General features: G+C 35.9%; 6 protein-coding genes and 2 long non-coding RNA genes across 9 annotated transcripts; 4 read left to right on the forward strand and 4 right to left on the reverse strand.

Moving 5' to 3' along the window:
- The first annotated feature begins 13705 nt into the window (after positions 1-13705).
- Positions 13706-16051, forward strand: LOC145003759 (uncharacterized). Its single transcript, XR_013662160.1, has 2 exons — positions 13706-14212; positions 15717-16051. It is a non-coding gene; the product is annotated as an uncharacterized LOC145003759 (long non-coding RNA).
- On the reverse strand, positions 13724-14862 carry LOC145003760 (uncharacterized). The gene is made up of 2 exons (XR_013662161.1): positions 14727-14862; positions 13724-14641 (listed from the first exon to the last, which is right to left on the reverse strand). It is a non-coding gene; the product is annotated as an uncharacterized LOC145003760 (long non-coding RNA).
- A 4080-nt stretch (positions 16052-20131) lies between the features above and the next one.
- Positions 20132-22013, reverse strand: LOC145004184 (uncharacterized). Of its 2 annotated transcripts, XM_078963073.1 has the most exons (6): positions 21891-22013; positions 21305-21409; positions 21110-21199; positions 20923-21021; positions 20627-20809; positions 20132-20374 (listed from the first exon to the last, which is right to left on the reverse strand). In XM_078963073.1, the coding sequence occupies exons 2-6, from the start codon at positions 21404-21406 to the stop codon at positions 20312-20314; spliced, it is 537 nt and encodes a 178-aa protein (XP_078819199.1). In that variant the 5' UTR covers positions 21407-21409; positions 21891-22013; the 3' UTR covers positions 20132-20311. The 2 variants fall into 2 exon arrangements, with proteins under 2 accessions (XP_078819199.1, XP_078819200.1); XM_078963074.1 differs by lacking the exon at positions 21891-22013 and having other exon boundaries at positions 21305-21872.
- Positions 22014-29672: 7659 nt separating this feature from the next.
- Positions 29673-31161, forward strand: LOC145004843 (GLABROUS1 enhancer-binding protein-like). The gene has a single exon (XM_078963849.1). The coding sequence runs from the start codon at positions 29836-29838 to the stop codon at positions 30955-30957; it is 1122 nt and encodes a 373-aa protein (XP_078819975.1). The 5' UTR covers positions 29673-29835; the 3' UTR covers positions 30958-31161.
- Positions 31162-31323: 162 nt separating this feature from the next.
- LOC145004844 (protein DESIGUAL 2-like) lies at positions 31324-32628 on the reverse strand. The gene is made up of 3 exons (XM_078963850.1): positions 32440-32628; positions 31771-31976; positions 31324-31688 (listed from the first exon to the last, which is right to left on the reverse strand). The coding sequence occupies exons 1-3, from the start codon at positions 32560-32562 to the stop codon at positions 31409-31411; spliced, it is 609 nt and encodes a 202-aa protein (XP_078819976.1). The 5' UTR covers positions 32563-32628; the 3' UTR covers positions 31324-31408.
- Positions 32629-38251: 5623 nt separating this feature from the next.
- On the forward strand, positions 38252-41376 carry HSA32 (Aldolase-type TIM barrel family protein). The gene is made up of 5 exons (XM_078962767.1): positions 38252-38518; positions 39313-39504; positions 39600-39810; positions 40579-40802; positions 41133-41376. Exons 1-5 carry the CDS (start codon positions 38393-38395, stop codon positions 41241-41243), a joined length of 864 nt encoding a protein of 287 aa, XP_078818893.1. The 5' UTR covers positions 38252-38392; the 3' UTR covers positions 41244-41376.
- A 9183-nt stretch (positions 41377-50559) lies between these two features.
- On the forward strand, positions 50560-53952 carry LOC145004746 (eukaryotic translation initiation factor-like protein). The gene is made up of 6 exons (XM_078963730.1): positions 50560-50875; positions 51268-52096; positions 52169-52335; positions 52607-52643; positions 52985-53052; positions 53193-53952. The coding sequence occupies exons 1-6, from the start codon at positions 50787-50789 to the stop codon at positions 53629-53631; spliced, it is 1629 nt and encodes a 542-aa protein (XP_078819856.1). The 5' UTR covers positions 50560-50786; the 3' UTR covers positions 53632-53952.
- Positions 53953-55909: 1957 nt separating this feature from the next.
- Positions 55910-56733, reverse strand: LOC145006179 (uncharacterized). Its single transcript, XM_078965278.1, has 2 exons — positions 56388-56733; positions 55910-56131 (listed from the first exon to the last, which is right to left on the reverse strand). Exons 1-2 carry the CDS (start codon positions 56681-56683, stop codon positions 56077-56079), a joined length of 351 nt encoding a protein of 116 aa, XP_078821404.1. The 5' UTR covers positions 56684-56733; the 3' UTR covers positions 55910-56076.
- Positions 56734-72089: the final 15356 nt, after the last annotated feature.

A 72089-nucleotide genomic window follows, 5' to 3' on the forward strand; every position in this document is an offset into this window, starting at 1 on the left:
GCTCGAAATAACAAGTATGATAATCCAAATCACCTTTCACGACACCATACCAATTCCTTGAGTTCTTATGTTGGCGACTAAAAACCATAAACCTTGCCCTGAACTGGTGAATCTTCACCCCAACTTCCATTCTCAAAGAATCACCGAATTCTAACTGTCTACAACCCATGCAAATATAAAACTCCCATGACACTTCCAATTATCAAGCAACTCATGCAACTGAAACCACTATTTTCCTACTATCGCTCGTCTCCTAGAAACGGTAGTGTTTGAACCTAAAAGTTCTTCCATAGACAATCGTTGATCCTATCAGATCAAAACATAAAACAGTTGAATTCCCTAAATTCACTAGAGAACTAACCCATTAATCTTGACCATAGACCCTTCAAACATACCCATGAATTGATCGTGACAAAGACCCGAAACAACAACCAAACACGTTGAAACCCTCTCATCAAGATACGACCCACTACTGAGTCATGGCATGTAGAATGACATATAACAAACCTTGATAATATAACCCAGACAATAGTATAGAACTAAACTAGAGATAATGCTTACCCAAATAATAACAAAATTCCAAAATAATATAAATTCCGAGAATAAGCAAGAAGAAATCAAAAAATGACATACTCATAGAAGCATCCACTGGAATCCTAACCTCCTCTTCCCGAGTTACCCCGACCACCCTATTAACCTCCTGAATGGCCGAGGTCCGACCCTCGAACCTGGCAACCAATCTATCAATGATGTTGAGTAACTCCTCGCACGATGCTCGCGAAACCTACACGAAATCCAATCATGGATTTGAACCTCCTAAGGACATGGTGCATAACCCACTTCCAATCCTAAATGACGATAACTAGCAATAGGATCCTCCTTCCTGAAGGATTCAAGAGATCCATAAGCTTTGGGCTCCAGATGAGCTCCCAACTACCCTGCTACAATCTCGGGCCGAAAGGCCCTAAGACTACCATCCAAGAGCTCCAAATCCCTTCCTTGACTGGGCCAAAGATCACTGTAGTCCATTCCAAAATACCGCAAGTAATCTCCAATGAGATGAAATCCTACATCCATGTGTCGATCGGCTCACTACCTGCACCTGAGCCGGAACCAGAACCTGAACCCCATTCATGAGTACTCAACACCATACCGAAAACAGCATGCAAAAGATCTGAATATACCTACAAATCCTCATCTCATAGGCTTTATTGATTCTCCAAGATTATCCTTGATTCAAGTATGGATCATGTGATTTCAATAGTACAAGCCCAATACTACCTTCCACACCTATCCATACTTTCCTCAGGAATCATCCCAAATCCTCTAGGTCACCTTGCTACACAACACGACCAAACCACTAAAGCACTTCCTAAGCTTTCCGAGGTTCACAACCTCACCTTGCCATCAGTTGCTAAAGAACTCCCCGTAATGTCAGTTAGATACCTCTTGAACATAATCACATGCAACAAAGCGTAGATAATCCTTCGAATAACAAACTCATACCTATAACGATTAGACTCAAACGAGAGCTACACAATAGGGTCAAATCAATCACTCTGAGATTTTCCAACCTTTTCTGCATGTGACTTGACATAATCACTTAATAGCTAACTCACATCACTTATGATTTCCACAAAGCATAAATCAAGCAACATTCGTATAGTAACATCACAATCAATAGAATAATCATGATCATCGAATCCCACATATTAAAACTCATACTAGGAGCTCCCACTCCTGCTACTAATTTCCTTACACATACAAATTCTACCGAATTTAGCATACCATACTTCCTAGTCTACTAGGCATCACATATCAGGCTAATCTACCACTGACAAATAAGAGCTATCATGAAAGTCTACAAGCTCATACAATAGGCATACAAGACATCTCTCCTATCATTTTATCATACAATAGGCATACAAGACATCTCTCCTATCATTTTGGGAGAAAGTTACTTGAGCTCAGTCGATTGCATGCACGACACCCTTTCTTGTATTAGAGAACTTGTTTTTCCCCTTTTTAAATCATTTTCCTTTAATTTTTGAAAAACCTTACCAAATCCTCAGTTTGAGTTCAGACACACCTGAGAGTGTGTCCGAATCCCTCAAACCAAGGCTTTGATACCAACTTGAAACGTCCTGAAAATATCTCCCAAACCTTCATTTTCAAATTAAATAAAAACAGGAATTCATAAAACATCATCATATAAATCCAATTAAAACAATTATATCAATCACCATTTCTTATCATAGTAAATCAAGAAAATGCGAAACGAGGTGGTGTGTGCTTTATAATCATCCTGAACTCTTCCATTTGAAATTTAAAGTACCTGAAACGTAAACTGAAAACTGTAAGCACAAATCTTAGTAAGTTCCCCAAGATACCACATACCATACATACATAAATCACATATTGGGCCTCCACCCTCCATCGGGCCTTACCCGGTCTCGAGTACCACTCGGCCTCGGGCCCCTCCCCATTCGGCCTCGAGCCCCACTCGAATTACAGATCTATCAATCACCAGTCCCCGCCCGATACATATATAATCATATAACCATATCATCATATAAACATATACTCTTACTAGTACATGAAATAATCACAAAGATCATAGCATACCATACAATCATTGATCCCCACTCGACATTGGGGCTCATCCGGTAAGCATAAGAACACATACTGATAACTAGCATACAATATACTCATCAGATCCCACCTGGCATCGGGCCTAACCCAGTAAGCATAACATCACATAATACATACAAGAGTCACACATATATATAACATTCTAACATATAAACCATGGTACAACATTGGTTCCTTCGATTCACTCAACTTAGTGACGAGACTCACCTTGCACTTCCGAATCAAATTGTTAATCCTTGGCTACTGGTCCAACAATTCCCAAGCTATCAATATCAATTAACCTTTAATTAAAAATTGAATTCCCATCCAAACCATTAGACCATAATTAGGTAAATGATCAATTTACCCCTTACCTAGTTTAGATCAATACATAAGCCCAAACCTAATAACCCAAAAGGCCCAAATAACAAATTAGCTATACAAGGCCCAATTTTACAAATTGGGAATAAATCCCATTGCAGGCCTTCACAAATAATTATCACCCAAAAGATGGCCAAAACCAAAGCCTAAATATTGAAATCCAATCCTGCTGAGTACGTGGGGCATACTCAGTTGTATGCTAAGTGTGCACACTAAATGGCGTGTACGCCGTGCGTACAGACTTGTACGCCCAACATACATACCCATTAAGCCCAAACCCTCTTTAAGCATTTAATGCTTAAGACCATAAGTCCAAACCATATATCTAAACCCCAATAAACGTCTAGAACCACAAGGTCACTGACTTGGTGACTTTGCATGCCCCAAAAGGACCCAACTTCAATATATATCACTTTACTTTCACTAAATGGACATAATATCATGCATGAGTGATTCTAAACCCTAAAGGTGCCAACTTTATGGACTTTGAACCTTATAAACACCAAGAGTGGCAACTCGTAGCTACTAGAGTGGTGCCCAACCACTAGATCTCATTCATGGGGCCAAAAAGGGTCCAAAACCCATATAGACTATATTTAAGCTTCTAATGAGCAATGTCATAGCTTTTTACCTCAAACAAGCTGGAAATAAAGTAGAAAATAAGGATCCACAAGCTCTTCCTTAATCCACATCCTTGCACCAAACTCCTTCTTCTTGAATATGAACCAAAACAGACCAAGATGCACCCAATGAGCTCAAATACACAACAATGTCCAATTACCCACCCCTATTATCTCCATTTATTTCTTTATCATAAGAACCGATTAACCTTCTCCCATTCATTCCTAAGGATTTCCCTAAGGAACTGGCACAAAGTCTAGTGTTACCAAGGTTCTTAGATTACCTATGGTGAACACGCAGTTCACAATAATTAATGAACACCTAGTTCAAAAACACCTAATGAACACTTAGTTCCAATATTACCCAATGAACACCTAGTTCACAAACACTTAATGAACACTTAGTTCAAATATCCCTGATGAACACTAAGTTCAAATATCTAATGGACACTTAGTTCGAATATCCCTGGTGAACCCAATCACCTAAGGAACATAGAGTACGAAAGCTCTTAGTTCAAACAAAGTGATAATAAAGTATATGTCGATCCTACAAAACCACTAATATTATAAACACATATAAATCATATTTCTAAAACAATATATCCCATCCCGTCGATCCCCACATACTGGCACTATACAATGATCATACAAGATTTAGCCCAAGGAATCGATATAAACCACAAACTGACGAAGCTGCTTCGGAAATTCCCTGGCAGCAACCGAGGATCAATAAAGACATCAAATGAGGGGAATGGAATAAGTTTTACCACGAATCTTTGATCGTAAAAGAAAGAACCACAAGACATTTTAAGTCAAGGGTAGTTATCTAGATAACAATGCGTAGGCGTGGTCCGACTATCATGAGCTATTATACCCCCAGACTCTACCTATCCCATCATCGAACTTTGCCTAGAAATGGCCTGAATATCATGAGGTATTTCACCCCCAGACGCACCCTATCCAACAATATAACACCAAACATACCTAGCAGTGGTCTATTACCGACACACTTTATTAGGCAGTCTACAAAGTTCCCTTAGTTATTTCGTGAAAGAAAACACTGACATATGAAGCTCGGTCGATCACTTCATAAAAGAAACGCTGACTCCAAAGCTCTCTCAAAATAAAAGTATGCATAAATACTACTAGAGTACTCCCGTACGCTCCTGTAACCGACACACAAAATTTTCCAAAAGAGTTTGTACATGATTATACTTCTGGCACATTATAGTACTCTGGTATGCGAAGGACTCGTACCCGAGAACATAATAGTACCCTGGCACAAGCAACACCCAATACACATAGCTTTGAAAAGGACTTCATACATAAAATGTATGTCTGTACGTAGGACGTACTCCACCGATCATCAATCTCACAACACTCTTAATAAGAGGCTACCCAATGTCCAAACTTAATGGAACTAAACATCCCTATTTAAGTCTTAACCCATCACTAGGCAAGCCTACAATGCCTATAATCAATTTTCGATACTATCTCTGTTTGGAAACGCTAACTTTGAGTATACTTAACACAAAGTTTTTAAGTAATAATATCATATATACACATCTTAACACATATTGGACCATAACTGGTTTGTACGTTGTATATCATCAATTATATATATAACATACGTTTTGAGCAATAGCAAATAATTCACACACACACATATATATATATATATATATATATATATATATATATATATCATACTTTAATCAATACTCGTATTAAGATCACGTTCCTAAAAGGGACTATACACATGATACCTTATCGAATGAACACATAGTTCAAAAATACATAATTCGTACTCCCAGATCTTAAATTTGCCTCATTACCTAATCCATAATCTCGAATCTAAAACTAGCCTCTTGATCTAACCCATACTTCCGAAACTATAACAAGTTGATCTCTTTACCCTTTTATCTCATGATCCAACTCATATTTTATCATATACCAACAATCTTATCTACCCATGTTCTACCCAACATATTTGTAGATACAAAATACATATACGGTTTAACTCATTAAAACCTATATAATTCATCCATTCCACAATCATCTCAAATAAACAACGATATATACACACATAGCACGTATTTCTTAGCAAATACTTAATATTTATGTGTTAGAAGAAAGTGACTATACACTCACATGATCAAAAGATGATCGGGCCGCACTATGGCTTGTAAAAGTAGTATTCTTTGGTGAAACTATGATCTCTTCACACACCGGGCCTTTCGCAGGTAGAGCTTCGGCTCATAAACTCTTTTCTTCTCGGGATCTTCAGAACTTGCTTCGGGTCTCGGGATGATATCGGGGCTTCAGGGGGTTAAAAGAGGGCTTAGAGAGGGTATCGGGACTGAGAGAGTGATAAAGTAGCAACCTAAATCGGCTGCCCTTTGATTTCTATTTATAGGGCTGATTTTCTGGATTCACATCGTGAATCTCAAATATTCACGTCGTGAGTTAAGCCCTCATCAGGTGTGTCATCGCAACTTGCGTATGTCAGGCTCCAGAAGGTGTCAGAAGTCAGTTCACGTCGTGAACACTGTTTTCACGTCGTGAACTCTGACAGAGCTTTGGGGTTCGCGCCCCGAACTTCAGAAATTCATAACTTTCGCATACAAGCTCCGTTTTCGACGTTCTTTATATTCATGCGTAGTTGAAAACAATATCTACAACTTTTATTTAGACTTTGTCGGCTAATTTTGACTTTATTTTTAATATATTAATAGTATATTATATTTAGTGTAATGACCAAAAATTTCAACAAAATTTAAACTTTTCAAAAACAACCCATTTTAATAATGTTATTACAAAAAGGTTTTTAATACATTTATTATCAGAGTATTCCCAGGTCCATATTATAAAACATAAACACAAGGAGCGGTACGATCACGCCTTTGCCTTGCCACAATCTCATGAATAACCTGAAAAACATTAAACCACAACTGTAAGCCCGAAAGCTTAGTGAGATACCCCCAAAATACCAACCACATATACCATACACATAACATGCTATATCATATCGAATCACAGAACAACAATGCATATCGGGTCTACTGTGAGACTGATCCGTCGTGTCGGGCCTTCAGTCCACCTGGTCCACCCTCCGAGTCTAGTCATGTCCTTCGAGTCTGCAGTGTGGTTGGTCCGCCTGCACCGGGCCTTCAACTCACCTGGTCCACTCTCTAAGTCTACAGTATGACTGGTCCGCCCGCATCGGGCCTTCACTCGGCCTAGTCCACTCTCCGAGCCTCGGCACGTCTGGTACGCCCTCGTGGGGCCTACAGCCTATCCGAACCGCTCGTTGGGCCTTTGGAACAACCGGTCTGCCCTGGGTATCTTGGCCTACAGCACGAAGCAGGACCCGCCTCAACCCAACTCCAGTCCAAACAACCATGTGCACATAAACATACAATCACATAACAATTCATATTCAGTCAAACCGATCTAGCAGATCACGTAACACAACATACTCTGAACAGGATACCGACCTAACCGGTCACTAGAATAGCATCATCCTATATACCAGGATACCGACCTTAACCAGGTCTCTAACGAATACCATCCTAACTACCCGGATGCAAACATATCAAAGCAATAACATAACAACAGATACCCGGATCTCAATCCGATAAAGGGCCAGCCTTGGTGCCTTAGACCTTGTTGATAAAGTGAGGATAACTCACCTCGAAACTGCCGGCTGAACGGATAAGATCACGCTGCTGCAACCTCCGACTCAAACTCCAACACTGTCAATACCTAAAAGACTGAATCCAATAATTACCAAATTAACCCTGGAAGTCAACTGGTCAACCCTTTGTCAAAGTCAAAGTCAAAGTCAACCTCCTGACTGACTCTACTCGCCGAGTCAACCTAATGACTCGTCGAGTCCCCATGCTTAGAACTTCCCCAATCCACGACTCAACTCGCCGAGTCACCCCGAGACTCGCCGAGTCTCGCAACTCTGAGTCCCCTCTCACTTAACTCACCGAGTCCTCCCTTGACTCGCCGATTCATGACTCAACCAGAAGAATATTAGGACCTCACGACCAGACTCGCCGAGTCCAAGAACAGACTCGCCGAGTTCGAGGCTATCTTCAACCTACTCGCCGAGTTGATCTTCCAACTCGCCAAGTTCCAGTCCATCTTCAAGCAACTCGCCGAGTACACCTTTGTGACTCGCCGAGTGCCTCTAGATCTTAACCCATGCAGAAGCTTTCCAGGCCATGCAGAAGATCCAAAACATAGATCTACCCTTAAACAACCCATCCATCACGTAAAGTGGCAAACTTTACGTGAATCCAAAGAGATCTAGGCATTTTACACTCTAGGGCTAGGGTTTGGGACATGATGGATTCACCAAACACTCAAGAACAGCGACTTTAATGCACTTAAGACCTCCTCCACTCCAGATCTGAGGTAGCAACCTCAGATCTACTCTTCAAACTCAAGATACCACAAGCTAAGCCTCCCATGCATTCCAAGAATCATGAATCTAGAAGAACAACAGTCCAAGAACGAGATTATACCTCAAAAGGAAGCCCCAACAGCAATGAAATCCGAGTCCAAGCAAAGCCCCTTGCTCCAAGCCTCCTAACTCTCCAAGATCTTCCTCCAAATCTCTTTTCCAAGGTTCAAATGCACTCCAATCCTTCATACTCGCGTTTTCTAGGGTTTTCTGGTCTTAAGGGAAGGTAAGGAGACTAGGGAGAGGGCATAATGTCTTTTATATAGGGCTCATCCTCCAAAATTAGGGTTTTCTCCACTCAGCACCAACTCGCCGAGTCTAGCCGCCGACTCGCCGAGTTTGCCACTTTACACGCGACCAAAATCGCGACCATACTCGCCGAGTCCACCCACGGACTCGCTGAGTTTCCCTTCAAATTTACACTTTTAGCCCTTCATCTCTACTCTTGATATTCCGGGATGTTACAATTCTCCCCTACTTAAATTACGTTTCGTCCTCGAAGCCTGCGGCAACTCAACTCTAGAAATTATCTCGCATTACAACTCCTGACATTAATCCAACCATGCTCCTCAAGGCACAACCATGGAAACCATAAACTCACTTTCTCCTTGCTCGCGGTGTCCTGACCACCGTCACAAGCCGGCCACCGGCTTTACCCTCTGATAACCACACCTAACAACTGAGTACCACCCATGATGCAACACTGTACCAAATCACAACCATTACTTGACCCATATGAGTTGTAAATAACTATGCACCACCGGATTCCCGATCCGAGTCCAACTCTTTCGATTCCATGCTGACAAAAAAAGACATTCTTCAGAGCAACTCCCATGAGTTCTCCTCTTGCAATCACATGCACATGCTGAACTAGCTCTAGCACCCTCGGGTTAGGAAACCCATCACACTGATGACCCTCAAAACATCCCTCAGGATGAACCACTACTACACAATTCCTTCACCGAAATCAAGCTGGGAATCCAAAACTCCATCCCTGCATCCTTTACAAGCCTCTTGACTTTACACCCTCAGAATTTCCTTCCGTGACCTCGGCAGACATCCTAACCGGATGTGATTCCATATCAGCGCCGCAGACACTACGCAATAACCATAACTGAAACACCTCAGTCATAACTTCGCACTACTGATTTCACTTCCGTGACTTATACTCCCCCTCGGAGCTACATTCCTTTTCTTTTCCTTACCAAGGAGATCCACTTGGCTGCCTTGACACTACCATAAGTGTCACTGTGCTCACCCATTACTACACCATTTCCTTATGGCATAACCGTTATCCCATGCACCATACATACTCTGAATCCACTCGCGAAGACTCTCAAGTGCATACACTATCTCCACTGATCGATCAATATGCGGGGCTAGACCTTGCAACATACTCAATCCATTTCCTCGCACCGATATAACGACACATGCAGAGTCTTCAGCATGACTGGACCGCCTTACCAGGCCTTCAGCCAAACTGGACCACTCTCATAACCTTCAGTAGACCTGGACCGCCCTCCAGGGCCTTCAGTCTAGCTGGAACGTTCACCAAGCCTTCGGCCTGACTGGTATGCCTACTAGCCTTTAGTCTATCCGGACCGCTCAACTAGCAATCAATATTCCGAGTTACTCTTTCGGGAAACTCCTCCCATGCATACTGTTCTAGCCCTCTAGGGTTCTGAACTCTAACGCCATCCCATATACTTAGTCCCGACCCAATCCTAGGCCTTCCACAATGAATCAATAATGGTCTGTATCCTGCCCCGCACGCCTGCTACTCACCTATACCAGCCTGCTCTCGGCTGACAGAAATACCGCTGAATCCCAAGCAGCTAAACAATCTCTCAAGCCTATCGACCATCCGGAGAATTTCCAATTCTCCCCCACTTAGGGCACTGACTATCAACCACCAGTCGCTATCATCGACCTCCCAAAATAACCTTGCACAAAACCTAACACTTACACGCGGACTGATTCCCCACTAGCACTAGCAACCTTCGCAAAAACACATTTCCACACTGATCATCCTGCTCGAAAGGAACTCAATATTCAATTATCCACTCCTCAGACTGCAGATGCTACCCGACATCCATACCAACACCCGATTCCCACGAACAACCCTCATGAAAGATAACCAACGTCAACCCGAGACACTAACCAACAACCAAACCAACCCTCACGGAACAACGGATGCCAAAATGAAAAAAAAAACCACACAACAAGACCATCAGATAAACAATACTCCACACTAATCATAAAATAATAAGACATCAAGAAGAACATACCCGCAGCTGCATCTCGCACTGCCCTGACCTCCTCCGCTGTAAGCTGAAAAGCACGACCCTGAACCCGTGGGGGGCTCCGCTCCACCTTGACCTCCACCCGTGATCCTCAACATGGCCGGTGCTGGAGCCTGCACCGGTCCTACAGCAAGCTGTGGGCAATCGATCCTCAAATGCCCAACCTGATGACAATGATAACAAATCCTCAAATCCCGAACCAACGCTGACTGCCGACAATCCCTCGCATAGTTCCCCTCCTTTCCGCACTTGCGGCACGCACCACCGGACCGACAAACTCCGGTGTGACCCTTCCCACACTTCCCACAAGTGTGGCTGCTCTGATCTCCCAGCCTAGAATCGACGGTCTTAGACCGTTTCGGCACCGGCTGCGACTGCATCGGAGCCTGCCTCTGTTCTCACAACTGCAACTCAATCTCTAACTCACGCCGCCTGGCGGCTTCCTGCAACTCCAACAAAGTATCGCACCTCTGCATGGACACAAACTGTCTGATATCCATCTTGAGCATACTCAGATATCGGGACATCTGAGCCTGCTCCGAAGCGAACTCAGGGCAGAACATCGCCCTCTCAATAAACATCCTGGTGATCTCCATCACCGACCCCAAATCCTGCTTCAGCTCAAGGAACTCCTGAGCCAACCTCTCCCTCTCGACCTGCGGAACATAGCGAGTGTTGAACATCTCTCTGAACTGATCCCATGAAACCGCAGCCCTCTACGCATCCGAGTATGACCCCGTGGTCAATCTCCACCAATCCTTTGCACCGAGCCTTAACAGGTTCAGAGCACACCTCACCCTATGATCAGCAGGGCATGAACACGTGAAGAAACACCCCTCCACGTCTGATAACCATCTCATAGCAACGATCGGATCCTGAACTCCATCAAAGGTGGGAGGCTTCGTATTATCGAAGTCCCGATACTGAAAACCTCAACTAGCTCCTCCCCCTGCCGCAGCTACAGCCACTGTAGCCGCCGCGGAAGCCGTCTCAGTGAGAGCCGCATAACGCTCATCAAAATACTCCACCATAGCGGTCTTGATTGACCCAAACAGTTCCGGCAGCTCGGCAGTTCCGGGATGTTACATTTAGTAGGCCGAGACAGGAAAACTCCGTTAGAAATTCATAACTTCTTCATCTGACGTCTGTTTTCGAGTGTCTTTTCACAGTTGCACTACTAATAACAAGATCTTCGATTCTCGTTTAGATCGTTTCGACCAAAAAATCACTCGATCTCAAATTCGGGTTTCGGGCTGCATACTGCTAAGCTGAACCTTAGAAAAATTATGAGTTCCTCATACGAAGTCAGATTTGGGCGTTCTTTTTATGCACGCTCTCGGTTTAACGAAGTCTACAACTTTCGTTTAGATAACTAAGGCTAAAAAGCACTTTATCATAAATTCATTATTTATGTCACGTTGTGTCGTGCCGGTTCTGTCGCGAATCTTCGACAAGTCATAACTTCTTCATTATAACTCGGATTTCAACGTTCTTTATATGTACATAATCCTTGTAACATATACTACAACTTAGTTAAGATTATTGATTCTAAATAATCTTCTATCAAAAAGTCATTTTTGACGCTTAACGTCTCTAAATTGACTAGCCCGGATCTAGGGGCGTTACAGATGATATGTTTGTATGGAAATTGATATGTTATTTGATTTACGTATGTGTTTATGTGAAGACCAGGCGGAGCCATGGGACTTGTCAAGACCATGAGGGGAGCCCATATCATGATGATATTAGACCATGAGGGTAGCCTATGACATTCCATTGAAGACCATGGAGGGAGTCCATGGTAATTTGTATGTATATGTATGAGCATGACATTATGTGATTATACGATTTGTGTGATTGGGAAACTCACTAAGCTTTTGCTTATATTTTGTTTATGTGTTTCAGGTACTTCTATTGATAAGGGCAAGGGCCTGACTTGATGACGAGGCATGCATTCTCCAGTGTTTTCACATTTAGCTCTTTGTACTATGGATTTCAAAATAACATAAATATGTATTGGGATTTTTATATTTACTATGTCGAGGTTATGAAAATAAAAGTTTAAAATTTTTATAAAAATTGGTCTGTTACAAGTTGGTATCCAAGTCTTGGTCTGAGAGATTCAGACACACTTCTAGGTGTGTTATATTGCATAGTATGATTCTTGAAGACAAATGAAGAGCGATGTGTCGATACAACGAAAATGAAGTTTTGCCAAATGTCGAAGGAGTAGCAATTGGTACCCAAGAGTATAGGAAAAATAGAAGAAAAGTATACAATCGTGATATTCATCACACCCTTCGTGCTGATTTGGTAGAACATATCATGGTTGTCAAAATCGCGATCCTGATCGTAGGATCGTACGATCCTACGATCCTATATATGAAAACGATCCGGATCGTAAAAGGATCGTATTTTGGGTAGGATCGCAGGTAGGATCGTAAAATCGTAGGTAGGATCGTGGAATCGAGATCCGATCCGATCCTACCTTCCTTTAATTTTTTTTTTCAAATGCAATTTTTTTACCATTTTATGTCTTTTACCCTTTACCAATCTACCATTTATCATTTTTATTGTGACTTATGACTAATATTTTAAAGTTTTTATAACTTTTGAACGAAAAATTAAATGTTTGAAATATTTTTTATGATTAATATTATAAATTAGAATTATATTCTATTTTGTGGGATCTTAGGATCTCGATCCTGATCTTACGATTCCGATTTTGCAAACCCAAAAACGATCCTAGGTAGGATCCCGATCTGGACAACCTTGGAATATATTTACAGGACTCATATTCAACGCCGACAAAATATTGACATGCTGATTTATTTGACAAATCAGATGATGATTCAGATACATTCGTCGAGAGCGAGGATTCCAATGACGATGACGAGAATAATGTCGATGAAAATGATGATGATGAGGACGACGATTCCATGTGACATAATTTGTTTGTTTTTTTTTTTTTTTTTTAATTCGGATATTGTTTTCTAGTATTTTTTTTAAATCTTACTTATTTTAATTTATCTTTTTATGTATTTTTTAATTAATAAAGTGGTTTTTATTTTTAAATAATTTTTATGTTTATTATTCATTTAAAAAAAATATAAATCATAAAATCAATTATTTTTATTTAAAAAAAGCTTTCCACATACACTCCGATTTTTGATGAGGGAAAGAAAATAATAAAAACCTATGAAAGAAAATAAAGGAAAAGATTACATGAAATGCAAAAGGAGAGGAAATTATTGTATTATATTTTTTTTATATATTAAAAAAAATAAAACAAGCAACCACCAAAACACCAAATCTTCTTTTCTAACCACTCAATAGCCACATATCAAAAATATCCAATTGACCACACATTACATATTTACATCACATGACCGATGAAACAAAAATCTCTTTAACTTTATCTTATTTTGCCTAGACAAAAACCCATAGCGATTAGCAAATAGTCATGTCTCGAACGTTGGCTTTGGTTGGGCTGGAGGTAAGCTCCGAGCTGAGTGGCTCGACCAGTCTAGCTCTCATGACTGAAACTAGCCATGGCATCGTGACTCGTTCTAAACTCGTTATCAACACCCAATCCATACACAAACTCGATCACAAAAAGATGAGTCGTAGAGTTGTGCTAAGACTGATTACTAGTGGGCTAGCTTCGGCTTCTTTTGTTCAGATTGCAGAGGTGAAAGTGAAACCTATCATGGTGGGCCCACCTCCTGGTCTATCTACTGAACTATGTGAATCTCTGGCCACGTCATCTTATTCGTATTCTCTTTTCCCCATTTGCTTCATAGGTAAGTAGTCATAGTTCAAGCACACTTGCAGATATAGGACGTTTGTTCAATTGTTTTGAATAAGTGGTGTATACTAAACTTGTGTTTCTTTTCTTTTGTCTAATATATATCCATAAGTTACTATTTTATATTTTTGTTTAAAACTTTTGCAAACTAACAAATATATGTTATTATACATTAAAATAATGTGTAAGTTTGATAACAATGTAACTATGTTATCTAATATAATTATATTTTATCATTGACTATTGATTGTGTGTTGTCATCATGATTACTCTGTATACAAAAATCAGATTAGTGTACAAAGGAAGACGCATAAGAATAATGTTAAGAATTAATAACATCAAAATAAGACTTCAAATATGCAAATATGAACGAAAAATGAGAATAACAAACATACCACTTTGAACTGATATTCCCTATTAGCTCCTGCAATTATAAAACCATTAAAATCCAAAAAAGCATCGAGTTATTTGTCAAAACATAATTTAAAAATTACGGGTAAAAAGGATACCAAAATGGTGTTGTGGAGTTTATTCCTCAATCTCTCCCCTTCAGAAAGTTGACCTTCTGCTTCCAGCATCGGTCCTCTAATTTTGAAACAATCCGTTTTTGGTCCTCGTATTTTCTTCTTATCTCTAATCAAGATAAATCCACCATCTATTTGGAAAAATAGTGATATGATGCATTTTGTAGGCAGCAGGAAGCAATGACTAAGTACATATTTTTTTTATTTTGAGCAGCAACATTATTTTACGCTGATCAAGATTTAAAATGAAAGGGATTTTCTAATATGTGCCCTAAGGGCACATATAAGAAGTATTAATTAATCACAATTATTATCATACTTAAATGTTAAATACATTAATTATAAGAAATATTACCATAATTAAATATAAAATTTATTAATAATCTCTATAATTAATGAATTTCACATTTAATTATGATAATAATTATAATTAATTAATACTTCTTATATGTGCTCTTAGGATACATATTAGAAAATTCCAAAATGAAATTTGGATACAAATGATCCATGCTAACAAATTTGGAATCACAATGGATTAGAAACAAAGAGTTGTAATTGAATACGAAATATGTCATTTTTATATTCAATTTATAGAGAAATAAAGTTATAAATTTGGATATACTCTTTTTTAATTTTATAGATTAAGATAATGTTAGATTTTAAAGATATTATAAATTTATTTTAAAAATATATATCACTGCAACTATCAAAAGTGCCCCCCTTATATATATAACATAATAACAATAAAAAACAAAAGTAATTCCAATTGAAAAATAAAATGATTAGCAATATTTGTTAAAGCATTAATATTAGACTGTAAAAATAGTCCCTATGATATAGCATTAATATGTAAAAATAGTCCCTATTATTAAATGATTAGCAATATCTTGTTATAGCATTAATATAGCGCCAATCGCTGCTCCTTTTCATCTCTATTGCAACTGACAAATCCAAAGAGGTCTTTCTTTGAATTAGGTTTAATACACTTGAAGATCGCCATGGATGATGAAGAAAAATGGTCAACGACTAGAGGTTAAGCAAGATAATCTCAAACAAAACTGTCAATGACTACAACCCTAAACAGGACCATCGACACACACTTACACCCATGCTTTATCACTAAAATTCGTGCCTGTCTTTTTTTTAGAATTTAAGTATCTTTTTAGTTTTCATTTGTAGTTTATAGTATGTTTTTTTTAGTTATTTCCTTTGTCCTTTTAGTAGGATTTAATTATGTTATTTTAGTGTTGTTTGAATGTATATTATTTTAGTGTGGGTTTTTAATTAAATGTTATTGTTATTGTTTTATATATTTTTTTGGTTTTAAAGATTAAAAATTTATAAAAATGTTATGTTGTATTTAATTTTGCATTTTCTATTTTAATTTAATTAAAATCAGTGAAGTGACAAATGGATTGAATGAGATAGAAAAATATTATTTTCATGCGGTATGAGTTGAAAAAAAATATATATGAAATTGATGTGACATTAAATAGAAGTTAGTTGAAACCCATGTTTACTAATCAAAAATTATATTAGAGTAAAGTTCATTATTTTGTCCATTCTCACAAAGAAAAGGACCAAATCATTTGCTTCTTGTTAAATTAAGTGAAAACAAAATTTATATCAAATATTTATTGGCCCAATTTAGTAAATTGGCCCAACTTCCTTATTGGGCTTAACCCTATGATCCACTATCACCAAAACTGCTCCAAGACATATATACTCAGAAAGTCCAGTAAGGCCCAAACCCTACTAGCCCAAAAAGTATCCCAAATCACCAAAAGTACACAGAAGACGTACGATGGGAGTACCCCAAGGCTACGTGGGGCGTACGTGAGTCTCGCATTGACTGGAAAATAGGCCATTGACTTAGTACGCTGGGCGTACAGACCCTTACGATGGGCGTATACAGGGTTTCACCAAAACCTTAATAAGTGCTTAATGGCTTAAGCACTTAAGCCTAAACTCCAGATCCAGTGACCAAATGTGCCTAGGACTCATAAAGTCTCGAACTTTATCACTTTGGATGTCCATAAAGCTCTTAATCCAAGGTCTTAATCCATTAAGACCCTTCTACATCATGCATGGGACATCTTAAGCCATTGGGATCTCATTTTTATCACTTGAGACCTATTCAAGGTCCATTAAGGATAGCTTATCTCGTCCAAAATGCATCATGCACCATATTGGGGTTTTTGGGACAAGAAATGGTTCCATAATGCTAGAAAGGCTAGATCTATGACCTACAAACACAAAGTTTGAAGCTTTTTACCTTCTGGAGCTTCTAGAGCACAACACAACCTCAGATCTACAAGCCAATCTCCTTCTTCAACTATTTGTTGCAATGACTTCACCTTCAAGAGCTCAAAATACCCACCAACTCACTCACACACACAAGAACAAGGGTTTGGGGATGTTCCTAAGAAGGAGGAGAGAAAATGAGCCATAATGATGTTTATATAGCCCCCAACCCGAGATATTAGGGTTTTCATCCTTTATGAGTACGTCCAGCGTACACAAGTGTACGCCCTGCGTACCCTTATATACGCGCAACGTACTCCTCCTGGTCCCAAAATTACAATTTAGTCCTTAGGCTCTTCATGGCTATACCCTTCCATCCCCAAAGACTACAGTTGACAAAACTTGGGATGTTACATATTAAAACAAAACATAGTTCCAAAACCATTAATAATTAAAATCCTTACCATCTTTACTTACTTGCTTGAAATTCATTAGAGTATAATAACGTAGTTTATTTTTGTTCGTCTGCATCATCTCTTGAACCCTATGATAACACCATTAAAAAATGTCAAAATGCAAAAAAAGGAGTTTTGTGTTTCAGCCAATTTAAATGAAATGATGTTATGTTCAACAAATAAAATACTGCTTTTGTAACAATCATGCGGATTTCATGACAGTGAAAGTAAAATAAATAAATAAATGATGTTATGTTCAACAAATAAAATATTGTTTTTGTCTCATAAATGCGACACAGTTTCTCCAATGTTACGCTGTACTTTGATATTATATCTTTCTCATTTTGTAGGTTTTTATTTGCACTTTCAAGTTTGATGTTACGCTCTTGCAACATTTTATTCTGATTTTCTAATGTTTCCATCTGAAAATAAAAAACAAAACTGGAAAAAATGATATCTGAAATCAACCCCACATTTTATAGTTAATTTTATTGTATGATTGAGGATTATCTTGTTTATATTACCTTCTGATGGGCCCTTCCAAGCTCCTCCCTCAAAGAATCTAGCTTCTTTTCTAGAACGATTCTACCATCTTTTTCTTTCTTAAGACATTCAAGGGCATCCTAAGATTAATGTATATATAAGATTTGAGATAAAAAGAATCAGATAAGGCAATGAGATAACACATAATTGTTAAATTAAAAGCCTTACTAGCTTCTGTGACTCTTCATCTTCCACTCTTTTTTGGCAGTAGCGAATTGTTGTTCGACATATGCTAGCCCTAGCTATAAAAGATAAAAGGAAGTGTGAATGAATGCTAATTGGCACGAAGATTACATGCTAATAAGACAAACTAACGACATCGGCTTTTTAGAATCCTTGTTGATTGGGGAAATTAATGCTTCATAAAATATGGCACAAATGAGTTAAACAGTTGCAGAGTCGGACATTATAGCATTTGAAGTTTAGATCTAAATCCATAGAAATCATACCTTCGTAATGGGATGGAGGATGAATCGCCGGAAACAAATATTTCAATTCACAAATGTCGGGCTTCGATGAGAAGGAAAGGAAAAGCGGGAAGCGGACATAAGGGTGTGTTTGGATAGGAAAAAAAAGAGGTGCTTATTGCTTATTCTCACAATAAGCTAATTTAAGTGTTTGGATAAAATCCAGCTTATTAGGCTAAATAAGCTAATTTTAATAAGCATTCCTCCTCATGCTTATTGCTTATTGGTTATTCCCACCACAAATAAGCTATAAGCAATAAGCTAAAAATCTAATCCAAACACCCCTTAAGAAACCTCATTCAAACAAAATCGTTTCATCTCTACCAAACTACCTAACTTCTCGTTCCCTATCATAAGTTCGTAACATTAATTTTAATTTATGATTATATTACAAAATTTGTGTATGTGATTCTCCAAATATATATGACGAATTAAAATAAGATAAATACATATTTTAATGATATGTTGTTAATTAGTTATCATCACTACGAATATTGTTAAAATATTAGTGAATGGAAATTGTTTTTTTTTTAACTGTAAATCTAATCTCCTCCTAAACACTCCTTAAATCCAGAATGTAAATTGTTAAAATATGCTCAAATCAAAATAATTTAGATAAGGTTGGTCCATGAATGTTTATTTCATTATTTTCTCTTTTCTATTTTTAATTTTAATATCTTAGTAATATTTTTCTAATTTTCTACCACCACCAAGATAATCTAATGGTGATCATTTTTAGGTAACACTTCAAGATGGATTTGACCTAGGTCTGGATCTTATAAGCTTGAAACTTATGATGAATTGTTATTCAAAATGTTGGTTTTTTGCATTCATATAATTTTTCCAAAAAAAAAAAAACTAAAATCACTTGTTGTCATTATGCAATTTTACTTGTATATATTAAAGTATGATTATGATTATTATTTCTTAAGTTTACTTTTATTTATACCGAGGATATAATTCTATTGTTATGGTTTTTCTTCGACGAATAAGATGATGAATAATTTTCATTCGTAGAGTTTCCTTTTAATTATTTTTTTTCTTCATAAAATATCATGTTACAAAGAATATATAATATATATATAGTTAGAAAAATGACTTACGATGATAGTTACTTGTCCATTTTGTTTAGGCCAAATGGAATGGATAGGTTTTTCACGCATGACAACTGTTATGGAGGGCTTGTTCACGCGTTAACACCCCTCCCCTCCCCTCCCCTTATAGTGAGTGTGATGCAGATTGATGTCATTCACGGATGATTACCAGCAATTTTATTGGCTGAATTTTTTCTCCACAATCATTCCTTCCTTTTCACTTTCTCTCTCTTCCTTTTCTCTTTCTCTCTCTTGTTCCCTAGTGAACAACACCCCACTACTAGTAAACATGTAGTGAAGTGGATATTTAGATGATGTGACTCCTTAAAACGTGTAAACATCTAAAAACCATACCCTTTAGCCTTATATTTTGTAACTTGTGAGAGTAAACAAGTTTTTTTTTATTGTATTACCTTTGGCCTTACACTTGGTCACCTATGTGCTCTTACATATTTATTTTTATGCATGTTTTTATTTAATATTTTTTGTTTTCACAAATTAATGGTTTCTCTTCTTGTTAAATCAACTGAATATCTCCATGTCAAATATTTATTTTTTTCCCACCCGATATATAAGGAAATAGCATGTGTATGAACGACTATATATAGGAGCAAAGCTAGTAACACATAAATTCTTTTTCCAAGTTGTACATCATATAAGAGAGTGTTTCAGCACCACTCAGCTCACAAAATCAAGACAAAACATTTGCTCTAAAACCATATATCACAAAAATCCCTACCATCTTTGCTTACTTTCTTCAGTTATCCTTAGCGTATATCTGCATCCTTCAATGCAGTTCCTTTTTGCTTGACAGCATCATCTCTTGAATTCTATGATAACACCATAAAGATTGTCAAAATGCAAAAACCAAAGTTTTATGTTTCAGCCAAATTTAATGAAATGATGTCATGATCAACAAATATATACTCCTTTTTTATCAATCATAGCAAGTTTCATGACACCCATATAGAACAACTTTTGACATTTGTCTGACAACATAAAACCTAAAAAGTCATGGGTAATGTTACATTTGATATAATGATATGTGAAAGTAAAAAAAAAAATGGAGACAAAAGACTTACCTTGGCATCAGCAATCTGAGCCTCATAAATGAGACACAGTTTCTCCAATGTCATGCTGTATTTTGATATCATATCTTTCTCCCTTTCTAGGTTTTTGTTTGCATTATTAGCTCTTTCAAATTGATCTTCAAGTTTGATGTTAAGCTTTTGCAACATCTTATTTTGATCTTCTAATGTTTCCACCTGAAAAATCAATAATGAAGAAAGCCAATATCTGAAATCAGAACCACATTTTGAAGATTTATTTGTATGGTTGTGCATTCTCTTGTTAATATTACTAAATAAATACTAATTACCTTCTTATTAGCAGTCAATGCCTTCTGTTGGGCCCTTTCAAGCTCCTCCTTTAAAGAATCTTGATCCTTTTCTAAAGTCTTAAGATATTCAAGGGCATCCTAATAACATATACAAAAGAGATTCAAGATAAGAAACAATTAGAGAATGTAATTAGATAACACGGAATTGTTAGATCAAAAGCCTTACTAGCTTCTGTGACCTTTCAGCTGCCAAACTTTCTGTGGCAATAACTAACTGTAGTTGGAGCGATGCTACTTTCATTTTTTGGAAGTTCTCCTATAAAAGAAGTGTGAAAGAAATCATGAATGATAATGGGAAGATTAGATGCTAACAGAAAACACGAGATAACAGATTAATGGGTGAATAACAGTACGAACTAACCTTCATCTGCTTACTCAAATCCTCGTTGATTGGATTTCGGGAAGGTGATAGACTGCATCCACCCGCAGGCGTTGAAGCGATCGTACTACGAGTGTGCGTCATCAACTGCTCAATTTTGGGAATTAATGTGAGTTGGATTTGGGGAAAACGAAGGTTAATTTGAGGTTAGGGTTAGACACAGACACGGGGAGAGACGAATGGAACGGGAATAAAATGCAAAAAACAGCATTCCAAACGCTAATCATTCATGGCCAAAAGGAGAACGTGGAGATATGTGAAGTGAACAAGAATGCAATCGGAAAGCAACACTAGTTCTCTTCAACATAGCTCGAAAATATGAATCATAAATCTGATTACCGATTTCAAAACTGGATAGACTATGCCAGTTTTGAAATCGATCGTTAAGAAGGCATTGATTATCATCTGCAAATCCAAATACGCATTTACCCAAAGGAAATGTCAACAGTATAAACCCTGATTTCGATCAGCGATTTTAAAACGAAACGTTTACTGCAAACCCTGCTACGTATAGAAGAGAAAATCCAAAATCTATCAACAACTAGATATATGAATGATACATTCATACCTGTTATGGTATGGCGAGAAGTGGAGAAGGAGGAGAATGATACTATGACAGTGAGTGGAAACAATACTATTTGAATTGCGAGATGGGAGGAAAACTTTTTTTTTTTTTTTTATAAAATATCAAAAATGGTCTTGTATTTTCAAAATTTTATTGTTTTGCTCCAACAAGTTTTGATGGTATATGTCAATGGTCTATTTTTCAATATTTTTAGTGATTTTGATCTTTATAGCTTGAAAAGAGTATTATATCTTTCTTGATTTTTTTTTAAATTAATTTATTATTTATTATATTAAAATAGTATATATATATATATATATATATATATATATATATATATATATATATATATATATATATATATATATATATATAAAATACCATCATCCATCCCACATCCAAAAACACCATCACTACTACCATGATTGCAATCAACCACCATGTCACCGACCACGACACCGTCATCAACCACAATCACCACTAATCAAACAAAGAAAAGGGACAATTCAAAACAAAGCACCAAGAAAAATCAACCACAGAGTGAAGATCTAGAGGCACTGAATTAAATGGATTTCTAAAAAAATCAATTTCATATGTGTATTTTCATATCATTTCTAGGTTTAGGGATTAATGAAATCAAATAAGTAGATAATGGCACTGAATCAAATTGAAGATAAAATCGATTCACTCGATTGGGACACCAGAACCAAAGCTAAAATCGAAGTTGAATCAAGAAGAAAGTGTATGTATGTGTATATTGTGTTATTGGTTCACCGAAATCCTTCATTCATCTCTGTCACCCGAATTGAAGTTGATCAACAAACATGGTTAGGTTGGTGTTGAACAAATATGACCCACTTCTACTACCCCTACCCCATCTTATAGATCAATTCCACCACCATTCCCTCTCATAGATTTGTAGGGGTGTGTGTGTATCGATATCAAGTTTTTTTTTACAATCATTGGTGGAGGATAACAATCGTCGTTACAAGAGTTGAAGGCAGACGAAGGTGGCAACGGAGAAGGCAAGCGGCAACGACCACGGTTGTCAACTTCCTCTCATACTTCATCGTCGCTCACTCATATTGTGTGAACAAATCCAAAAGAAATGTGTGCAAACGCTAACTCTGATCTTCATTAGGAAATCATCGCCCTTCGCCGATGTTATTGGTAGCGATGGAAGAGAATAAAGAAGGAAGATCGAGAAAGGGAGATAGGTGGGGACTGGGGATGATGACTTTAGGGGGGGGGGGGGCTTGGGATTTTTTTTTTGTTTATTTAATTAAAAGAATAAGAAATTTTAATAAAATAGAGAAAAAATAAATTAAAAAAAAAACAATTTTAGAGGGCATATTCATCATTTTAGGTCGGGTGTGAACCAAAACCAAACGAAAATGTCAACCATAGGGACCAAAACCACATTATATATCCAAAATTTGACCGTTGATGCACCACCAATTTTTTTTTTTGACCAAAACCACATAATTTTAACAACCACGTAGACCATTTTTGCAATTTTGTCTTTATTTTTTAGTAAATTGAAAAATTGATCTCGTAAAAATGGAAGTCAAAGACTAAGTGTGACATCCCCAATTCCACGGTCAGAAAAGACCGATTTGTTTATGCTTTATTTGGAAATCAGAATAACTTTTTAAAGAAAATATTGCGGATTTTTTTTCCCAAAAATATGAGAAAGATTTTATCTAAAACATTTCCGAAAAAATGTATTTCATTATATTAAAACCTCAAGATGTCATTTTCAATACAGATCAAAAGCATAATCTAAAACAACATAGGACTTGCAACATTTATTTATTTCTATTGGCCTATAATTCATAAGCCCTCATCCGATCATCTCAACTATGCTCTTGTGTCACTACTTGTAATACAATAAAATGAGTGGGTTAGGCTTGGGATCCTGGTGAACACATAGGGTTTTTATTACTTTGACACAATGTTTAACCATGAACTCCTTGTGGATTCGACCCGACTTACCCTATCTACTTAGGTTATTTGGTTTATTTTTTATCGAGACAACGACCTCGATCAGTTGTCTCAATAAAAAACTAACCTCAAAACCACTAAATAGCTAGGTAAGTAAGGGTCGAATCCACGAGGAGTTTGTGGTCAAACTTTGTGCTATAGTAGTCAATGAACAAGAACTAATACTTGCAGTTGTCACGAAAAATATTTAAACTAAGATTTAAATAAAAAAAAAAAACTAGAAACTTTATATTGCAAACGATTACCAATGAGAAAAACAAGGTTACTTCAGGTCCAATGTCGGATGATTAAGACTCACGTGTTTATCTTCCCTTAAATTCCAATTTAATTACCTAGACATAATTAAGGTCAATTAACATGCAATAAATAACTTTAGGCACACAATATGTTATTCTCACTAATTGTCTTACTCCCTATGTCTAAATGGATTAGGAACAATGAGTGGCTTGATAATATTGTGTCTTATGATTACCAATTACAATGTTTAACATTTAAAATCACAAGTTTGGAATAATATATGCTGATTCAACCGATCGTCTTAGTTCCTAAACTATATGAATTCGGCACAATTAATGAATTGACAATAAACTATCCTAATTGTAAAATTAAACACATGAATAACACCCAACTTCAATTATCATTAATAGAAATCATAAATTTAAGAACATAGAATAACCAAAAGTTGATTGGAATAGAACTAATAATCAAAACACATTCATCAAATCATCGTAAACATTCCCGAAAGTAACCTAGGTGGTTTAGCCTTCCATAGAATTCACAAATCACAAAACTTGAATAAAAGCAATGTAATTCATAATAAAATTCATAAACCAACTTGAAATCATAAAACTAATCAAATCTAATGATCAATCAATCATTGAACGATGAAATCTTGGAGAAGAAGTAACAAAATATGGAGTTTGATGAATATCCACCGGTTGAATGAGTTCAATTGTTGAATGATGATGAACTTGGTGATTTGTAGCCTCGCATTCGGAAATTGATGATCAAAAACGCGTTTGGAAGTGTTTGGAACCCTCCAAAACTGGTGAAAATCGTAGAAGAGGAGTCCAAAGTCGATTAGGGTTTAATCTAACTTAAATAGGTGCTACAAAACTGATTTTCGGAGCTATTTTCCGCGTCGGCATCCTAGTAGGCGTCTTAGACGTTATATAGTACGTCTGGGCGTCCTTCAGGACGTTTTACAAGCCATATGTCGTCCTTGATTTGCACTTAAAAATGGCCTGAAATGGGTAGGCATCCTAGGGGGCATCTTAGACGCGTTCTAGGACGTCCCTCATCTTTGTCGCTCCTTTTTGGTGATGAAAACGGTAGAATCAGTAAAAACACAAAACATGAAAGTTGTAGGAAATTTTGTCTAGTTTCTGGAACTTTTTTAATCATGTCAATCGGAGCTCCGGATCTTGAGATATCATCAAAACATTGAAGAGTGGCCAAATTTCTCATCGCCATTTTTCTTTATTCCTTTAGCAATTCGTCTCCCACGCTTGTTAACTTTAGTTTGCTCGTTTTTCTTGCGGGATCCGCTCACTTTTAGTACAATATATTGACCTGCATATGAAGTTTAACAATTAATCAAAGTAGTGCCATTCTTGGGCAATTACACATCAATTCAACGTAATTATGACAATTTAACACATTCATAAAATACACTTATCAGTTTTCAACCAACAATAAATAGTTTATTAGTTTCATCAAACCAATCAACCCAATTACCCGTTCTTATTATCCTCACTTTACTTCCATAAAGCACCTATTATAAGAGACCTATCATATGGATATTCATTGGGATGGATACTATCGCTAAGGGGGTTCCTCAGTAATAATTGTTCGTAAGGCAACCATGAGGGAGATGGAGTACACCAGTGAGCACATCGTTCACAAACACCTACAGGTTGCGAGCTTACTAGCGTTCGACTGGATTGTCTAAATAGTTTGTGGTCATCATCTATACTCTGCTACATGATTGGAGCATCGTAAACATCGATACCTTTCATCATCTTATCACGCATCAACTATTTCGTCTACCCATGTTTTACCCAACATTTTCATAGAAAGAAAATACATATACATTTTAAATTATTTAAAACATGTATAAATCGTTTGTCTAGCATAGATATCAAGAACATACATAATATGCACTCACTTTTTAACTATGCACTCACATGTTAAAGTGACGACTCGAAATCCGAGCAGCGCTACGCTTCTAACAATTGTCTTTTCCTTTGATAGTATGATTACCACTAAATTTTAGTCTAACATTTATTGCGACTAATTATTAGTCTAGATTCATCATTAAACCAAAGTCTACTTTCATGATCTATCAAGTAAGGAACAACCAGGTGCGATCATATCAGAGGTAGGGTCCGTTTGGTATATAAAGTATACTGTTTGGAAATCTCCCTTTAAACACCTCACTAAATCAAAGGCTAGACATCATCCCCGTAAGTAGATCAATGAGTATAACGACTTGGAATCACTGATAAATCTTGTTTACAGGTTCATAATAACGATAATGAACTTAAACATAAGCTATATTTATGGTAGGGTAAGCATAAGTCACTTACCAAGAGGTTTGCTAGAAATCGAGTTATGCGGGGGTGGAACTTCCGAGCCGAAAAGCTCTTTTTCTCGGAGCCTTCAAGTACTCCGGGGCTTTCCTCTAGCACTAGGAAAATTCTAGGGGTTAGGGTGTTTAGAGAGAAAGTAGAGAAAGAGAAAAAAAAGTGGCTTAAGTAGTCAAAAATGAGACTGCCTCGCACCTTTATTTATAGCTGATTGAAGCCTCGGTGTACAGGGCGCTCCTCGGAGGAACACATCACGTTCCGGGTACGCAGGGCGCTCCTGTGTATGCAACGCGTTTGGTCGGTTACGTGTTGGACTTTGGATGGAGAGACGTGGACAACTTCGGAGCCTAGCCTTGTGAGAGCGCATGGTGTTACTTCCTCCTACGCGGGCAGTTCCCTGAGCAGTCTCGTAGTTTACCTTCCCGACTTCTAAAATTTGTAACTTTCGCATACGAGTTCCGTTTTCGACATTCTTTATATCCACGCGTAGGCAGAGACGTAATCTACAACTTCCGTTTAGACTCTGTCGGCTAATTTTTGAGTTTATTTTTAAAGTTATATTTTAACAGGACGGGACAGGAAAAATCCGCTAAAAATTCATAATTTTGTCATCTGACGTCCGTTTTCGTTTGTCTTTTTGTCGTTGAGTTCCTATTAATGAGATATTCGATTATCGTTTAGGTTGTGTCGGCTAAAAATTAGTCAATCTAATATTCAAACTCCAAGCTGCATACTGTTATGCCAAATCTTAGAAAAAAAATCATAACTTTCTCATACGAAGTCAGATTTGGGCATTCTTTTTATGTACGATCTCAGTTTAGCGTATAGTACGACTTTCGTTTAGATCGCTAAGACTAAAAAGCACTTCATCGTAAGCTCACTTTTTATGTCACACAACGTTGTGCCTGTTTTGTTACGAAACTTCGACATGTCATAACTTCTTCGTTGTAGCTTGGATTTCAGCGTATTTATATCTCTGGAAATCCTTGTCACGATCACTACAACTTTCTCTATAGATATTGGATTTATCTGTTATCTTATTTTTGACACTTATTTTTCATTCTTAATTTATTATATCTTGTAAATAAGTATAACACACATAAAATCACATAATCCACATAATATTCAAATAATTCATCTTTATTATTTCAAAGTAGGTTACAATTGTCGACCCTAACTATTACATCATCATACTAATGCTTAGCCTAGAAACACGGTGTTACACTAAAGGCGTGTTTGAGAAAACTAGTTGGGAGCGAGTAGCAGTAACATCTCGAAAATCATGACATAATTTTTTTTTGTTAAAAGCTACGTGTGATAGCTTTTAGATTATAAACATGTTGTTTAAAATAAAAGCTTGTAGTGTAACGTCTCAAAAATCATAGCATAAAAAATTTTGTTTTTATATTAATAAATCGTTAATACATTTCTTTCCCATAAAACCAAGGTAATCAATAGTTAGTAAAAACATCATCAGATCAGAGTAATTCACAGAATGCAGAAACATGTGGTGTGTGTCCTGCAATCGTCCCGAGCTCTTTCATTTGAAAACTGGAGTACCTGAAACACAAACCGAAAACCGTAAACACAAAGCTTAGTGAGTTCCCTAAAATACCATATAACATACAACCACAAAATATCATGCAACATACATATAATTGCCATGGGCTCCCCTATGGTCTTGATCTGGAATGCCATGGGCTCCCCCACATGGTTTGATATCCAAGTGTCATGGGCTCCCCCCATTGTTATTACCTGGAATGACATGGGCTCCCCCCAATGGTCTGATATCCAATTGCTACGGGCTCCCCTGAGGTTTTCTATGTAAGTATCACATAGACAAATAGCATACCACAAAACACGTAATGGGTCGGCATTGGTGCCTTCGACCCATGGATATAGTGAGGAGACTCACATCGCACTGCCAAATCAAATAGGAAATCCCTGGCTGTTGGTTGACAGATCCCCGAACTAACACTGTGAAAACAACACCACTCAACAATTAAGTTCCAATCCATAACCATAAATCTATTACCAGGGTAAATGACCAATTTCCCCTTACCTAGTTTGGACCAAGACTTAGGCCCAAACCTAATAATCCAAAAGGCCCAATTACCAACAACCATCCAAGGCCTAACCCATGGCCCAATTTTCCAAATTGGGTCCAAATTCATTTTAGCCATTTTCAAAATAATTATCAGCCCAAAACCTGATGGCCCAGTAGGGCCCAAGACAACTAATCCCAAAAGAAACAACTCAGCCCAACCGAAGCCCATACCAAAAGAGTCCAAGTAAAAAAAGCCCAATTCCCATATGATTAGACGTACGCACGACATACGTCGTCGGTCAAAAAAACGGGTATCATAGTCGGAACGCGCGACGTTCCCCAGTGTTACGCACGACGTTCCTGGCGGCTACCCAAAATCCATTCCAATGACTTAATCCTTAAGCTAAATGACCAAAACCTAAGAATAGCTAAATACAAGTGACTTGATCCATAAAGTCAAAGGCTTTAAGCCTTTGCATGGCTTAATGAAACCCAACACAAAAGATCAACCCCGAAGGTCAAAATCACTCCAAAATGTCTCAAAAATTTCTTAATATCTTAAGATCTTAATCCAAATTTCATATATAATTTCAAGGGGCTTCTTAAGTCATAAAGTTTACAGGTTTATGACTTAGCATAACTCAATGAGATCCAAATCAAAACCCTAGGTCCCAAACTTCATCAAATGACTACCAAATCATGAATTGAAGGTTTAAACTCATCAAGATCCAAACTTTATGACTCCTTAACCTCAACAAGGACCAAATATGAAGCTCAAAGATTCTGAAGTAACTTCTACTCACAAGAATCACCTCAAAGGAACCAAAACCATAACAAAATACCACTTAACTAGATCTACATGAAAGAGTTGTCAATGTTGAAACTTTAAATATATATGAACATAAATTAACTTAAGCGAACGAATGCAAATGAAGGTAAACAAAAATTCACAGACATAAATGAACGAATAATATCATCATTGTTTATGTTCATTCATTTAACTAAACGATGTGAATTTATATTTATATTCATTTATTAAATAAACGAATATAAACGGACTTCTCGCTGAACGGTTTGCCGAAGGTTCAATTGTTTTGCGTACGACTGAATTCCAAAACAGCCCATTACATTCCTTATGACCGATTCCAAAGCACGAGCCAAACGCCAAGGAGTCTCGATAAGCATCGTGTTTTGCGTACGACTGAATTTCTTGTTTAGCTTCAACACATCACCAAGACCCTACCTCTCTCATTTCTCCACTAAGAAACCCTAGATTTATCGCAACAAACTCAGCTCTTTCTTATCAACAATGGCCGGATCGGAGAGTGAACCAGCGAATTCATCATCCGGTGAAGAAGAAGAAGTTTCGTCTGAAGGGTCGGAATCGGAATCGGAGCCCGACAAGACGTCAACACCTCCACCTTCTTCTAAGAAAACGCAACTCACCCACAATTCATCTTCTGACGAATCGGGCTCAGAGTCTGACTCCGACACCGAGAAGCCAAGAATACCCGACTCGAGTATCAAACCCATAGCATCAAAGCCCATGGAAGATGACCAATCGAAAAAACCCAGATCCAAGATTCCTACCACTCGCTATTCACCACCTCCTCTTAAATCATCCACCGGAAAACGGCCTGCGGCGGAGGGTGAACCTCAGGATTTGAAGAGGTTAAAGAAGAAGACGGTGGTCGCGGTGGCGGCACCGGATGCGGGTAATGGTGGTGAAAAGAAACAACTTTTTCAAAGACTCTGGAGTGAAGACAACGAAATTGAGCTAATCGAAGGTATGATTAATTACGTTAATGAAAAGGGTAAAGATCCCGTTGCAGATGTCAACGATTTTCATGACTTCGTGAAGAAATCACTTCATGTCGATGTCAACAACAAACAAGTGATTGCCAAAGTTAGAAGACTGAGGAAGAAGTACGAAAACAACGTAGCTAGAGCTGAGAACCAAAGTAAAAAAGTTCGATCTTTTTCGAATCCCCATGAGAAGAAAATGTATGAATTATCAAAAAACTTATGGGGAAGTGATAGTAATAAGAATGTAGTCATGAGTTCCACCACCAAGAAAGTCAACGTGACACCCAAACCCAACAAGAATCGTAAGAGTAATGTGAATGGAGGGGTTGCACCTGAACCTGAACCTGAACCCAGCGTGACCCCTAAAGAGGCTGAACCGAAAGTGGTGCAGCCCCTGCAGTCGAGCCATGGGTTAGACCATGGTTCATTGGGGTTCATGTTTACAGATGAGGCGATTATGAACAAGGGGTTAGAGTTGCTTTCAGCTCCTAAAAAGTTAGAAATGGAGGAAAAATGGAAAAATCTTAAGGTTCAAGAACTTAAGCATTTCTTGAAAAAGGTGGAGCTTTTGAAAGAGCAAGGTGAGATTGTGTTGAATGCTATGGTGAAATCTGGTGATAATTAAAGTACATTGTTGTTATGGTTTGTATTTGTTTAGGAGCTTTGCAAAAAAGAGTTAGGCTTTTGTTATGTGTGTAATATGTTTGTTTTGGTATCTGTAGGATGCTAGTTTGGTAAAGTTGACTTGTTGTTATAGTATCTTATATGTTTTCTTTAATTAATATGTATCATTAAGATGAACAAATCAATTGAGCTTGTATTGTAGCAATTCTTAACTTTGTTTCTATAATAAAGCTTGATAATTTTCTGTATATAATATAGTGTGATTGTGATGCCCGTAAATGTCTATGTTTCTTAAAATGTTGTGATCCTATAGATTCTTCAAAGTCTTAAGAAGAAAAAGTTTGAAACTACAATTGTGTAACAGAAAAATCGAAAAGTAAGATGCAATAAAACACAAATAAATAGAATTACATTGCTACTTCTTACATGTAACACTAAAAAATATCCAAGATTCAGACAGGTGCTGAGGGTGCATGCACCGGTCCAGGTGGGATCAACATTGGTCCAGGGGGGTGGTTCATCATGGTGGGTCCATGTGGGTTCAACTTCTTTTCTTCTTTTTCAACAGCAGTGGCAGAAATGTAATAAGAAACAGCAAACAATCCATGAATGATACACGCAATGCCTCCAATGGATAAATAACGATGGTTTGAAACTCCACATGATTTTCTTGAACTTGAGTTAGCCATGACTCCAGCAATTAGCATCCCGAATCCAATGATTAATGTAATCCTGGTATAAAGGTTGATGCGTAATGTACAAGTTTTTAATGCAAAATGGGTAAGTGAGAAATGAGTACGTGAAAAAAGTGTACCATGATAGGATGAGTGAAGCCATGGCGAATTGTTTGTTGGAGGTGGCTCGGTCTAGCTCTGGTTTGGACAATACGATGTGGCATCCACCAAATAAGTTTGCAATGGCATGAGCAAACGCCAAAAGAACTGCGGCTGCAAACCCTAGTTTGAATGCTTGATAACTTGGATCTCGACATTCGAAGATCCATGCTCTTAGATTTTGCACCTACAACAACACACATGTTTAAAATACAACACTTTAGCCCGAAATCATAAGTTTGTGTCCTAGGGTGTAGGAGAGTTGGTAGACATGCATAAATGGTCAATGGTTCGAGTTTCAGTAGACGCAGGGTGAGATTTTCAATTTTTTCGGACATGTACTCTGATGTCCTCACCCACCTACTAGACCGTTGTGTACCTGGTTTATATCTTACATGTTTATGAGACAGAGTTGTCATAAGTTCTATTCTTTTGGGTGTGTTTTGTAATATGGGACGAGACAAGTTTTTTAAGGTTTTTTTTTTTTTTTTTTTTTTTTTTTAACAATGATGAGGAGGGCATTTATGTATTTTGTACATACAAGAGATTTAGATTATATATTTGTCTTGTCTTTTTGGATGTGATAAAAATTGTAATTTTATGTCTTATTGATATTAGTTTCAGTTCAATTCACAGCTCAAAGAACGTACCTTGTTTTGGGCTATCTCAGCTTGAATGCCGAGAATCCCTGCGGTGAGATCCATGGCTATGATCAACAAACAGACGAATGGTACGATGTATTGACTCACATTATATTGAGCGTTTATTGCCATTTTTTGTTGTTTTTGATCTAGAAAAGATGAAAGATAGACAAAACAGTTTGTGGGGTTTTATGGGCATGGCTTAGAACTTAGAAGATGAAGGAAAGGGAGAATAAAGTGAATGAGTGAACGAGGTTGAAGTGCATATGGATATGTTGTAAGATTAGGTTGGATTCCTTCCATGGTTAACAAGAAAAGAAGGGTATCTTTTCACTCATGCTAAATGTAGCATCTTGGTCAAATGATGGCACAAAACGCTTTAACTAATTGAGCCAATATTTAAATGTATGCAAGTTAACCCTTAATATTTAGTAAAATGGCAACAAAAAAATAGCATTATGCAAGTTATATTTTATCAAATTGTAAAGTGGGAAAACTTAGAAATTTTGTTAAAATTAAAACTCGAGTTGAAAGTCGAATGCACAAAGTGATATTCAATTTCTTACATCTTTTTTAGATCGTGTTATTTTTATAAAGAGAAAAAAAATCATTTTAATCTATAATTCATCGTTTAATGTAAGATAAATCATTTCACTATAAAATTAAAAGAACAACATAAAAGCATTGGTGGGATAACGAGGTTCGAGTGTTCGACCGTAATGGTTTATTTTTTATATTTTTAGCCAATTGTATTGATTTGTAATTTGTTTAATGTCTGTTATTATTTTTTTCGGTTTCTTATAAAGCTGTAAAAGGTTTTATTAAAATTCTAAAATATATGTATCACATACATAATTAAGAAAGGAATTGAAAACAACATAACATAACCATTAGGGTGCGTCTGAGGCGGTTTGGATCGATTTTCAACTAAAACTGAACCATAACTATCATAAGTGGTTAATGCATTTTGGTAGTCATTAGGTATTGATATATTTTGATTTTGGTTAATGGTTTTTGTCGATTAATGGTTATGGTTAATGATTAATATTGGTTAATCATAATAGTAAAAAATGAGATAAGAATAAAAAATACTTTCCCCTAATAACCTTGGAGGCGGTTACTAAAATGTTTATGATGGGTAATATCCTTCAGCGTGTTGGTGCGAAAAATTTCATATGCAAAAAATTTCGTAGAGAAGCAGGTGTGAGCTTTTAAAACGAAAAAAGTTTAAAGAAAGTAGAAAATATAAAATTCCTAAAAAATCAAAGTTTTAAAAAAGTTGTCCAATTAAAAATAAATAATAACACAAAAAAAGTTACATTTTTTAAGGAAAAGTTTGTGAACAATGTTTAAGAAATCATCTTTTTTGAAAAAAAGTAGTTGATTTTTGAATCAAAATTTTAAAATACATTTTAAATTGGGACAAAATCGTAATAAAAAGATGGGAGGAAATTATAAAAATAATTCTTCCAAATCTTTAAAAGAAAGCAAAATTACGGTCAATTTATATAAAAAGAAAAAGTTTGGGTGAAAAGCTTTGACGGGGAGAGGCAACAATAAACATTTTTATGAAATCAAATAAAAAATAAATAAACTTGTGGTGTGTGGGTGAGGTGGTAGAGGAGGAGGGAGGTAATGATAAGATTCAAACCCTAGTCCCTCCTAAGAATATGAGATCCCTAATCTTTAAGTTGAGAGTTGGTACTAGATGAGGGTTTGGAGGGTTCACCACCTCTTGAGGGTTTAGAGTGTTCACCACCTCTTTGGACCTGCTCATCTTGCTCTTTTCTCTTTCATGTGCACCCTTTGCTTGTAACATATGCTTCATTGTAGTTGGGTATGGGTTAATCTTTAAGTTGACAGTTAGTACTAGATGAGGGTTTGGAGGGTTCACCACCTTTCTGGACCTGCTCATCTTGCTCTTTTCTCTTTCATGTGCACTCTTAGCTTGTAACATATGCTTCATTGTAGTTGGGCATGGATTGAGACAGTTGGATTATTTATAGTTGCAGTTGAGAGGGATGTAAATGAGAGAAGAGAAAAAAAAATGATACCACTCTAATGTAGCAAAAAGGTTGGAAGGGTTGAGGGAGATAGACTACATCTATCGTAAGATAATGTTTGGTGCATAGAACTGAATCGGACTAGACGGTATGAGAGTGGACTAAACAACTTGTTTGTATTGTGTTTGACAAGACTATGACAATATGACACAACGAAACTCACTGTTGAGATTACTAAATTACTTTTTTTAATAGGACCAGATGGTATGGGTACGGTGTCCGTCACGGTTTGCCACACTGGATCGGGAATACCGCCCCCACCATGCGGTCTCCATCGTGGTTTAGCCTACCGCATCCTCTCTCTCTCTCTCTCTCTCTCTCTCTCTCTTTCTCTCTCTTTTTTATTATTATTTTTTCTCTAGGTTTGAAAGGTCAAATTTTTTGAAATTCATTTTTTTCTTTTTACCTATAAATAAAGCTTTATAACCCTTAATTTACCACACATAAATCCTTTTTTATTATCTTTCTATATCTTTCTCTCAATAGTCTTTAAAAGTCTTCTTCCTACAACCCAACCAACTAAAATACATCACTGGAAACACCCCAAGACCTTCTTATGATGAACTTATTTATTCGCCCCCCGTTTATTACTATGGTGGTATGTTGCCGTAATATCCGCAATAATATCCATAACAAACCACAACCATAAACACAAAGCGTACCCAAAGCTAACTTTAATTCGTTTGATTCTTTATCCCAACCTGAATTCGTTCGATAAATTCAAGCACCTGATTTCGTTTCGAAAACTGAAATCGTTCGAGAAACCCAACCCACCAAAGAACCAGAAAAAGAGAAGGTGTTGGCCAAAGCATGGGAACGTGAAGAAGTGTTAGCGTTGGCACAAGCATGTATCGATGTTTCCAAAGATGTGAAGACAAGAAAAGACTAAAAACATGACCATTTTTGGAGACAAGTTACAAAAAGATTCCGCAAAGGAATGAAGCAGGCAATGTGTCGTTCAAAAGACCAAGTGTATTCCTAATATCGGAAAACAAACAAGAAAGCCATGTTATTTAATGAGTTGTATAACAACATGTAACATTAATGGAAAAGTTGAGAAAGTGATGATCTGAATTTGAAGAAAGCTCTAAAAGTGTCCCATCAAGAAAACATAAAGACTTTCAAGTTTATTGAGTTTTGAAATGTCGTGAAGTATAAAAAAAATGAAAAAAAGAAAAACATCTGACGAGCATATCGATAGTGATTCAAAATGCTCAAGAACATTCGAATCCGAACATACTACACCAGTTGCTCGTGTTGGGATCGACCCCAATGATGATGAATTCGTTCAAGTTACACCACCTTCCTGACCAACGAGAAAGAACAAAGCAAAACGTAAAGACATAGGAAAGCGGTAGATTTAGATGACTTTAAAACGATTGGGGCCAGGTGAAGGCTATAAAAGAAAGAATAGACAACTTTTTGCAATTTTTTTTTCCAAAAGAGAGCTTATGAAACAAATGGATAATAACATGAAAGTACAAACGCTAAACACAAGTTACATGACCACGGAGGAGTTTGAAATTGTTTTGACGATAAAAGTCAATGTTAAAAAAGTTAAGTTAATTAGTTCTTTTTAATGTCATATTATGTTTTCTTTTAAGTAATGAAATGTTATGTTTTTTTTAAGTAATGAAATTTGTGTTTTTTTATTAAAATTGAATTGTTTTATAGAAAAGTATATATATATATATATATATATATATATATATATATATATATATATATATATATATATATATATATATATATAATGATATCCTCATCTAATGTGTGACAAAGAAACCATATTTTTGTGGTGAAAATGACATGGTTGTGAGGTGGCTCCAACATGATAGAGAAAAAGTGTGGTAAGGGTGACATCAGCTTAATTACCATGTTTTTCTTGAAATTCTTTTAAATGTAAATGATTATAATATGAAAAATACATACACGAGAGGTTATTCATTTTCAACCATTTTAAGTTATGGGGAGTTACTAATTTAGCCTAAAATACTAATTATTTATTTAAAAATAGCAAAAAAAAAACACATTAGCCAAAAATAACCAACGAAATAGTAGATTGGTCAGGATTGACTACGGTCAACAACAGAAAACTACTATTTCATAGCAATGAGCTACTGTTTTCCGGCCCGTCTACTCTTTCACGGCCCATTGTCCCATACTATATAATGTATAATTTTTCAGATTAGATTATTTTGACTATTATTTTTTGGTTTTACCTATTTTTTTCTCTCAATTGAGCACCCGAAGAACAACGAAGTACGTCCATTTTTATCAAAATTTTACCGTATTGTTGGTTAAGAGTAGTTTTTGTATATAAGGATAACTTTAAAAAAACGAAAAAAAAAATATTATAACTGTAGGTTTGATACGAAACATACGATGTACAAGTGCACAATGCACATATTGTGCAGTGTGGACTTGTACACCGTAAGTTTTGTATGAAGCCTACATTTTTTTTTTAATTTGTTGTAACCTCGTAAGCCATCATATATAATAAGTTATGATTTCATGATTTTTTTTTTCAAAAAACTTTTAAAAAAAATTAACGAAACTGTAGATTGAGAGGAAACCGTAGGTTTCCAAAAAACCTACGATTTTACAAGTTCAAAATGATATTTTTTAATATTTACCACGAAACAGCAAACCATTTGGCGAAACAATAATCCGCTCTAATTACCTAGATTTCGTGGGCTATTTTGAAATAATTCCTAATTTTTGGCTAAAAATAGTTAACTACTTCCTTAACTATGCTAGATTAGTAATTGCCCCTTAAGTTATCATATTATTGGTGACATAACCATGCATGAGTACAAATTAACAAAATTTGGTTTTGCCGTTTTGATGGGTTATACCTTTCCTGCTATCCCTGCAACATAGTAATTAAATATTTAATTGTTTAATCTTTATGAAAATCAAACTATGGGACAGATAAGTAAAGGCCTCGACACAAAATTAACAAAATTAGGTTTTGATGAGTCACTTTTGCATGTATTGCCATCGTAGCCAACTCCATATCAAACCCATATAGCCATGCATACATGAATTGCAATGTGGTGATCGAATCCAAAAAATCAAATAAGAAACCACTCAAAAAGCTTAATTTCAATTTTTTAACATAAAGAAAAAAACGAGAATGGTTTGACAATCTTGGGGCATTTTAGTCCAAATATGTTTTTTTCATTCTGTTGTTAGTGATTAGGGTTTAAATAAAGTTTTAACCTAAAATTCTGATACCATGTAAAATAATAGATTGCTTCATTGATAAATAGTAATGTTAAACCTCATATAAATGAGATTATATAAGAGACTTAATCTAAACCTTAAAGTTTAAATAGTTGTTTTATTTTTTTTGATGAGACTAAAATTTAGAAAATTTTGACCTGGTATTTGTCTAATTGCATCCTAGTCCGGTTCATACCAAATGTTATCTCAAAATGTCTTGTTCTGCATGTGTAATAAACACAACCTAAAAGCCTCTACCATGCATATTTAAATGGGAAAATTAAACTCTAGTTGAAAATCCTTGACCCATTAAATAATTATTAAGAGGAAAAAAATGACATTTTTAATTGTCAAGAGTTTATAGAGAATAGAGAATGTGTAAATGATGATATGGTAAAAAAATAATAAATAAATAATGAGGAGACTACGGTAGGCGTACCACTCCCTGTAGCCTTGATGGTGAAAACTGAAAAGTATTTTTGACGTGGCAATTGACACGTAAAAGAAACACGAGGAAGATCAATATCATGATCATAGCTTCCTACACTTTCTAGAATCTGCTTCCCAGCTTATCTACATGCTTCTACTTTTTACCATTTTCCCCATCCTTCCACCGGAAAATTCACACAAATTCAGCTCCGGAAGCTCGGCCATTGATAAATTAATCAACTATGGCGACTTACAGATGGAAGAGCTTCGTCGAGGACCAAGACCGCCCTGAAAAACCTCGGAGATTCGGTGTAACGGAGATTCGTGGCCCAAATCACAACTCTCTCTTCTCTCACAACTTGCTTCAGGTCTCTCTCTCTCTCTCTCTCTCTCTCTCTCATCATCATCATCATTCATCAGTGTACTGCGTTCTAATGTTGTTTTGTTGAATTATTGTTTCTTCAACTTATTTCAACTCCTACATAGAGTAATTCCCCTCTGTATGATCAGATCGCATTATGCAATTTGTAGTAAGATCGATTATCTGCATTTTAACGTTGATTTGGTGATTAACTGATATTTAAACTAATTATAACTCATACATAGGATTTTTTGTTTTTCTACGGATGATAAGCTCATATTATGCAATTTGTACTCGGATCAATTAATTGCATTACAATTCTGATTTGGTGATTAGTTGCTGCTTCAGCTAATTATAGCTTCTACTTTTGGTCCTCTGAGCATCATCAGCTGTATTATGCAATCCGGTTGTGAAAATGATTGTGATATTCAATTAAATATAGTCTCTATCCAGGAGAATTCATTCTTATGTGCATCATCAACTTATATTATGCAATTTGTAGTAAGAAGCAAAATTATTTTGATATTCAATAGGTTGAGTTCCTTGAAGCAAGTGATATATCCTTTAACACAGGCTTATCAAATCTTTAACACAGGAAAGTATGACCTTACAAATTACAGCAATTTCTTAAACTAAACATAGCTTTTACATAAGAGAACTTGATCCTCTGTGCATCATAGCAAGAATCAAAATTCTTGAGGATATTCAATATAGCTTTAAACCAATTTAGGTCATGTGGAAATACAATTCTTGATTGCACATGTTGGTAATAATGGTTTACTGGTTTTCTAATTGGGTCAGGATATGTTGGAGTCTGTGGGGCAGTTTGTTGATGGTTTGAAGTTTACAGGAGGCTCTGAAAGTTTGATGCCAAAATCCTTCATTAAAGAAGCAACAAAATTAGCTCATGAACATGATATATATGTTAGTACAGGTGATTGGGCTGAATATCTGCTTCAAAAAGGTGCATCTTCTTTCAAAGAGTATATAGAGGTAATTAGCTAGTGTCACAAAAAGTCAAATCACATTTCACTTATTTCTTGACTTCCAATTCCACCCTAATAAATTGTATTCTATGACCATAATAGGAATGTAAGCAGCTGGGATTCGATACAGTTGAGCTAAATATGGGTTCACTTGAACTTCCTGAAGAAACTCTGTTGAGATACATAAGGTTAATTAAGAGTGAGGGGCTTAAAGCTAAACCTCAGTTTGCTGTTAAGTTCAATAAGGCTGACATTCCTCCAACCCGTGCAAGAGCTTATGGTGCTTATGTTGTTCCAACACCTCGAACATCTGGTAATTAAGACTCCACTTTCTTTCCTTTTCGACATGAGCTTTTGAAGGACAAAAAGCATTATGAGGGCAAAATAGTCATTTTATATGCTTTTTGGATCCTTCCGATAACTATGTTTGATTCGGTGACTAAAAGCATTATGAAACATTGATCAAAAAGAAAAAAAAGAAAAAAAATATTACTTTTTGGACCAAGCCCTAAAAAGGACTAAAAGTGTTATGGGGGTAAAATTGTCATTTTATATGCTTTTTGGGTTCTGCCATTAACCATGTTTGACTCTGACTTGGGGACTAAAAGCATTATGAAACAATAAAATATGGATCAAAAAGGAAAAAAAAGATTTACTTTTCGGATCAAATCTTAAAAATGTTTAAAGTGTTATGAGGGTAAAATGGTCATTTTATATGCTTTTGGGTCCCTCCAAAAACCGTGCTCGACTCAAGGACTCAAAGCATTATGAAACAATGAAATATGGATCAAAAGGGGAAAAATATTCTTTTTTGGACCAAATCCAAAAATGAGAACAAACGTTACAAGGGTAAAATTGTCATTTTATATTTTAACTTTAGGATTTCAGTAATTTTTTGTGGTTTTCATTGCTTCGACAAGACACAATATGACGACCTTGTGCTGCAATTGGCATGCATCAGATCAGACTAGGACTAGACTAGACTGATGCCAATAGGACAAAAACTACAGTACAAGGTCATGATGTTCTATCTTGTCCTGTGTAACAAATGCGTGATACCAACTGTCTGTATAATGAACAGAACGTGTGGAGGATGTGGACTTTTTGATTAGAAGAGCCGAGAGATGCTTGGAAGCAGGAGCAGACATGATAACAATCGATGCAGAAGACGTCTGTAGATACCCCAATTCTGTTAGAGCGGACATCATAGCAAAGGTGGTTGGGCGTCTAGGACTCGAAAAGGCCATGTTTGAAACATCAAATCCCAAAACCTCCGAATGGTTCATTAAGCAATACGGCCCAAATGTACTTTCTTACCCTTCATACTGCATTTGTATTTGTTACAAAGTACATGACTTGACTGATAGGATAGTGTTTCAGTCCCATAACAGTTTTCCAATAAAGTTACACAGTACAAGACTTGACTGACAAGACAATGTTCCTTGGGTTATTTTCAGTCTTTTGCATGGTCCCACATTATTTTTCCATTAAAGTTACATTTTTTTGTCCCATTGACAACAATTTCAGTCACTTACAAGACTCTATCATGTCATGTAAATATCAGTCCTATTTTGTGTCATGTTATGTAAATACCAGTTTTTTTTATTCCTTTCCATATGGATTGATGGGAGACAGGTTAACCTTTTTGTTGATCATTCTCAAGTGCTGGATTTGGAGTGTATTCGAGGGCGTAACTTTGGAAAGAATCACAAATCGGTTCTTGATTCTTCGTTTTTTCTAAGTTGAAATATGGTCTACTATATGTGATATATGTAATGTCTATGCTTATGAAACTTGTATTTGTTGTTATGCATGTTGTGTGTGTAGGGTGTGATACCGAACATATCTTTCTTTAAGAATGAAAGTTTTTTTTATTAAATATCTCGGTTGAAATTATGTCATTTAAAAAGAGATATATAGTTTTTTTTTTTTTGACATATTAAAATTTTATATATCAAATTTGAAAAGGACATAAGACATTTGAAGATCTAATGTGATTTGATTTGTATTAAATACTTACCCGTTTTGGTCGTTTATTCGATATTTTCATTTTTGCCACAAATTCAGTATTCTATTATGTTTTTTTTTTTTATTTAGAAAGTTTTCGTGGGACCCATAAGTTGGGCCTAGCCATTGATTTTGAGATTGAAGCCCATAATAAAGACATAGACAACATTTCATTGATGAAATTTGAATTATAGTATTTGTTTTTACTGATACTATCAATTAATTGGGTTTGTCTTGATTTGGGTCTTGAATGGTGAATAGACTTTTCATGAAACCAGAAACTGCTTTAAATCCAGATTCTGAAAATGAAAACGGAGTACTGAAAGTGTCTGTCGGCTGAATTATTGAAAGTGCCTTATTCGAAAAGCAAACACGAGTCGTTGTCTATTTAACATGTTGTGGGCCCTGTCGATAGGACGGGGTGATAGTGGAGAGTTTGACTGATGATCAAGGAATATTAGTTTGGTTTTAGTTCTCTAAAACTTGATCATGATACTTGATTTTTTACTACTCAAAAGAACTAACGTGTCATATAACTATTTTTTAGAAACTTGATGGATTTTTGTAGATATTTGTATAAAATATACGTGGAGCAATTGATGTTCACTAAAAGAATTTTCGTACATACGAGTGAAATACATGTGAGTCATTGATTACTCATAGAATTAGTATTTATAATAGGAAAAACTACAACATGTATAAATATTTAGGCTGTGTTTGACGCTTCTCGGAAAACTAATAAGTTAGTTTATATTTTGAGTTTTTATAAGTTGTTATATTTGACAAACAAAAAAAAAATAGTTTATAAGTTAGTTTTTTAAAAACTATTTAGACTAGTTTTTTAGGAATGTTTTAAAAAAATTCAAATATACCCCTTAATTAATTATACATAACATATATTTTTTTTTGATGTTTTTTATGTCATTTTTTAGCTACCTTATCGGTTACTTTTACCGAACGTTATTTTCTATCAAAACTAACTATTAGCTAGCTTTTCATACAACAACTAGTTTTTCAGCTAGTATGTCAAACATAATCTTACATGATGATGTTTTTTTATTTTCAAGAAGAACTTTGTAACCTTTTTTGTTTGCATTGTACTGACATTGCATATACGTTTTCTCTTGCAGAGTATTTGTTTTTTAGAAGATCGTAAACTTAAAAACTAAAAGGATCTGAAAGTCTTCTTTAAGCAGACATAGACTCATCTTTTTAAATTTGCATACTTCTTTCTGATAAATAAAAAGCTAGAATTTTATCAAAGTATGTGGTAGTTTAGAGAGACTCACTAATCTTTGTGCTTATAGTTTTTAGTTTTAGTTTCAGGTACTTCCGGTAGCAAGGGGAAAGGGCTCGGGATGATTGCAACGCACACTCCATTTGTTTAGCTTGAGATGTTTATACTTTGATATTTTGATATACATTGATATGATGTTTGAGATATTACGACATGTGTTTTGGATAACTATGGTTTATTAATAATTAAAAACGAAATTTTTGGTCTATATTTTTTGGATGTTTCAAAAGTTGTTCCAAGGGTCTCTTCTATATCTTAATAGTAGTTTATAACCTGTATGGACTATGATGTCCCTGTGGTATGCATTTTTGGGGGGTTTCAGTCCAAACCTCGACTTTTTTGGATTCATGGTCCTTCTGGCATAGTTTGTACGTAGAATTAGTCTCTGACTTAACTTCCGTTAAGTTGTTGTTATTGTTAACCCCCTCATGTGCCTCCTACATGAGGGTATACTTTTGTTTTCATTTCTAAGGGATCATTTTTTCACATGAAAAAGATATATTCCTCTTTTAAAAAAAACAAAAAAAACTAATACCTATTTATTTATTTTAATAATTAAAAAAATAAAAGAGGTATCTATCTCTATCTCTCTCTCTCTCACACACACACTCTCTCTCTCTCTCTCTCTCTCTCTCATCTTCTTGATGATCCATCACCCAAAACACCCACTCTCATTGTAGAACCAGTGAAGAAGAAGGAAAGGATCGGTGATTCTTCGCTAGTAGTAGCAGACCCAACCTTCTCCGCCTATTTCCACCAAGCACCCGTAGCAAACATCCCCGGAATTGTTGTGTACTATCCCGATACCCCTTCACAGCCCTCTCAACAACTGTCTTCCTGTTTGTCTCCTTCCCCTGTCGAAGAACTAGAATCACCAGTGATGTTTTCCCGGTTCCCCACTGCCGTCACCTCCATATCCCCTTCCCTTCCTCCTTCTGCCGAGAAACACCACCACAAGCACCCTCTCTGGCTGTTGCTACCCTTCTCAACCCCCACAACCCCAAATGAACCCTTGAACCGCCGGAAAAATCAATTCCTTCCTTAGTGCTTCATAGCGAATCAGGAAAAGAATAAAGAAAGAAGATTGTTGTTGCTTTTAGTCCTTTTTCGTCTCCAATTAGATGGGAATCGAAGACCCATTCCCTTTCGTTTGACTAACAGACCAAACACAACCACCACAAGTCTCGATTTTCACCATTATTGCTCGATTAAATTCCACAGGACCACCGATAGTTACTATTGGTTTGATTCCCGATCAATCCTCTTTTCCTTCCTATGTTGCAATTGATTGGACCAAAAGACAAAGTAGGTCGTCGAAGCGGCCCTGCAGTGTCGACGCCCTTCCTCCTCCCCACTATGCGATCCGTTTAACCACGACTGGTACCCTTCGATTATGGCTTTATTCTTCTCAGCTTTCGTCGACCAAATGAAGACAAAGAGGAAGAGAGAGAGAGAGAGAGAGAGAGCTCTTTTATTTTCTAATTATTAAAATAAATAAATAGGTTTTTTTTTTTTTTTTACAGAAAAAGGAAACACATGATATCATACAACAACCAAAAACAAAAAACGAAAAAATAAATTTGTATACTGAAAAGCAAAAAATATATTATTGATATTGTTAAAGGCTTTAGAAAAGATATATTGTCAAGGTAAATTTATAGTTTGAAAATGTAGTATAAATTCATATTACTTGTATATGAAGTTTTTCGAAAATAGCAATATAGTTGGTTGGAGGTTATATTAATACAAAAAAAAAATGATATATACATAAAACGAAAACATAAATTGTTTTTTTTATACAGGAAAGGAAAAACATTTATTATTAATGGGTTTGAATTGTTATGAAACAAACAAACAATAGATTTGTAGTACCTTGTAGTATGAAATACTGGAGAAGAAAAAAAATCCCTAGAGAAAAAACCAAAACTATCAAAATCGTTATGGATGTTGTGATTTATATAATATCGGTGAGATGAAATTTATTCAATTTATTATATTCATAATATATTTTCCTAATATAATGTAATGTTATATGGAAGACATTCAATTCATATGCAAATCATATTAGAATTAATATTCCATAATATAACGTCTTTAATAATCAATCATAATATAATATTATTTGTATATTTAAATTTGTCAAAACCATTTGAATGTATTATATTTACATTTTCCGATTTTTTGATATGTAATAAATTGTTTACCGGATTACATTGTTTAAGTATTGCCAATGATGTTTGTTAATTTGGTATATCTTATATGTTTTTTTCTTTTTGAAATTTAAGTATGTACACACTGGATATTTCTCACTTGTATTGAGCTATTTGTGTTGTAAAATTTGTAAATAGATCACCTTGTAATTTATATAATTTTAAATTTACATATTACATTTCAGTTGTTTTGTAAAATCTGTAAATACATCACTTTGTAATTTGTTTAATTTTAAATTTACATATTAACCGTAATGTTCTAAAAAAAATATATTTATTTTGTGAAATCTGTAACTATATCACCCTGTAATTTGTTTAACTTTAAATTTAGATTTTAATTGTAATGTTTTAACTTAAGTAATTAAATTAAGAGATTGGTTAAAAAGACACCCCAATTTTCCATTTGGACACCCTATTTGATTTTTAAGGTTTTTTTATTGGTTAAATTTGCAACACCCATAAGAGAATAACTATAACCTAAACATCATAGGTGCCTCCTAGTAATGTATTAAAGTTTTCCATGGCGTACCAAGTCCCAAGGAAACGAAGTGAATTCTAATTTTTTTTTATAGAAACTTATTCAAGCGGAAAAGTACAATTCAAAAGCGAGAACCACAAAAGTGGTGACCTGTGAAATTAATAAGGAGGCGTAATACTTTGACTCATGTAAGAAGGATAATAAATCTATTCTTTTATTAGAATAAGAAAATTATGAATTACAAAAAGAACCCCTGATTAATAATATTGTAGTTAATTTATCATACTTTATAAAATTAATTTTTTTTAATAAAATATAAAACTTAGGTTGAGTTTTACTAGATCCGGGATATATCACTAATGAATATTTCATATAGAATCCGCTTGGTTATTTTATTTTATTTTATAAACCTCGCACCAAGAACTTCAAATTTTGATTTGTTCCCTTTAGAGACATTAAATATTTGTTAATTGTGTTAGATTGAAAAGTCTCAAAATATGGTTAGTTGTATGGATCTGGATGGTTAATGATGTTCTTAATCTTCATGGTTTGACTTAGTTTATAGTTTTTTTTTAACCAAAAAACTAACCTACTCCAAAAACCACCTATATATCATGATAATACTTGAACTCATGACCTCTCATTTTAGAGTGTCACTTCTTACTGTTAGGCCAAAGGCCCTTTGGTACTTAGTTTACAATTATGTAACGTCTTGTTCTTGGTATGTATCTAATTTATTTAAGAATGTATTTTGTAAGAGCCATTTGACAAGTTGGTAGCCCTAACTCGTCGAGTAGATGTCAGTGTGGACGCGGCCTTTAAGTGGTCTACTCGACAAGTCGAAAGCCTTAACTTGACGAGTAGGTCCGTCAGGAGGAAACCCTAATCTTTAGGGTTTGCGCCCTATTTAAGCATCATATCAGGCCTCCACCCCAGCCTCCATCACCTCCATAGCCCACTATCAAAACCCTAATCAACCTTGTGTGTTATTAAGCTAGTTTCTTGCCATTTTGTGTGTTTTGAAGCTAGGAGAAGGAAGGAGACCCTTGGTGATTCAAGAAGAAGCAGTAGATCCAGAGCATGTGTTGCATTTTAGATCCTTTCGAGGTATAAATCTTATACCTTGGCTTATTTTCACTTAAATCTTCTTGTAGGGTTGCATGTTGTCATTTTTTGGGCCATTTCCAAGGCCATTTCCGGGTTATGAGCTTCTGGGGACGTAAGGACTTCAGATATGGGCATTCTTGAGCTTTAGAAGCTAAAAGTTACCACCTTTATTCAGCCATGACCTCATTCCATGCATTAGGTCTTCATTTTAGCTTGGTTTTGGTGTTTTAGATTCATAACACCATGCATGCACGTATAGTTAGCAACTTTACGTGTTATGCTAACCTAAGGAGTCTAGATCTGTGAGATGGAAGCATTAGAAGTGATTAGAATTGACTGTATGGTTTTGGCATTCAAGGGACTTGACGAGTTGTTCATGTGACTCGGCGAGTCGAGTCGTGGTCCCCAAACCTTTTTTGTTTTCGAGTGAGGTCGTTGAGTTAGTAAGTAACTCATCTAGATGGACAAGATATAGACTAAGAAGTTGAAGAACTCGACGAGCCTGTGAAGGGACTCGACGAGTTGACTCGTCTTGTCCCGAGTCTGTATTAGATAGAACTCGGCGAGTCTGCGAAGGGACTCGATGAGTTGATTCAATTTATCATGGGACTGATAGTATAGGACTCGACGAGTTAGCAGATAACTCGGCGAGTTGGGTTAACTGGGAGTTGACATTGGTTTTGACCTTGACCGAGAGCATTGACTTTTACCAAAGGTAAAATAGTTATTTTACCCTTAGAAGGATTTTTAGATCTTGACTAAGTATTATTGTGATTTTGATAGCCAAGGAGACGTTGGAGCAACTATAAGATATTCTTCACCGCGAGATTTCACAAACAACTTTGCAAGGTGAGTTTTCTCCTGTAGGAACGGGTCTAAGGCACCAAGGGCGACCCGTTTAGTTAGCAGTAGTTCCAGATTACGGTCCGATGTCGGGCGGGGCCTGATGTAGGGTTATATGTTTTTTTTTCGGATATTGATCCGATGCCTCGAGGAATGCTTGTATGTTTGTATGATTGCTGTCTTTGTAATTCTTGCATGTGTTTGTTATGTGTTAGGAGTTTCGGATTTTGGTTTGATGTCAGGGCAAGCCCGGGGAATATCTAGCTAGTATGTATGATAGTATGTTTCCGGACTCCGGTCCGATGCCGGGGCAGTTCCCGAGGAATGTTAGTATGTTTCTAGATTTTGGTCTGATGTCGGTGTAAGCACGAGGAATGTCTTGGTATTATGATACGATAGTATGTTTTTGGACCTCATTCTGATGTTGGGTGGGACCCGAGGAATGTTTTCATATTAATACATGTGCTATGTTATATGTTAGTTGATATGTTATTATGTATGTTGAGATCTGCTCGATGCCGGGTGGGGCCCGACATCGAATAGGGTTCGATGCCTGGCGGGGCGTGATGTCGGGAAAGCCGATGCGGAGCTAGACTCGATGTAGCAGGGGTGGGGCCTAGATATGTTATATGTTATACGTATGATATGTGGTAGTTTGGGGGAGCTCACTAAGCTTTGTGCTTACAATTTTCAATTTGATTTCAGGTACTTCAGCTAGCAAGGGGAAGAGCTCGGGATGATCGCATGACACACACCATAATTTCCAGCCTGTGATATTTACTCTGATATTTGATACATGTTTTGATACATTGACAGATTTATGATGTTTCGAGTTACATGACTTATGTTTTGATGTGAAGTTTGATTATTCATGGTTTTTTGTAATGATTTAAAATGAAAATTTTGGTTGCATTTTTAGGATGTTTTAAATTAACAATTAAATATATAAGTAATGCTAACTTATTTCACAACATTTACTTGATGAATTTTGATAACTTCCCCTGCTAATTTCAAGATTTAAGCTACTAATTTACCACATTAATATTTTCTACTTCCTTACATAAATAATTAAAAAAAATCTCTACTTACATACTTCATATTATAACATATAGTTGAGTGTTATCTTATATATTATACCTGTAAGTGTAAGTGTAAGTGTAAGAGAGAGAGAGAGAGTGTGTGTGTGTGTGTATGTGTCTGGTCGCATTATACTAAGACGTATTTGTATAATGTTTGAACTATATTATAAAAAAATTCTTATTGCTTTAGTGAATCATAGTTAGTGGGTAAACCTAGTAGACAAAGTAATTACTTCGAAGTGGAGTTGAATCATAGACACCGGGTAAACCTACTAGACGGGGTAATTACTTCGAATGGGAGTTAGCTATTAGTGTAGATCCCAACCACTATTTGTGTTTGCTTTGCACTTCCTTTTCTTCGCTATTTATTGGTTGTGTGGTTTGGTTGTTGTGGGTATCTAAATCTTACTAAAGTTGTCATTTAATTTGTGATTATTAAACTAATTTTTATAAAATCCATTATATTTTTAAGAACATGTTTTCCGAAGTTTACTCCAACATTGGATGATTCACTAAAACTAGCGGCAAAAGAAGCTAGCTGCCACCAAAGTTTACTCTAACATCAGATGTTTTCCGAAGTGTATGTTACAAGGTTCTTTTTCGAGACCGCACCATCCATGTTTTCAAGAAGATCAACAATTATGTTTAATTTAGGTGTAATATTTAGTGATATAAGAATCAAAAAAAGTAATGTTAGTAAGAGATTGTTCAGTATATTCACATCACATCTTGGTAATGGAATCAATGTGATTCCACTAAGTGGTTTCTGATGTTGTTGGAGGGCTTCTCATACGATGGTCGTAGATGATCAGACTCCAAACTTTGTGGTAGTGATATTCAAAAAGTTCGTACCAAACATCATAATTCAGGTGATTAAGATCAAGAATCAAATAAATATACGATTTGATGTTCATAATTTCGTAGGTTTTTCGGTGTTGGTAGTCATAACAGAAAGAGTGCGTTGGTAGCTAGTTCAGAAGGAATGAAGAAATCTTAGGAGAAAGAAAAAAATGTTTGACTATGATACCGTATAAAATGATTATTTATCACGAGGATTCATTCTCATTAAACAAAACTATATAGAATCTTACAAAGATATTGTGGGTTTGATCTTCTAAATACAATTACAAGCTAGTAAGCTCAAAAACAATCTTATTGATCGGCTAAGACCAAGGGGAGTAGGTGTCATACATGACGAGCTCTACCATCATCATATTTTCCCCTCTCTTTGCCATTCCATTGCTAAAGAGAGATAAATGATGCATGCCGATTAGCCATAACTCTTTCTAGCCCAACCTTTTCCTTGCCACCATATCTTCCAATTAAACATATTCTTTGCCAACACTGTTGCTGATGCCTCTTTGAAGTCCACTCCCTCAAGACTAAGTGGTAGATCTCGACAGGACTAACATCACTAAGACATACATAAAACATGAATGAATGAGATAAAATTCAAGAAACTCTAACTAGGAGTGTAAGTGAGTCGAGCTATTCGTGAGCTACTCATGATCGACTCGTTAAAAGCTTGACTCAAGATCAAATTAAATGAGTCAATCCGCGCTTCAATCAGTGAGCTCGCGAGCCTAAACAAGCATATATATAATATACATTATTATTTTTATATATTAAAATAAAAATATCTCAAGAATTAGGGATTTAGGATATTAGTAAACGAGTTTCAACCGAACTTAAGCTAATTTAGGCTCATTAGGCAAAAAAGAGCCGGACTAAAGCCCGAACCAAGTGTGTATAATTCTTCATGAGTTCGAGTCGAACTTCGTACCATAAAACACGAATTGAGCTGAGCTCAAACTCGAGCCCCTCATAACTTAAACAAGCCCGAACTAAACATGATAAGTTCGGACTCGACTCGTTTACACCTTTGTCTCTAACTCATATGTCTCAGTTTCATTGCATTTTATCCGTTATCTAAAATTATTCGATAAAAAACCCGGCTTGTTTGTGAAAAAAAAATGTGGCATGAAAAGTCCAAACACCCCTTTACAATTTACATGTAGTTTTGCGAAGAAGCCATGCCGACTCGATGACCATTATCCCTGAAAAATCAAGTAGCTTCGCAAGTATTTAGCCGTGACTCCAACGCAAACGTCCCTTTCTCTCTCTCTCTCTCTCTCTGAATCCGTAGAGAGAGAAATCTGTGTTTCATAGAGATTATTAAGGAACACAACCATTTGTATACCCTCTTTCGATACATTGATTCGTATATAGACCCAAAGAGGAACGAAAATCCAAGAATTAGCAACAACAATGGCGAAGAAGAAAGCTACCATGACTCTCAAAGACTTCCATGGCGGTTCAATCCCTTCTGATCTTCCTCTACCCTCCGCTCCTGGCGTGTGAGTACCGCGATTCATTTTTTGAACTTTTGGATTTAAGATTACCGATTTGTTGATACGAAAGCAAATCTGCTCGTTCTTGTTTTTACTCTTTTGGATGAGCGTGATTTAGATCTGATGTTTTATGCGCGATAATCTGTGTGTTTTGTTTATTTTATTGTGTGTGTGTGAAAGATCTGTTAGCGAAAACTCGAAACCCTAGGGAAAAGTTTCCTTTTTCTATGAATAGTAATATGTACTCCCTCGGCTCAAAATCAACAAATTTGTATCAGTTTCAATTTCGAGCAACTTTTTTGATCTTACTAATAGATCTTCTGGTTGTAAGTAAAATCATTGTGAGTTTTTAGTTCTTCCTTCCTTTTAACAATTTCTTCACTCTGTTGTTCTTCCAGAACTGTGAGGCCTTTGAATCATACTGGATTTGATCGTCATACTTCATGGACAAATCCAATGGGAAGACAAGATCACAGGCTGCGTCCAGGCTCAGCAGGTGCAGTGAGAACATACGATGATAAAACCCCTTTTCTCTCTCACAATGTCCAAATTGGGCGTAATTTTGATGAAGATGAAAGAAAGCCATTAGATGGCGGCTCTACTCCACGACGAACTGTAAGTGATGAAAATATTCGAGGAGGCAGCTGTGGTGGTGGTGGGGTGGCGGTTCGCCAGGAGCCAAAATTTGAGTACCCCTTGGCCGGAAATGTTCCTAATCGACCTGCCACCACCCCTGTCTCTCAATTCCCCGGTGGCAGCTCAGCTTCTTATGCCGCCAGGTTTAGTGAATCATCCAATGCTGGAGTAAACCCCGGTCCATCCCCTAACGCGTGGGGCCCAAGGAAAGTCGCCGGAATCACCGAGCCAGTGGCGGCGTCGTGGTCGGCTCCTGATGCAGCCACCAAGTTAGCCCATGCAAGTGCACTGGAGAAGGTGTCTTCAGGTCGTTGGCTTTCTAACCAAAATAAACAGGTGGATGTAGAGGTGATTAGACACCCTGAGCCTGAAGCTAAAGTCCAAACAAAGGGAAACATGTACACCACACCGGATGCCACCAGGAGTTGGGCCATAAATGAGGTGGTGCCGCCAGTGGCTCCACGGGAAGTCCCAAGAACAGATGTGGTTCAAGATTTGCAGCCTTCAGAGGTCTCTGAGAGACCAAAGTTGAAGTTACTTCCAAGATCAAAACCAGTTGAGAATTTGGAACCCTTGGTGGCTTACAAACAGGTATTGTAATTGGATACCCTTCATGTGTTGATGTTATATGAGGGTAAATTGGTCATTATCTTTTGCTTGTAGGTTATCCCACAGGTGGGTGAAGCAGGTATGGTGGATACTGGAAATGAAAGTTATGGAAATGCAAATCCCACAGAGGATGGAAACCAGGGATCTGAGAGACCAAGAGTGAATTTAAAGCCACGCTCACAACCTATTGAACAAATGGAAAGAAACACAGAAAGAGAAAGGTTAGTAATCTCTCTCTCTCTCTCTCTCTCAGATTTTCAAAAATTTTGTTTTCTGTTCTTCAAGATTCAAATCATGGAAAGGTTCTACAGTTCTGCAAGCTACATATATTCTTTTCTACTATAATTTTTTTTAGTATAGATGAGTTTTTTCAAAAAGTAGAAAGAATCAAACAATAAAAGGGAGAAAAAATGAACAGTTTCAATAACAAACATTAAAAAGCAAAGTTGATGTGTATTTATCATTTTTTTTTTACTGTTATGTTTTCCACAGAAATTCCTTGTTTGGTGGTGCTCGCCCTCGAGAATTGGTAAGGACTGATCTGTCTTTGTGTAATTGTTTTTTAAGGTTAACACAAAGGGCAAAATACAAAAAAAAAAAAAACATTTGTATGTTCATCATTTTATTGGTTTAGTTGCTTAACCATTTTCAGTATCAAATAAACAAATTATACTTTTTCAACTGTTGAAAAAAACGATCAGAGTTTTCATTAAAAACCAAAATACAGAAAAGGATAAAACGTTAGTCACAATTGAAATAAGTGACTAAAGTGATAAAATGGTGAAAATATGTTGTACTTTTTTGTATTTTGCCCTAAAATAAATGAAGATTTGTTTTTTTTTTTTTTGACATTTTTGTTGGTGGTGTAAGGTTTTGAAAGAGAGGGGAGTCGATGATGTTGCTGTTAACCATGACACGATCCAGTCTCCTCCTAATAGGTAAATAAATATCTACTTTAACTTATTTGTTTTGTATTTTTTTTACAATAAATAAATTACAATTCCCATATTGGTTGTGAAAACTGAAGTTACATTGCTATTGGTATAAAATCCATATGTCATTTTGTTGTTCTTTTCAGGGCAAAAAAGGAAATAACCAGGGCAGACAATCCACCTGTCACGTCCCGCCAAAACGGAAAACCCGAACCCCTGGACCACCACAGAAGCGCCAGTAAAACCCGAGACCATGCAGAGAAATCAGATGCTCAGAGAAGAAGCAACTGGAGAAACGAGAACCGAAAGATCGAAAAACAACCTCCACCACCGCCAACGCCACAGGAGCGGCCGCCGTCTCCGGAAACGTGGCGGAAACCGGTGGAGCCCACACCACCGGTGGGGCCACGTTACGGGAAAGCAGCCTCCGCGGTGGAGCTGGCTCAAGCCTTTTCCAAATCGGTCTCGGACCCAAAGGTGGGGTTGAGAGGGGTTCCCGGGCACGGGCAGGGGCAGGGGCAGATTCCGTTTTCTAGGCTGACCGGGCAGCCGGCGACTAGGCCTCATCAGATCAACGGGCACTGAATGTGGTGAAAAAAATTATGTTTCTTGAAGCTGCCCGTGAAGGTCAAGAGTTGACTTGAATGAAGCGTGAGTGGGTTTTCGGTGATAGTACCAATATGTGGGATGAACGTTGAAGAAAGGGAGGGAGGGAGGGAGGGGAGGAGAGAGGAAAACAATAATCTTGTTTCTGACACTTTTTTTTATCGAGGAAAAGATTGGTTGATGGATATTTTTACTGAAAAGGGTAAAAGTGTGCCAATTATTTCATGCACATCTTCTTTGTTATAAACGTTTAGACACTTTCACTTCTACGCTTATTCATCTTTCACCTCCGTTTATCAATCTGTTAAGTCAATTTTCTTTTCAATCGGTGATATTGGGCCGGGCCCAGTGGGCTTAGGACATTTGACCCCTAGCTCTAGGACCAGGTGGGTGGTGTTTTCTTTTTTTGATGGTTCATTTATTTGATCGATGAAATTCTAATGGGTAAATATCACGGTAGTCCAACCAACTTACTGGTTTTGGTTTAAATGATCTCTAAATTTAATTTTTTGCTTTTGAGGGTCATAATGTGCGTGCTGACCGGTTTAAATGGTCCCTTTCACCGTTGAAAACCGGTTGCTTATGCCACCTCTACATTTGAAGCTGATGTGTCACCCACATCAACATCGTAATTTCAGGTTTCCTTAATGAATATGTTTTTTAACTAAAAAAAGAAATAAAACTAAAATCATCCATCTTGTTCTTCTCCAAGAGAGTTTTTTGTTGCTCCCCATTCACAGAATCCAACCACCCATCGGGACTCTACAGATGCATTCTATGGATATACGTTTTGATTTTTTTGGGTTTTGTCGGCAGTCCATCTCATCGACTCTACCATTGCAAGTGATTGTTCAGGGTCCGATCAAATCTACGAAAAACTAATCTCAGTGGTGGTTATGGAGATGGAGTCTTTGGGGATCAAACTAGAGAATCGATACAACGAGTATCAACTTCTTAACCTCTTACATTTAATCAATGAAATGGGTATTGACTCTCAAGCGAGCTCAACGAGTCCTTTCATTCCGGAGATTCCAACCATTCCGATGACTACGGTTTCTTCTCCGATGGAACCTAATGCGTCAGTCGATGTACTTTCCTTCATTATCACTGTATCGTCATGTGGATCCCCATTATTAATAGCAACGTCTTTTGAGGGTGTGTGATTAGTATAGAAATTTAATAATGGAGATGATGTTTGTTAGTGGCTAGATTGTCTTCTAAGGACATAAGTTTGTTGATTGATTAGGTGGTGAAGGTGCAGATGGGGAGACGGATGTTGAAGTTTGGTAAGGGCGGTTGAAATCAATGAAGTGATTTCTGGTCACTGTGGCAACATAGTCTTTTGGTAGGGTAAAGATATTTATAGGGATGTGTCATAATAAACTTAAATCCTATTTGAAATTGGTAGGGTTCATGTGATCTAGTAGTGAGGGAGAGTCATCGCCTTTAGAACAATGGTCTGGTTCTGAACGATCCACCGATTTCTTTACTTTTGTACTTACATGGATCTAAACTGAAACAAAGAAGGCGATGAAGATGAAACATAGCAGGCGGTGAGCGGTCAACAAAGGGAAGGGTTTCAAATTTAGGTGAATTCGATACCGATGAATGCATGTTTTAAGCCTTCGATTTAGGTGAATTCGATACCGATGAATGCATGTTTTAAATTTTGGCTTCACGATACAGATTCACTGAAATAGGAGGAATTTGGATGTGGTTGCCGATGAGGTTTCATCTGGGAGAAAGGGAGTGGAAGGGGTAGCCGACGTGAGGAAAAGAAATATACCCTCTTAACGATCTGTCTTCTTCGATGATGATGAGAGAGAGAGAGAGAGAGAGAGAGAGAGAGAGAGAGAATTCCCTTTTACTCCAAAAGTAAAAATGTCATTTAATCCAAATTTAACTGGTGAAATCGGAAAAAATGAAATTCAATACCTTTTTTAATAAGTCAATTCTAAGTTTAACGGCATATACTACCAAAAAAATATGTGAGGGACCTTTTAAAACAAAACCGGAAAATTGGTTGGACTACAATGACATTTACCAATTCTAATTTAGTAGTGTTATGGTTTCTATTTTACACCAGTCTCTTCACCTCTCTAGATTTTTCAATAATAACAAAACCGTCTTTACGTAATATTGTAATTTATGGGGAAAAAAAATATACAATGAGGAATGCATATAAAATTGTAGAGCTTTTAACTTTAAAAAAAGGAAAAAGAAAAAAGCTTTTATACCAAAAGCTCATAATCCATAACACATTTTAATATATGTTTTCAAAAGACATTTTAATATATTTTTTCAAAAGACATTTTAACTTTTAGTGTTCTATATAATTCTATATTTTTTATAAGTTTTCAACTAGTTTGATGAACACAACTTCCATCTATCAGCTGATTTTGCTAATCACGACCCTATCACAATCTAAAACAAAAACGATGTTGGAACGGGCGAAAACATATCCCATGAACCTTGTAGCCTGAAAATAAAATGAAATAGTTAAATTTCATGATTATCGTACAAAAAAACATTATTACAGAGAAAACTATTTAATTTGGTAAGCTTTATATGTCATAAATGTACTAAAGAACGATAAATAAAGAAAGTCAGAGAACTAAGATTTTCCATCGAGTACATGATATTATTTTCATAAATATATTTTGAAAATACTTGTTTTTTATGATACGAGTATGGATTAGAAAATTAATAATACGAGTATTTTGTATGATACTTACACGAACTCATGCTTGTATCCAGAAGGTGCATTACTCGGTACATACACTTGTATTCTTTTTGTCTTGACCACATCTTCCTCATAAATAGTGCATAGCGACGGCCGCCAGTGTCCATTTTTCCCAACTGTTTTACCACCACCATTGCTGCTGCTGCAGCCGCCACCACCACCACCACCAAACTTCTTTTCACGAACCAAACTGACAGTATGACTTTTATTGTTTTTCTCCTTATAAACCGATGAAGACCTGGATTCATCAATGCCACAACAAGCAAAAAGACTAAGCAGAGACTTCATTTTTAGTTTGCCTCGAAGAGTTGGAGAATCTTTGTGTTTTTAAGAAGGAAATAAATGTTTTCATTTTATCTTATTTTACTTTTAAACTTTTTTATTAGACATCAATTCGCTTCTGGCAGCTTTTGATTACGATGTTTTCCCACACTTAACTCATTCTTAAATTATTGTAGTTAAAAGTAGATATGGTGGATTTATGATATGATTCGATAACGATTGATTTTAAATTTAGCTTTTTAATAATATTATTTGGATTTTAGAATTGATTTAGTTGACTAACGATTGATTATAAATTTAGTTTTTTAATAACATTCTTAAATTATTGTAGTTAAAACTATATAACTTATTTCGGTGGGACGAAAATCTGAGTCGAAGTATGCTTTTGAATATTTTAACCTATTCATTTAAACATAATAACAATGTTAGAAAATTTATAAATAACTGTGAAATTTACAAGTTACCATAAAATATAAAGCTAATTTATAGAGTACTGGGTTCCAACCGGTGGCGTGGGCTCCACCAGTTTCGGCCATGTATTGCTATTGGTTGATATTGGTTACGTACATTGCTATAAATGTATAAGAGTTATTGTCACTGTAGCCTAACAAATTTTAGTGGTTTTAAATGGTCCATGGTGACCTTTTCTTTGGTAGTTTAGGGGCATAAATTCTATTTTTACCTGCTAAAAAAAGCTCAAGACTTGTTATTACCAGTATCCTTGATGACGTGACTTATTTCACAAGTTATAAGAATTAAACTAAAATTTACCTCACAAATTACCAAAGCATAACCAAAATCTACCCAAACACTTAAAATGCAAGCACCATATCAGATCATCTCTAACTCCCACCAAAGAAACTAGTCACAATCGAATCAACATCCTTACAATGGCGAATCTAAAAAAAAAACCCACATGGTTCCTTATGTAAATGAAACTAAAAAAATATGAAAGTTTAAAAAATAATAGACAATAACAAATTAACAACTTAAATAAACAATAACAACCGAGCATTGAACAATGTTCTTATATCAAATACACAATAATAACTCTAAATAAATTATGAAATTGAATGTATATTAGTAAAATGTTAACATAATTTTTTTTTTTGAAATCTGATTAATAGGTCAATGAAATTGATATGTATTATACAAACATTAATCATACAAATCTCCAAAGGGTTTTGATTTCGAACAAAAAGAATTTTGTAATATGAAATTCTATAACTCACAAACCTGAAACAAGGCTATTGACTGAGTGTCAAGGGAGAAGAAACCGATGGGCTGGGTTGCTGTTGGCTGTCGCTGGACGGATGGAGTAAGTCGACGCCGACAACCAGGCTGGATGGTGTCCGGAGCAGCCGACGATCGTTGGATGGTGATCAATTTCGGAATAGGGGACAGACGGACAACAAGAAGCCAAGAATGAGACACTATATATCATTCAATTACTTATTTTTCCCTTTTTTATTTTTTTATTATTTATTTTTTAAATTCAGTGGATCATTAGATGATTAGATTATTAATTAATAGATGTGGACTTTTAAACACGAAAGATATGGACTAATGATAAAAAAAATTGCCAAAACAAATTAGGTAATTCCTTTGATAAAAATAAGGTTTTTTTTTTTTTTTTTTTTTTTTTTTTTTTTTTTTTTTTTGATATATACTTAATGCATTAGAAAAGAAAAAAAGGTAGGTCCTAGGACCTACCTTCTCCCTTTTTGCCTACACCATTGCATCATTGAGTCCAACATCGATGCGGAACGGACCCCCAATTCTGTCATCGGTGCGTACCATGACATTCGTATCTCTGTACTTTCCCATACATTTGCCACCCACCACAACCGCTTCTCCGCCTACCCACCACATTTTCATAGTCAGATTCTGAAGAACAAGAACTCTCCCACGAGGAAGACGAACCATTTCAAACTATCATCATCTTGGCAGCTTTTGTTTTTCATTTTCTCTTCTTTCTTCATCCCCACTCTACCATATATTAAAGTATCATGAACCGTTTACATAATAGATCTGACCTCGAGGATGGATTTTGATGTCTAGGTGTGTGACAAAGAAGTCTCCGTTGGAATGATCGAGAGGGAAGGCGTGTGTGCGGAACCGAAGGTGGTGCAGAGTATGGTGGCGGATGAGTAAAGAACATACACGATGTCGACGAGGCGGTTGCTGCTCTGTAATGAATTCAACAACTCCTTCTCATCCGTTAGAAGATTATCGAGTTTTATTAAATGATTGTAGATCCTGAATATTGTTTCGGCGGGGACTGAAGCGACGATGTTACGAGAACCCTCAAAGGGATCTGTCACCACCACAAATAGGGCGTTATCGGTTATCCAAAACGGGAGAATCATCTTCTTCGGAAGACATAACTACAACTTTTCCAGAGTTTTTCAAGAAGATAAGATGGTCTCATTCTGTGATATATATCAGCTAACAATCAATGAAGGGAATTTTAAGAACACGAACCCCCTTAAAAAATTGACATAAGAGATCGAAAAATACAGACAAAAATGATTAGAGTACATACAAAAACAATGTCGAGCGGCTTAGGTTTATATCTATCAGAGTCAACATCTAGACAGCCGCTGGAGCCAGAGATGACAAAGACAGAGCCGGAGAAGACAACATCGGAGCAGGTGAAGATGAAAGATGGTAAGCGATTTGATCCGATGCGGGTTCTAAAGAATGCATTACATTAGGTGTTACACGTACCAATTGAGTTGACATCTAAACCTGCTGATTAGGATGAGTGTCACCGGGTGACCCCTTCAAATTTTCTAAAAAGGACGATTTAAAACCTAAAATTAAAGTTCGTGCCTTTCAAATGTAAAAAATAATCACGATGTACTATTTAAACCAATATATTAAAGTGTGTTGGGCTAAAGTGACAAGAACCCAACATATAATAAGTTAGATTTTATTTTATAAATTTTGTAGATATATTCAAATTGCTACAAATATATTATAAAATTTAAGCAATTACCAAAATTGGTAATACATATTGCTAAAAAATATAAAAATATCAAATCATAATTGTATAAATTTATAAGAAATATGCTTTGCTTTAAATTAATAACAAATACAGTTATGTCTTAATTAATAAATGACTAGTTTCATTTTTTTAGGAAATACGAAAATCTTATGATTTTAAGGTAGCTTTTGATACGTGGAATCAACAAGGAAAATATAATCTTTTTTATGGTGTTTGGTATGGATGGAACAGAAACAGGTAATGATATCGACCAAGCATAAAGGTTTTACAAATAATATAATATATTCATTCTAATCATATTTGGTTTAGTTCGGTTCATTTTAGTTTATGTTGTCTGGTTTCATATACCAAACCCTATTTAGGCTTTTCAGTTCGATTCATTTTAGTTTATGTTGTGTAATTTCATACATCAAATACGACCTAAGTTATTTTTTCTCACCTACCTACAACAATATTATATGGTTAAATATAAATTTAACAAAACCTAATGGGAGTAGTTATATATTGACTTAAGGCTAACCTAATATATTTTGATTATAAACTTGACTTGATTAAAGAAAAAGTGAATAAAAAGTGATGATAAAATAAAATATCCAAATGACTTGCTTATTGTATTTTATTTTGGTGAGGTTCAAAAGTTATATTTCTACTTGTTTAACATTTAATCGTACGTAGGACCGGTCCAAAAATATATGGGGTCCGGACGAAAAGAAAAAAAGAACACCTTAAAGACAAATATAATAAAGATTCAACAAAATATCATTTACTCTTCGATATAGACGTGTTCAATCAGAATAACAAACAAAGTAAATTGTTATCTTTTGAGCTAATTTGAATTTCAACCAATTTTAAGCCCTAAAAATCTTTTGGATATATATATATATATATATATATATATATATATATATATATATATATATATATATATATATATATATATATATAAACTACATAGCCCATAACAGTGGTAGAGCTAGATGGGACGTTGGGGGTACTACAGTACCCCCAAAAAATTATTTTATATATATAAAAAATATTATTTATAAACATTTTTCGTGTTATTGTACCCCCAACTAAAGAGATTATAATATGTTCTTTAATATCCGATATTGGATAACTACATATAATATATATTGACAATGTTTGTTTCCCTATATTCAAATATCTAGCTCCGCCAGTAGCCCATAAACTTTGGGCCCCATGGAGTCGTGGGCCCTAAGCAGTCATCTGGGTTGCCCACAATATGGATCGGCCATGTCGTATGCATCCATTTAGTTAGAAATGGATTTATGTATCCATATATGGTATGCATGTTTATGAGAAAAACACAAGTGTTTCTGATATAACTTTTTGTTTTTTCACACTGTCGATTTACAATTTTACATTAAACTAACAAGGTGTAAAAACAAACGATGTTATAAAGAAAAAATAATAAGGGAGATATTATATGGCATTAAAGATAATCATAATAATGGAGTCGAAGACCACAATGGTGAACTAGACTACAATTCAGAAATGGAAATTATGAATGTATGTTAAAATATGTTAGTTTTTAATAATTGCAATCGTAACATTTAACTGTGCAATCTTTGTATTCGTGTTCTTTGTGTATTTATGTTGTTTTTGCATGGTAATATATGAAATATGTGGGAGACGTGTTTTGTGATCAAATATGGTGAGAAGGTAATTGAATGTTAGATAGATTTTGGGTTTTAAGAATATCAATATTCAATATACTTGGATAATTTTTAGGATCGTGATAACAATCATTTTCTAAAATATGTGATTTCGACCTTATAATATGGGGATGGGGGATTTAGGGGGGTTCCGGGGTGGCACCGGCAACCCCTAAATTTTCCGGCCGTAGTGAAAAAATTTCCGAAATTTTTTAAATTTTTTAATTTTACTACTATCGTGCAACCTCTAATCTTCCCGTGCAACCCCTACTATGAAATCCTGCATCCGCTCCTGAATATAGGGTATCACAAAATTAGATTTGAGATAATCCAAGAATGATAATTTAGAAATATCACTTCTGAATCTGAAACATTGAAAGTACCTTATTGTTTAGTATTTGATGAAATAGAGAATTGTTTATGATCAATTTCATATATATGAGAGTTCAACCCTTTGTGTAAAGTTCACATGGAATGACAAACAGATCCTAAGGATCCGTGAGTTGAGATATGGCCTGACTATATAGTGACGACTAGAGCTCTGAATCCATTCATTAGATCATTTTGTTACACACATTTAACACACTTATTCTCTTCTCTCTAGATTCCAAATTATGATTTCTTCTACTCCGTTCTGTATTAATAGTCTATGTTTTCTTTTTGGTTTGTCATAAAATAATAACATACTTCTAAAAATTAATATTTTTTTTACCAAAATACTCCGCATTATTAGTTAACTTACCATGAAATTAAATGCAACAAAAAGACATAATTAAATGCAATAAAAGCGTATAATTGTCATTTCATTTAATAAAGATAATGATAATTAATATTTTCATAATCTGTGTAGTTTTTGTTTATGGACGATAATTTTGAGACGGAGGAAGGTTTTTTTTTTTTTTTTTTTTCTTCCTTTTGTTCTTGAGTGAAAGTTGTGATAGTAGAGTTTAAGTAATATTGTGGTCAGGATTGAGTTGGGATCTTGTGTTTGCGTATTTTTTAAGATGGTATTAAAGCTTACTGTTGTTCCGATTGTTTTCTTTCTTTGAGTGACAGTGAATCAAAAGCTTTAAGATCTAAGTGACCTTTAAGATCCATATGATAGAAAAAAAAAATACATAAACCAGAACCCTCATAGTATTATTTTTTATTATATTAGTTATATATTGGACTCAAGTTGACTTTCCGTCTGCAATCGACACTACATGCTTCCGCGCACACACATAATCAACTATTATATACTAGGTGTAACACTCATGTATTACATGAGTTTAATTAAAAAAAATATATATATATAAAATTTTAACAATTTGAAAAGTTTGAATTTATAAGAAAAATGAGAAAAATTTGAATTATTAAAATTAATGAGATTTTAATGTATTGAATACCTTATATATATAAACTATTTCTAAAAAATATTTTACATATATATTACCTTACACATTAAATGTGGAAATTTTAATTTAATAAAATAAAAAATACAATAAAATGATAAGTGGAAAATAGAAATTTTAAAAATTCTAGAAAATGCCATGTGTCCAAATGAATGGGAAGAGAAAATGTGGCAAAAAAATCTTCGTTTATTATAGTAGATATTATGAATATAACCATGTCTAGATGGTAGGAACTCCAAAAAAAATCTCATTTTGTCATTAACACGTGTCATTACTGATGAAATTTGCATAATTGATCTTAAAATATCGCATTACTTGAGTTTTGTTAATCCTCTCTAATAAATGAATTTTTTTTTTTGCCACATGTCAATCTCTAATGAGTTTTGATATTTGTTATTTTGAGATATTAAAAAAAAAATATCCACATGTCAATTTATGGTATTTTTCAAATTTTAAAATTAAAAAGCCACATAATCTTAATTTTATAATTATATATGTAAAGTATCAAATGTATTAAATATTATAACAAATTGCAACTAATATATTTTTTTATTTCTTATTTCAAAATTTTATTTTAAAAAATACTTATTATTATATTTTAATATTTTATTTTTTTTAATCAACCCGTGTAAGACACCAACTTTACACCTAGTAAGTGTAATAGTTGATTGATATGTGAACTAATATCACATTTATCATAATGAAAATTTTATATTTTTATGTTATTAGAAGATTTAGATTTAGTTTAAATTAAGCAACTCATTATTTTGTGTTAAATATAGGCCAAACATAAATATTATGTCGTCTGAAGAATCAAAAGGACAATAAAGTTATTATTATTATTATTATTATTATTATTATTATTATTATTATTATTATTATTATTATTTTAATTTTTAGATTTATTATAATTATGTTGATATGATTTATTTCAAAAAGATAATTTTGTTCGAATTTGTGATGTAAACTTTATTATTAATACATAATATGTATAAGCGACGTATAAATGATTTTGTATATTTAGGTTAGATCTAAAATTTCAAGTTCATTTATGATAACCATTTTCTTCATATATTTTTATTCTTGTGCATCTGGACGAACGTCTAGTGTATACTATATTTACAAGAGCAAACTGAATTTTTTTATCCATTAAATTATTTAAAAATCTTCTAAAACATTTCAAGTGCATTATATATAAAATTCGAGTTATAGGTAACGAGAGAAAACTAACGGGGTAATTGGTGAAATTAAAAGAAGATACTGCAGCAACATAATTACAGGAATGGTTTTAAACTTTTTGATGGCAAACAAACAAAAAGTGGGTATGAAATGGAAGGTAATAATGCTCCACTTAAAAACAACAGTGGAGAATAAACAACGAATGCTCGTTGTTGAAGGGGAAGAGATTACGATGAGAGATGACCATTTTTTTCTTGTCAAATGTGTTTTGTTCTATCAAATTTCTTAAAATTTGGGATGAGATTAGAATCTAACAAAATAGTCTTATTTGACTTGGTCATTGTGCTATCTTTGTTTAAAAGAGCATTGTTGTGTTCTATACCATCTAGTTCATGAACTAGTTAAAAAGGATAAAAAATTTATACATAAATGATATACATAACTTTACGTGCATATCCATATTTTTCATGTTTGCTTTTTGCTATTATTTTATTGTGTACATTTAAGAATTAAAAAAAAGACATTTGTTTTATGATGAGGTGATGTGGTGGGCACCTTATAGTATTTTATAAACTATAATTTTAATTAAAGAAAAAACAAAAATAATGATATAATGGTCATTTACGGTCCTTTAATCTTTAATGTTGATTTTCAAATAATTTAGACTGAAAGACTAATTGTCTAAGCTTTGGAAACCCATACATACAAGCTATTAACTTTTTGAAAGTTAAACAAAGACCAAATTACATGCACCGTCTATAAACTTTACATTTCGTTGTCGAGTTCAATCTAACGAGAGAAAATAAAAAAATTGATGAAAATAAGAAGAAAATAAAAAAAATTGATGTTCCCGAGTTTCATTAAATAATAGAAGTGGAGAGAAATGAAATGATCACTTTCCATAACAACTTTCTTCGGATTTGGAAGGATTTAGAAAGAAAGAGTACGATTTAGAAACACAAAAAATGTTGTTTTCCTTTCTTTTCTATTTTTTTCTTATTAACTTTCTTTTCTTTCTTTTTCGGGTTACTCCTAATTAAATTATGGAAATTGGAAAGCTTAATTACATCCTAACAACCTCTTGTTTGTTTCTAGAATATTTATAAAATGAAAACGTAAAAGGTTTCAGATAAAGTGTAAAGATCCACCGGTCAACTTGTCATCATGCACTTCGCTTTATTCAATGTACACGTGCTTAATGTTCATGTACACGTGCTTAATGTTCATGATATCCAAAAGAACACATTTCATGATACTGCTCAAAAATTTATCATGTAAATGTTAATAGAAAATAAATCGTGAATCGTCACATTTTGTCTACCTTTTATTTTGTCAATTTATCGGTGTATTTTGAAGTTTGGTTAAAATTAACGATGCCGCTTGTTTTTTTTTCTTCTTCTTGATTATATGAGTGGATTTAATAAACGTTCTTACAAACAAATATAAAGGTTTTACTTTTACCATGTACGACTTGTAGTCGACCAACTATAATATTCACCACAAAGATGCTCTTTTGTTGAATTACCATGTACGACTTGCATCCATCTGGCATGGGTAACAATGGATACGTTGGTACTTGTAACTTGTTATTATTTGTAGCGTCGCTAAAATGTCATGTACTACAAGAATGAAAGATTATTGGTGTATGTGCATACACATAATAGGATAAAGTGACTTTTAATGTCATTAGAACGGAGTAATAAACTAACTCTATGATCAATTTGAAACCTTACAAGTGTTATTGGGAAACAATTTATGTGTGGTCCGAAAACATGCCGACCCAAGTCTGTCGGTAAACCTTGTAAGATAATAGGGATAAAATAGTATTGAAAATTTTGAGATTGTGATTTCACTATCAAATCAAAGTATTGGGTGGTACTCCCTAATCTTTGAGTGGATAAGACTTAGAAGAGAAAAGAACAGAGAATGAGTGTATAAATTTTCGTAAGTACCAGAAAAAACTGACCAAAATCGGTTAAATACCTTATTTGTCTGAAAACTGTCAAAACTGTCATAAAACAGTTTGGTAACAGTTAACAAACTGTCATAAATCTGGGTTTTCTATAAGAATTAATACCAAGTCAGCTCAATCCCAGCCAGGGCTCTGTCCCTTAGACCTCGCCAGGGGCTGCCGCCCCTTGGACCCCGCTCCCAGGGGCGCTGCCCCCGGACCCCCGTTCGTTCAGGGGCTTCGCCCATAAATGACAATCTACTTTTAATCTTGATTAAACTTAAACAAGTGTGCACTCCACACCTTCCTTACTTGTTTAATATTTATCAAGATCACTTTTGGTCAACAAAAGTAATCCCATTACACTTAAAACACATTAGTGAAACAAATCACCAACAAACCTAATGTTCATATTAATTATGTAAGCGAGACTTTGCCTTATATTTGACACTTTTGCATGGATGATTTCCGAAGCTAAATTATGGTTTTTAAGAGAGTTCCCAAGCCATTAAGATTCATTAACAAGTTTCAATCCAAGCTCACGAGATGGAAGGCAAAAACATTATCTTTTTGGGGGAGACTAACTCTTATCACTTATGTATTGGGAAATCTTCCCACGTACTATCTCTCGCTTTTTAAGCTCCCCTAAGTGTAATTGAGAGGCTTGAAAAGATTCTCTCCAAGAAATCTTCCCACGTATTATATGTGGAGTTTATAACCTGTTCAACAAACCGAAAAATTCTCTCCAAGAAATCTCTCAGTGGTGTATGGAACAACATAGCAGGTGTAAAAAATGACTTGGAATCTATGGGTATAAGTATCAATGACATATTTACACAATGTGTCGAATCTGGTAACAACACCCGGTTCTGGAACGCTATTTGGATTGGATCATTAGAACTAAAAAAGGTATATCCTGCTCTTTATGATCTAGAGGCTCAAAAGAGATGTGTGGTGAAGGACTGAATAAATGAAACTGGTGGTACCAGTTGGTGTTGGAAGTCTAACCCATCAAATAGTGGGTTACACAACTGTCTATCGAGTCTTGTTCAGGATTTTGGATCGGTTCAGCTGCATCCTGGATCAGATTATACATATTGCTCTCTTGCCCCTGATGGAATTTATAGTGTTCCTATCCTTAGATATTTAATCGAACTCAAACATGCCAGTAATTTTCTCATAATTTGATCAGCTGGTGTAAGTTAATTCCCATAAAGTTGTTGTGCTTCGTTTGGAGAGCAGTGCAGGGTCGTAAACCTTGTGTTATGGCACTTATCAGAAAAAACATTCCTATTGATTTCATATTTTGTGGTCTATGTGTAAATCAGCAGGAAGATGCAGATCATATACTCATCAACTGTCTGTTTGCGAGTATGGTTCGGAGAAAAATTCTCAGCTGGTGCGGGATTGATGATATGGCAGTTAACACAGTAAGTGTTGGAACTTTATATATAAAGGAATTGCAAGTTCGCAATTTCCTTTGTATCCCACATTGGTGGGGGGAAGAAACTTTTGTGGGTTTATAAGCCTATTCCCTTGGGAAGCCTTCAAAGGCTTTAGTGGATCAAAGGAATGGGCCAAGCCCACGCGCGCGCCTAGCCTAGCCTAGCACTAGCCGACGCCGCGAGTGCGCGAAATGGCGCGATTTAGGCGCACTTTGCACGACGCATCGGTCGCTGGGAGCTGAGGAGCTTTTGTTTTTGACGAGTTCGGGTCAAGCTGGTTTGACCGATCCGGTCAAATGGTTGACCGCCGTTGACTTCGTGGAGGCCAAGTCAGGGTATTCTAGAAGGATCAGGAAACAGCTTGCTTGGAGAGCAAGCTGTCGCCCTAGGGTTTCTGGGGCCCGTTTGATGCCTTCTAGGGTTACGATACCTATAAATACAGCTCCCTAGGAGCCATATAGACACTCACAAAAAATCTGAAAGCTCTCCCTCTCTCTGCGTTTTTTTTTTCTAGTTTCCGAGTAGTCGCTTTGTGTTTGTCGATTTCCAGTGCTGTTGGAATTTCGATCTAACTGCATTAAATCCTGGGGTTTTACTCTGTTGCTTACAGCCAATACAAGCGAAGTAAAAACCTTTAAGGACAGGAATCTGATCCGTGCAGTTGCTTCAAGATCAAGTCAGCAATCAACAGGTCAGTTTTACTTTTCTGTCTTGTGTTTAATTCGTCCAAGTCTTCTTCTACCTTTCTTATAATTGGATCTAATCGAGAAGGATAGATCTGGTTTCTGGATGAAACTCGGTAATATAATAATAATAATTGGATCTATTATTCGCAACTAATCGACATATAATTCTCAATATTATTTGTCGGTTTCCTTGCGCGTCTATTAGTTTGATTAAAAAACAATCTTAAAGGTTTTTATTTTTGTGATCAATCAACAGACTAATGGACTCTACTGCTAGCCTCCATTTCATGAACCAAGAGTTTGCCAAACTTGACCAATTCGATGGTCAGAACTACACTCGTTGGGCCGAAAAGGTCAAGTTCATGCTTCATGTCTTGAAGCTCTCCTTTTTGTTGGACCCAAAACTGGCACCATTTCCTGATGATCCAATTCCAAAGGAAGGGGAATCTGTGGACCCAGCGGTCATTACAGAACTGGAAAAACAAAGGATTCTGCGTAGAGAATCCAAGGAATTGTGTGTGGGTCACATCAAGAATTTCCTATCTGATCGGCTCTATGATCTTTACTCGCTGATCAACGATCCTAAAGAGCTATGGAGTGCGTTGGAACTCAAGTATAAGGCACATGAAGAAGGTACTAATAAGTACCTTGTGTCCAAGTATCTTGAGTTTCAAATGGTTGATGACAAACCAATTATGGAGCAAGTGCATGAACTCCAAGTCATGGTCAACAAGTTGAACGCACTCACCATCTCTCTTCCAGAACTCTTTCAGGTTGGTGCGATAATCGCAAAACTGCCACCCTCGTGGAAAGATTTCTCTAAGAGAATGATGCACAAATATGAGGACTACTCCTTGGATGATCTGATGAAACACCTTCGCATTGAGGAGGAAACCCGCATCAGGGACAAGCGAGGTAAAGTTGGACAAAGTGTGCATCATGTGTCAGGTGGGAGTTCTAGCCACAAAGGCAAGTCTGGGGGGCAGAACAAGAAGAATTTTGGGCCCAAGAAACAAAGCTTCAAGAAACCGGGTCATCAAAATCCTAACTCAAAGCCAAAAAGGGCCGGTCCTTGCCACGTCTGCGGAGAGATTGGGCACTATGCGAGAGAATGCAAAGATCGCAAATCCATACCAGTTGCACATGCAGTCGAGAAGGTAACTGACATGGTGGCTAGTGTGAACCTTGGAGAGATTTTCATGATCTCCTCTCTTACTCGAGCAATCTGTGCTCGAGGTTGGTTCGTGGACACTGGAGCCACTGTGCATGTTTGTGGGCAACGAGAGAGCTTTCGCACCTACCAACCCATGCCTCACGGGACGGTTGTCGTCTGTGCTGATGGCCATAGAGCTGAAGTTCTAGGAAGGGGTGATGTTCGGTTGAAGTTCACACGTGGTGAATGGGTGACTCTTCGAGATGTTCTTCATGTTCCTACTATCTCGAAGGGTTTGGTTTCTGCGGACAAGTTTGACAAGGGTGGGTTCAAGATGGTGCTTGAGAGAGGCAAAATTGTGATCACTAAAGGCAGAAGATATGTTGGGAGGGCTAACAACACTTCGGGAATGTATCATTATGTCTTAGTGATGAGGGTAATATGAGTGGTCCTAGTGTTGAGAGTGGTGTTGCTAGTGTGTCTAGTGTTGGAAATGATGTAATTGATGGATTGGTTGCTAATGTGAATGAAGTGAACTTTTCTTCTTATATTGTTTGTTCAATTGCTTTATGGCATAAACGTTTAGCTCACACTAATGTTAAAAACATTGAAAAAATGCAAACTAAAGGTATGTTAAAATATGACTCAAAAGATTTTGAAAAATGTGAAACATGTGTAAAATCAAAGTTCACTAAGAAACCATTTCCACCAGTTAAGAGAAACACATCTTTACTTGAGTTGATTCATTGTGATATATGTGAGTTAAATGGAATCCTTACTCGAGGAGAAAAAAGGTATTTCATCACATTTTGTGATGACTTCAGTAGATATCTACATGTTTACTCGCTGAGATCAAAAGATGAAGCTTTTGATGCATTTAAATGATATAAGGCTGAGGTCGAAAATCAACTTGAAAGACACATCAAAATTCTTCGCTCGGATAGAGGCGGAGAAGATTTCAACCAAGAGTTTGACACATTCTGTGAAGAGAATGGAATCAAACATGAGAGAACATCATCATACACCCCTCAACAGAATGGTTTGGCTGAAAAGAAGAACCGAACTCTTTGTGAGATGACCAACTATATGTTGAACCAATCGGGTCAACCAAACAATCTGTGGGGGGAAGCACTATTGACTGCTTGTTATGTTCATAACAGGATCACTAGTCGTGTGATTCCTACAAGCCCTTATGAGTTGTGGAAAGGTAGAAAGCCTAACCTAGACTATTTGAAAGTGTGGGGGTGTGTTGCTTATTATCAGACTCCCGATACTAAGCGAACCAAATTGGGAGCACGAGCTAATAAGAGTATATTTATTGTATATGCTCAAAATAGCAAGGCTTACCGATTACTAGATATTGATTCTGGTGTTGTTGTGGAATCCAGAGATGTGGAATTCTTTGAGGACAAGTTTTCTAAGGATGAAGAAAACTCTAGTCATACAACACTTACAAATACCTCTCGAGAAATACTCCCACCTCCTCCCAGTGTGGAGGAACCAAGGAGAAGTACTAGGGCTAGAATTGAGAAAACCTTTGGAGATGATTTCTATTCTTATTTGGTCGAAGGAACACAAAAGAAAGTGACGAGAGAGGTCATCTTTTCAATTAATTTGGATGATGATCCTAAGACCTTTACTGAAGCCATGACGTCTCGGGATGCTCCTCTGTGGAAGGAAGCAATCAATGACGAAATGGATTCAATTATAGGTAATGGAACTTGGGAGTTAGCTGATCTACCCAAGGGGAGAAGGCCCATAGGATCCAAATGGATATTCAAGAAGAAATATCATCCTGATGGATCCATATCTGCTTATAAAGCAAGGTTGGTTGCAAAGGGCTATAGGCAGCGAGAAGGGATCGATTATTTTGATACCTATGCCCCAGTTGCTAGAATTAGTTCAATTAGAACTCTCATAGCAATATCAGCTTTGAACGGATTGTATATTCATCAAATGGATGTGAAGACAACCTTTCTGAATGGTTATCTCAAAGAGGAGATTTACCTGCAGCAACCTGAAGGTTTCGTAATACCTGGACAAGAAAACTAAGTATGTAGACTTGTTAAGTCTTTGTACGGGTTGAAACAAGCTCCTAAACAGTGGCATGAGAGATTTGACACCACTGTGACTGCCTTTGGTTTTCAGCACAATAGTGCTGACAGATGTATTTACTCTAAACATACATCTGATTACATAGTAGTTATATGTCTTTATGTGGATGATATGTTGATCATTGGCACTCACCTAGAAGGTATTCTTGAGACGAAGAAATACCTATCCTCGAACTTTAAGATGAAAGATCTTGGAGAAGTAGATACTATTCTTGGTATCAAGGTGAAGAGGACAGGTGGTCAGATTTCTCTGAGTCAATCTCACTACATAGAGAAAATTCTGACAAAGTTTCAACATTTGAACATTAAGGAATTTAACACTCCTTTTGATTCAAGTGTGAAACTTAAGGTGAATTCTGGTCGAGCTGTGGCCCAACTAGAATATGCTAGTGCAGTTGGGAGCATGATGTATGCTACTCACTGCACGCGACCTGACATTGCATTCGCTGTAAGCAAGTTGAGTCAGTATACAGTTAATCCAGGGACGGAGCACTGGAAAGCACTGGGTAGAGTACTAGGATACCTGAAAAGGACAAGTACTTTTGAATTGACCTATTCGTCATCTAATGGAATACTTGAAGGTTATTCTGATGCCAGCTAGATTGATCACACCAGTGATTCAAAGTCCACAAGTGGTTGGATTTATACTCTAGCTGGTGGTGCTATTTCTTGGGCGAGCAAGAAACAGACATGCATAGCTCATTCAACGATGGAAGCTGAGCTAATTGCCTTAGTAGCAGCAGGCAAAGAGGCAGAGTGGATTCAAGATCTACTTATGGATATACGTTTGTGGGATATTTCGAT

The sequence above is a fragment of the Lactuca saligna genome, chromosome 7, assembly GCF_052625555.1.
Source record: "Lactuca saligna cultivar CGN05327 chromosome 7, ASM5262555v1, whole genome shotgun sequence".
Taxonomy (NCBI): domain Eukaryota; kingdom Viridiplantae; phylum Streptophyta; class Magnoliopsida; order Asterales; family Asteraceae; genus Lactuca; species Lactuca saligna.

Coding starts and splice junctions, on each gene's coding strand:
- HSA32 (XM_078962767.1), top strand. CDS start 38,393: ATGGCGACTTACAGATGGAAGAGCTTCGTCGAGGACCAAGACCGCCCT. Junction 39,505..39,599: donor CTTTCAAAGAGTATATAGAG/GTAATTAGCTAG, acceptor TGACCATAATAG/GAATGTAAGCAGCTGGGATT. Junction 40,803..41,132: donor TTAAGCAATACGGCCCAAAT/GTACTTTCTTAC, acceptor GATGGGAGACAG/GTTAACCTTTTTGTTGATCA.
- LOC145006179 (XM_078965278.1), bottom strand. CDS start 56,683: ATGAAGTCTCTGCTTAGTCTTTTTGCTTGTTGTGGCATTGATGAATCC. Junction 56,132..56,387: donor GGATACAAGCATGAGTTCGT/GTAAGTATCATA, acceptor TTTTATTTTCAG/GCTACAAGGTTCATGGGATA.
- LOC145004184 (XM_078963073.1), bottom strand. CDS start 21,406: ATGACGCACACTCGTAGTACGATCGCTTCAACGCCTGCGGGTGGATGC. Junction 21,022..21,109: donor CTGAAAGGTCACAGAAGCTA/GTAAGGCTTTTG, acceptor ATATGTTATTAG/GATGCCCTTGAATATCTTAA. Junction 20,810..20,922: donor CATTGACTGCTAATAAGAAG/GTAATTAGTATT, acceptor TTGATTTTTCAG/GTGGAAACATTAGAAGATCA.
- LOC145004844 (XM_078963850.1), bottom strand. CDS start 32,562: ATGGCAATAAACGCTCAATATAATGTGAGTCAATACATCGTACCATTC. Junction 31,977..32,439: donor CTGAGATAGCCCAAAACAAG/GTACGTTCTTTG, acceptor GTGTTGTTGTAG/GTGCAAAATCTAAGAGCATG. Junction 31,689..31,770: donor GCTTCACTCATCCTATCATG/GTACACTTTTTT, acceptor CCTTTATACCAG/GATTACATTAATCATTGGAT.
- LOC145004746 (XM_078963730.1), top strand. CDS start 50,787: ATGGCGAAGAAGAAAGCTACCATGACTCTCAAAGACTTCCATGGCGGT. Junction 52,336..52,606: donor AGAAACACAGAAAGAGAAAG/GTTAGTAATCTC, acceptor TGTTTTCCACAG/AAATTCCTTGTTTGGTGGTG. Junction 52,644..52,984: donor GTGCTCGCCCTCGAGAATTG/GTAAGGACTGAT, acceptor TGGTGGTGTAAG/GTTTTGAAAGAGAGGGGAGT.
- LOC145004843 (XM_078963849.1), top strand. CDS start 29,836: ATGGCCGGATCGGAGAGTGAACCAGCGAATTCATCATCCGGTGAAGAA.